The sequence below is a fragment of the Octodon degus genome, unplaced genomic scaffold (assembly GCF_000260255.1).
Source record: "Octodon degus isolate 3935 unplaced genomic scaffold, OctDeg1.0 scaffold00027, whole genome shotgun sequence".
NCBI lineage: Eukaryota > Metazoa > Chordata > Mammalia > Rodentia > Octodontidae > Octodon > Octodon degus.
The window spans coordinates 12,217,492-12,280,668 of record NW_004524603.1 but is presented as its reverse complement, the minus strand read 5'-3'; the positions used below and the strand labels follow the sequence as shown (position 1 = coordinate 12,280,668).

Sequence of the window (63,177 nt, the reverse complement as noted above, 5' to 3'; positions counted from 1 at the left end):
CAAGAACTATATAACAAGAAATGTAACTTTTGTATCAGATAAGGTCAGCCAAGTACTCTCAGGATTTATCCTGTAGCCCTGTACCACCATTTGTACATCCTTTTGTCAGTGTCAGCCATGAGGATGAGTCACGGCCATTGCTTGACCAATTTGCTCTCTGTGAAAGCCTGAGAAAATGTTTTTTCTCTCCATGTGACTCTCCCCAGGCCCACTTTAGATTATCGAACACATTCCTCTGTGGCTCCATAATCTTCTTGATCAGAAAATTTGGAGCACAACTGAGTTACATGTGAGTCTTACAATTCTTAGTCTATCATTCTTTTCCCTGTCCCATGATGTTTCTCTACCAACTACATTCAATTTCCTGTGATTTTTATATTTGAAGTATAAGCCCAGTCTTCATCTCTTTTGGCTCATGTAGACAGATCAGTTGCTTGCAAATAAAATGGACAACATGTTAAAAGAGGAGGTCTTACGTGTTCTCACCATAATCAAAGTAAAAAGTAAAAATGAAAAAAAAAAAAAAAAAGGACTATTGTTCCTTGTGGCTTCTGAGTTTCAGGGCTAAGTTCTCTTTTGTTCTTTGTGTTCCAGAATGGGTGGGGAATCTTGTGTGTGCTCAGGGCGTTGTTTGGTGAAGGTTTTGTCACTGTGATAAGCGCCTGTGAGCGAGGCACTGCTCCTCTGGGTGGGGGTCCACCTGTGGGCTGCCAGCTCGTGAGTTAGTTGCGCTTGTCCCGCCTGCTGGTGGACCCATCCCGACCCCAGCTCCAAATATGGTGCTTCCCGAGCTGCATCTGCTTCTCTCCTTCACTTAAAGACAAATGATGTAATAATTCATTTCAGAGAACCATGCGCGCAAAAGCAAAAGATGAAAATCGATCCACACTCTGTGTCTTATACTATTAACATTCAGATACCTTTCCTTTCCAATGTCTTTGTGACTGGTGACAGCCGAGGTTGGATTTCACTTGTGAAGATGGGAACCGGGCGTCTGGGTGGGGATGGGGGCCGTGTCTTCATTATTTGCCATTTGATTTTCCTCTGGTTTCCTTCACAACCAAGTTGCTTGAAGAGCCACAGGTATGTGCCTACCTCCACGCAGTGTGTTCTCACGCTAAAGAAACAGCCCGGGCTGGGGAGATGGCTCAGTGGAATAAGTGTTTCCCTGGCAAGTGCAAGGGCCTGAGTTCAATCCCTGGTTCCAAAGGAAAGAGAGAGAGAGAGAGAGAGAGAGAGAGAGAGAGAGAGAGAGAGAGAGAGAGAGAAATAGCTCATGAGTGGCCGCCCAGATTCTCTATGCTGGCAGACTTTGTTCATCTTGAACCTTGCTGGCGTCATCAGCAGCTCTTCACACACCCTCTTGCCCAGATACCCTTTGCTGGTTATCTTCTGTCCTCTCTGGCCGATCCTTCTTTATCTTCTTTGCTAGGTAATTCCATTCATTCCAGTGGTGGCAGTGTAGTTCAGCGGTAGTGTGCTTGCCTAGTACTGCATAGGCAAAGTCCTCAGTTCAATCTCCAGTCCTGGAAACACTCAAGCTGTTCTGAGGCTTAGGCTCTAGTACAGTGAAGCCAAACCTTTTAAATTGAAGTACCCAAACTGCAACCCAAAGCCCACTTATTTATCACAAAGTGCCACCACTTCAATTAAACCTGAGCACTGAGGTTTTAATTTAAGGAAAGCAACTGTTACCTAATGTTTGGCTGCTGGGGCAACGTGGATCACATTCAGGCCGAGGGCTCTTCATGCCTGCTTGGCTCGAGTGCCATAGGTTCATGGTGAAATGCCATGGAGTGGGGCGGCAATCAAAACACCTCAATTATGGGTTATAACTCAAGTTGCCTTGGGGCTCCGGGTCTATTGCAGTGTCAGGCATAGTGGCTGTCCATCTGTAATTCAAGCATTCAGGAGGCTGAAGCAGGAGGGTGGAAAGCCAGCCTGGAGGACATACTGAATAGGTCTCTAAAACAAGCAAAATAAATGATATCATTTGTGTGAGTGCTCAGACCTAAGACTGCATAATGGAGTATATTTAAAGTGATAAATGCAATGAAGAAAAATGAAAGCAAAGAAGGAAATAAACAAAGAGGGTTAATAACTATAGTTTTAAATAGGGTGGTGATGGATAATCTTACTGCAAAGACAGCATTGAGGAGGGTTGTGAAGGGCTGGACCACACACGTTTGTGGAAGAGCTTTCTAGGTGCAGGGTATGCCAAGGGCAAGGCTCCCAGGTGGGACCGTCTTACACAGAGAGGAGGCCACGGGGCTGCAGGAGAATGGGGAACGGATGAGGGCGGGGACTAGTGTGAACAGGTTTTCCAGTTTTCTCCATGTGACAAGAGGCGAGGCCATTAGTCAGCTGTGCATCAGGATAAGGAAGGAGAAGGTGAGGAGAAAGGTCCTCAAGTCTGCTAAGGGAGAGGGAGGATGTGTGGACACGGAGCTAGGAGCCTTGCCTGGAGCAGTTCCCTAGGGGCACCACAGTTCATGGGCAGGGACATTGAGACAAGTCTGATGGGGGGAGCATTATTTTCTCCAGTCACTGAACTCCCTGGGAGTGGATTCTTGGAGTCCACAGAGTAGGATTTAGGCCAGGCGGGAGTTTTGCCAATACTGGAGGGGGACAGAGGCTCCAAGCAGCTGACCAAAGATGCACAGGCATAAGGACGGGACTCTGATGATTGTCAGGAATTTAAACTAATGTGGAAGCCATGGAGGAGGAGTAGCTTAAAGGGGAGATGTGCAGAGGTAGCCGGGAGGTCTGGAGCTGCCGCTGTGTGGCAGCTATTGGCAGTGGGTGAGCAGGGGCGTCACCGTGGAGCCGTTGGGAACTTGGATGAGATGTCAGTGTAAAATACAGCAATCCCTCTTTTTTTTTTTTTTTTTTTTTGAGGCCCAATGTTTGCAGACTCAGTGTTTCGCGGGTTTTCAAAAAACATTAACCTGACTTATTTATCGCGGATTTTTCACTATGTCGCGGGATTTTGCAGTACTGTACAGTATATGTGTTGTTAAAATTACGTAGGTTTATGAGTGTAGACAACGGTTAAGAACATTAGAACTGTTTAAAACAGTGTGGGAAAGGTTTATGAAAGTGTGGGGTTTACAAAGCCTTAAAATAAATCTAAATACTAAAATAAACATAACGGCGCTACTTCGTTGTGACGGACCACCATACACATCAAATTCCCCAACTTAGTGTTGCTGGGTAGTTCCTTTAAAAATAGCTCACTAAGCCAGCGAGATAGCTCGGCGGACTAAGCGCCTGCCTAGGCAAGTGCAGGGACCGCGGTTCGATCCCTGGCACCACATGCTGCGCTGGCTCTGCCCCCCGGGTGAGCTGAAGCCGGAGCGGTGGCGCGTGCCTGTAATCCCAGCGCTGGGGCGCCTGAAAACGGAAGGATCACTACGAGTCTGATTTGCGTGGTAAGACCCTGCACCAGATACATTTAAAAAAAAAAATAAATAAATAAACATGGCTCACTAAATGCAAGTATTCAGGTCCTTGTCAGCTCAGACAAAGCACTGGACAAGCCAAGCAAAAAATGGTGTCAGGAGCGCAGAGTGATTTGGTCGCTCGTTGAGAGGTTGTCGTTTTTTGTTTTCGTCAGCTGCGGCTGTTGCCTGAAGCCTGGCGCGATGCTCAGAACAGCGACCTAAGACTTCTGCATTGGGCAAAAGAAAATAGTCTGAACCAAGCAGACTGCTCCTAAGTCCACTGGTGGGAAAGCCCCCCGAAAACAGGGGCCACTAAAGCTGCCAGGAAAAGCGCCCCCTACCGGCGGGGTGAAGAAACCTCATCTCTACAGGCCTGGGACCGCGGCGCTTAGAGATTCCTCCTTACCAGAAGTCAGCCGAGCGTCTCCTTGGGAAGCTGCCTTTCCAGAGGTTGGTGAGAGAGATAGCCCAGGATTTCACAACAGACTTGAGGTTTCAGAGTGCAGCCACTGGTGCCCCTCAGGGGATTCGTGAAGCACACCTGGTGGGCTTATTTGAAGATGCTAATCTGTGTGCCATCCTCTGAGAGTCACCGTCATGCCCAAAGCCATCCAGTTGGCCCACCAGATACGGGGAGGGAGAGCTTAAGTGAAGGCAATTTTGATGGCGTTGTGTAGTAAATTCTGTAAAATACTTCGGTTTGTGTCTCTCTCGGTAAGAAATTGTTTGCAACATGTTGCACTTGTACTTAAGTCATTGCATTTCCCACTCAGGATGGATGCGAAAGGTGACGGTCCACAGACCCCAGCGATGTGAGCCGCTGCTCGGGAGCGACAAGGTGCTGATACGCAGAAGGGGTGGGGGTATTCCTTGCTTCTCAGGATGCGTGTTTCTGTATGTTAACGACCCGCTGGGTAGCCATTAAGGTACTGGAGTTGATAAGCGTGTACAGGGTCCTTTTGCAATAAAACTGGTTATGACGTGATCCAAGCGTTTCACAGTTGGGGCTGGTAAGTCCCACCATCCAGCACTGTGAGAGAATGTGGGCGTTTTCAAGGGTGAAGATACAAGTCTTTTTTATTTTTAATTTTATTTATTTATTTATTTATTTGTTAGAGAGAGAGAGAGAGAGAGAGAGAGAGAGAGAGAGAGAGTGGTGTGTGTGTGTGGCCAGCTCAGCCCACCAGGGGGCGGGGCTGGCTGGCATGTGGCGCTGGGGGATCGAACCGCGGTCCCTGATGCTTTGCTAAGCTTGTTCTAAGTAGGTGCTTTAGACCACTGAGCCATCTCTCCAGCCCCAAGATACAAGTCTTAACCACGAGTTTCCTTAAAAAAGTAAACCTGGCAGCTATAGAATGCACTATGTGCACTTATAATAGCTATTTTATATATTGTGGAAGTGAGAAGCCAGGTAGCAGGCTCCTCCTCCTGTAGGCTGCCTCCTGTAGGCTGTCCACTTCTCAGGGCGCCCTGGAATTCTACATCTAGGGGGTCGTGGCGTTGTCCTGGGATCTTGTAATGGACAGATCCCACCCATTTCTCCAGCCCTGCGCTGCTCTGTTCTATCGCCCATGTCATTAGTACCAAGAATATTCTGCCAGTAATTCTGAAAACATTGTTTACCTGTTAGCTGAGCATGGAACAGTGCGCCTGTCACCTCAGCACGGTGGGAGGCTGAGGCAGGAGGGTGGCGCCAGTTTGGGCCCAGCTTGGGTAAGTAAGAAACTTAGCAAGACCATGTCTCAAACTAAAAAATAAAAAAGGGCTGGAGATGTAGATTGGAACACAGGCCCTGGGCTCCATCCCCAATACTGGGGGGAAAGTGACATGTTAAAATACTTTTTTGCACATATTAGTACTTTATTAAAAGGAATGCTGCTCATTTGTTTTTTCACTTTTACGATTATGTGGCTCACCCTTCTGTTTCCACTGTGTTCATGGGGTTATGGAAGAGGTAGGGAAGTCCCAGGAATGGTGCAACAGAGCCGAGGAAAGAATCACCTCTGTGACCGGATGTTGAAATGACTAAGATTTCGTAGCAGGCTCCTGTGCAGGGAGGAGGTGACTGCCCAGTAAAGCACAACAACTTTCAAAAAATGAGGGTGTAGGGCCCTGATGACAGATGACTCTCCCGAGTCCGTGCAGTGCTGGGTTGGCCACATGATAATGCACAGCAGGGGAGGAGCTTAAGGAGGAGAAAGGACAGTTGTCTGTACATAGCAAGGGGGATGGAAGAGATGTCTGAGCCACTGTCCTGCCTGGTGGGGAGAAGCTTGTGGTGGGGCCATTTGCAGCCACTTGGTGTTTCCTGCGGGAGGGAGACCAGGCTGGAGCAAGAAGGGAGAGGGTCCGCGGTGTCCTGGACTGGTCTCAGGAGGTGGGCAGTTTCTGCTTCTGTGGGCTGACACGTTGACGCTGAAGGACTTAAGGATGAACTGCGATGTCTCAGGGCAGAGTGGTGGCGGCAGGTTGTGAGTGCCGTCCAGTTTTTGTTCCTGCCGAAGGACAAAGAGACCTGGGAAAGGGCGGTCACACCTGGGTCTGGGCAAGCACAGGCGCCACCGTCTACCCCCTGCCACCAAGTGCTGGACTCTCAGCTCATGCAGTATTTGGTGGGGGATTTCTCCAGCCAAGACTGCCTCAAAAAACCCAAAAAACAAAAACCAGAAAACAAAACAAACAAAAAAACCACTGGCTCCACATCACTTCTGGGAGTCAGTGTGCTTGCAGACGTGAAACCTCAGAGTAATTCTCTCTTCTCTGCTCTGGACCAGGAAGGGATCTTTCCCTGCCACCCTCAGTGTACACCAGTTGGTCCTGGCCACGCCTACAACAAAACACATGCTGTTGCTGCCAGGGATGCCGCACTCAGCAGGAAGCTCCAGGTTCCAGAGATACTGGCCAGAGCCCGGGCCCACCCACAAGGACCTCCCTCCGGCTGCCCTCGTTCACTTCCTCTTTTCTTCTCTCTCCTCTCCTTATTCAAGAGCTCCCTAATAGATCTTCCCGCTGCCACCCCTGGCTGAACACACCCCTTGCAGGGGCGCCTGGGGGATATTATTAATAGCCCCTCCTTAATCCCTTCCTTTCTCTCTCTCTGACTCTTCCCCCCCATTCTTTTCCTGTAGTGTCCAGAAGGTCTTCTCTCCTGTCTCTTTAAGCCCTGTCAGATGCACTCTGCTGCTGAGACCCCCAGTTTTACTTTCCTCATTATATGCACAATACCCACTCCAATGGCAGAGCTCCTAAGGGCTTGGATGCTCCACAAGGTTGGAACCTGTCTGCCTTTGCTCAATATCATAACCCCAGGACCTAACAACAATGCCTAGCACATACTAGGTGCTCAGTAAAGACGTGTTGTATAAAAAAATGAAAAGGTTGGAAATATCATAAAACCCTTATGCTTGTCATATAGAGGTCTGCTTTGAGCTAGTTCGCGATTTCAGTGGTCCTGGGACCTAATCAGTCAGTACACAGGGCGGTCAGTTTTGTGCCAGGCACTGCTCTGGAGTTGCTCTTGCTACAGAGCAGGCTGGAACAGGTTGCCAGAACTGGGGGACACCGTGTGGCTCGAGTATCTTCCTGTCTTCTCTGCCACCTTGGGATTAAGCTCAAGCATGATGCTAAATCTTACAGTGTCTGCTCCTGGAGGACCCTTCCCTCCGCTGAAAGTGTCCATTTCCAGTGCTGGCCCTAACTGTGGGCGGGGAGGGGAATGAGAAACCACCGGGTGACAGGAAGGGTGGCCTCAGGACGCTTGAGCAAGCTCTGTGGGTTAGCTCGCTGGCGCCCACTTCCTGTGCCAGGTCCAGATTGGTTTCCTCCGTGAAGCCCACCATACTGAAGGGAGGAGAGGTTGGGGAACAATTCGGGGACTGCAAGAGCTTTGCATCTCAAGGCGGGTAGCTTATCTATTGCTATCTATCCGACCACCACTTTGAAGTGTTTCTTCCCTCCAAGGACAGCCAGCTATTCCCAGTGACAACCCCTCGGGCTCCCAGACCAGGCTCTCTGATTTTGGCTTCCTCTGTTTGGTACAGGGAGAAGGAAGTGGCAGATGCCTCATCAAGCGCTGCCTCGGTGCCAGCAACCTGCCTGCCTCGCTGGAGGTGCCCGGGGTCTTTTTTTCCTGTCTGCCCTTCCGACTCCCGCGGTTGCTGACTCTTCGCCATCTGACCATCTGCTTTGCTCTGCTCCCCCATTTCTGCTTTGCTGACGCTTGCAGTGCCTTTGGGTGCCCATCTGGCCCAGCCCTAAGGAGGCAGGAGTCCCGCCCTCCTTACTCCTTTGACCTGGGCTCCGCTGTCTCTCTGGACCTGAGGGGACCATGGGGCTTTGCATGGAAGGAAGGACACTCACTTATTTGAATTACTGCTGCCACAGCCAGCAAGCCCAGGATATGTTATTAGAAAAGAAAATGTGGGGCCGGGGAGATGGCTCAGTAGAGTAAGTGCTTGCCTAGCAAGCACAAAGGCCTGAGTTCAACCCCCAGTTCTGAGGGGAAAAAAAAAAAAAAAAAGAAAAAGAAAAAGAAAAAATGTACTCACAGGCAAGAACTGGGATTATTTCTCTATATATCCTGAGATTATAGATGTGATTTCATAAACACTGGTTTCCCCAAGGCTGAGGAAATGAGAAAAGTGCAGAGGAGGGTGCTGTGATGTCAGGGTGGACCTGGAAGGAAGGACGCCTGGGGCACTCGCCAGAAGCTGCTGCTTTGGCTGTGGCCAGAGGTCACGCTGGCCTCTTCAGCCTCACCTCTGCTCTACAACCTCTTCCTCTGGGTCTGTAGACCCTCTGGTGAGATTTCCCTCCACTGACAAGCAAGGGCCTTCGAAGAGGGCAGGACTTCTGCAGCACGTGGAACTGAAGCAAGGAAAAGTACGCCACAGAAAAGCAAGAAGGCCAGGGATACAGCTCAGCAGCACAGGCTCGAGGTCATGAGTTTGATTTCTGGTACCCAGGGGGGAAAAAAAAAGACAGGAGGTGGACATCTTTCCGCTCCTTTCTGTTCTTTTGTTTCGTTGAGACTATAAAAGTAGGCCCAGCCAAATAGCTCAGCAGATTAAAGTGACTGCAAGCAGGCGCAGGGGCCAGGGGTTCAATCCCCAAACCTGACGTGCTGGCCCTGTGCCCAGGGCACGCTGAGACAGCCGTTGAGACTGGGTGTAGTGACATGTGCCTGTAATCCCAACAGGTGGATCACTATGAGTCTGACCTAGTAGTGAGACCCTGAACACCCTGTAGACCCTTCCCTAAAATACCAAAAATAAATAAACAAATAAAATAAAATAAAAGGGGGCTGGTGAGATGGCTCAGTGGTCTAAAGCACCTACTTAAAGCAAGCTTGGCAAAGCACGGGGACCGCGGTTCAATCCCACAGCACCACATGTCAGCCAGCCCCGCCCCCTGGTGGGCTGAGCTGGCCACACACACACACATAAAAATAAAAAAATAAAAATAAAAATAAAATAAAAGCAGCACATGCTCACAGAAGAAGCCACAACACTACAAAAGCCTTTCATCACCCACACTTTTATTCCCTCAAGCTAACGAATGTGCTAGTTCATCCCTGTAATCCCAGCTATCTGGGAGGCTGAGGCAGGAAGACTCCAAGTTTAAATCTAGCTTGGCCACTTTAATGATTTTTTTTTTTTTTTTGGTAGAACCGGGGATTGAACTCAGATCCTTGCATTTGCCAGGCAAGCGCTTATCCTACTGAGCTATCTCCCCGGCCCAAAGATTTTTTTTTTTTTTTTTTGCGGAACCAGGAATTGAACTCAGGAACCTGTACTTGCCAGGAAAGCACTTATTCCACTGAGCTAACTCCCCAGCCCCACTTTAATGATTTAATGAGAATTTGTCTGAAAATTAAAAAAAAAAAATTTATAAAGATGTAGCCCTATGGGAAGGCCCTGAGCCAGTCCTCAGGACCAAAGATAAATAAAGAAATTTGGGGGGCTGGGCAGTGATGGTAGTTTGAGACAGGGTCCCCCTAGGTAGCCCAGGCTAGTCTCAAAATCATTGTCCTCCTGCTTCAGTCTCCCAAGTGCTGGGATTAAAGGTATCTGCCACCATACCCAACTCCTGTTAACAATTTTCTTTTTTGAGAAATCTGAAAATATTCTCTTACGTATGCACACACAGAACTCACATACAGAACATGTGTATGTGTACATGCATAGATATATACATGCATACTCAGGCAGACAGACAGAATATGTTGGCATCTTGAGAAAGAGGGGTAAACAATGGTCCACGGATATAAATAAGGGGGTTCAGTTGGAGATAGAATTCAAAGGCTGAGGAAACCCGGCATGCTAGTGCATGCCTGTAATCCCAGCGCTCAGGAGGCTGAGGCAGGAAGGCTGCCACAAGTTCAGACCAGCCTGGGCTACCTAATAGGTTCAAGATCAGGCTGTTGAACTACATGACGAGACCTCGTCTAAAAATCAAAAACAATTTAAGCATGAACTGTTCCTTTCAACAGACTAGTAGAAATCAGCAATGCAGCTGTCTCATCTAGCCTGTCTATATACATATATGTTTTCCCTTTCCTTCCTTCTTTTGTCCTTTCCCTCATCCTGGTTGTTTCTTTCTCTTTCACAGAATCTGTTGTACAACTTGGATTTTATTTACCCTTTCAAGTTCTTACGCACAAGGGAGACAATATGATGTTTACACATATGGGTCTGATTTATTTCACTTAGGAGTATGGTCTCTAGTTGCATCCATTTTACCTATAAAAGCCTCAAGTTTACCTTTTTTTTAAATAGCTGAGTAATAGTCCATCATGTAGTAAGTACCACAAGAAATAAACAAAATAGGGCCGGAGAGATAGCTCAGAGGCATAAGCACTGACCTGGCAAACACAAGGACTCAAGTTCCATCCCTGACCCCACATGCCTGGAGGTCTTGGCCCTGGATGTGGGGAGCCCACCGTATGGCTCCAGAACCTGGCATGGTGGTGCCCACCTGTAATCCCAGCACTCAGGAGATTGAGTCAGGAGGCTCTCTGCAGAACAAGGCGAGCCTGAACGGCATAGTGAGGCCCTGTCTCAAAAAAAAAAAAAAAAAAAAAAAAAGTCATGATATATTAAAAAAAAAAAAAGAAGGGGTGCAGAGGGCTGGCCAGACCAGGTCAGGCTGGAGGGCTGGAGGAGCAGCAGGAGTCACAGCCTCGCCACGTGTAGGGAAGGGCAGCAGCCCAAGCGAGTGGGCAGAAAAGTTTAAAGGAACAAAATTTTTCTATTGCCCCCAAATCGTGTCTTTTAGGTGGTGAAAATCTAATATCCAGTAAGCCTCAGCTTACTCAAATGAGAAACAGTGAAAATGGGTGTTCTCGGAGCAGCTTGACTGCAAGGTCTAATGGAGTAACACATTCAGGGCTCAGCACTGGGCCTGGAGGCCTACAGCCCAGTCCCTGCCTGTGTGCTGCTCTGTTCCAGGACCCAGAGTGGAACCCTGAGCCTCCCTGTGTGCTCTCAGGAGCACCAAGCCCCAGCCCTGCCTGAGGCTGTGCAATTGCCAAGCCACGGGTGGCTGGAACTGGCCCAGTGAGTGCGGGTCCCTTGTCAGCTAGAAGCAAGGTGTAGAGAGGACCTCCGGATGGCAGCCCTATTTACCTCCTGAATTCACTTTTCTTCCAATAGCACTTTCAACTTGTCACTTTATGCGATGCATCATGAATCAGGCTTGGGTACTTGGTGGCTGTAAGTCCTTGGAGGTGTCTAGAGATGTTTTCCTGAGCAGCCAGGGTCAGAGTTCCTTCTGTTCACTCTTCCTGGTCTTCTCCCAAGATGCTGGGTGTGATTCCCCACACTGGCCGGCCCAGGATCCCAACAGGACTTGTCTGGTTAAGGAAAATACCCGAAGATGGTCAAGGCAGTTCTGCTCACGGTCTGGCTACGTTTTAATAGCACTGACTGGAAAGTGCCTCCTGCGACACCCTGGGAAATCCCGGGTGTTTCTACTTGTATTTAGAAGGGCTGACTTAGAAACTCTTACTTTTCATGTTCTGCATCTCAAATGCTTAGTTGTCAGTAAAACTGAACCTACCCACGCACTCTTCTGTTCTTGATTTATAAATAGGTTCAGCTCCCTAACAATTACACATACTCTATTTTGCACATGTCTATTTGTTACTGATTCTTTTAAACGGTAGATGGCTTTTATTCCTTTTTCAAGACAAAGTCTGTTACATTACAGCCTAGCTTGGCCTTGAACGCCTTATATGGCCTAGGCTGGCCTTGAACTTTCAGTGCTCCTGCTTCAGTCTCCTAAATGCTCGCATTAAAGACATGTTCCCACACATCTTCCTTGACTTTTATGAAAAAGTTATCTGGAAACTATCTTACTAAGTAGGATTTTCTTTCTTTTTTAAGACAGGATTTCACTGTGTAGTTCAGGCTGGCCTTGAACTCTCTCTGTAGCCCAGACTGTCCTCTAGCTTGAAGCAATCCCCTATCTCATCCTTCCAAGTGCTGGGAGTACAGGCCTGTGCCACTATACCAGGACACATTTGGAAGGAAGGTGCTGAGGCTTTTGGTTTAAGAAGTCTGAAAACAATCTCTGACATGCTCAGGAAAAGCTAGTATCAGATTTCTCACAGATCATCCTAGAGACAAGCCCAGGACCGGCTGATGCGTGTCAGCATTATGCACTGCACACCTTGTATCACACAGGGCGCATGAGCTGGGGCTGAAATAGCCGTGACAGAGATGGTAAGATGCCAGAGAAGACAAAGACAGCAGGGGCTGAAGAGGCAAAGATGTACTCGGTATAATTAAAGATTTGCTCTGAAGAGAGGTGGAGCACGGTAGAGACTAAGCCCCTGAGATCAGTCTGGCAGGGAAGTGTCTTGGGTTGGAGTTTCAGGTCTGGGCTGAAGGGGGAACTGACTAATACTAATACTGAGGGCTACGTGGCTCTTTTAGATATCAGGCACTTCATTTATGTCTCCATACAATGAAAAGGGGCGTGGTGGTGAACACCTTTTTTTTGTTTGTTTGTTTTTCTGAGACAAGGTCTCTTTACCTAGGCCAGGCTGGCTGGTAACTCCCAGAATATGCCTGCCTTAGTCTCTGGAGTGTTGGACTTCCAGGCTGCACCCAGCAAGTTGCTTTATCCAGCGGGGTGCAGGCCAGGGGACTGTGGTGTGAGTCTGGTGTGTCAGTTTAAGGGGTCGGTTTTTGTGACGCTAACGCGCGTGTTCCAGACCCTCTCAAGAGAGAGGGGTGCAGCCGTCCACCGTGAAGGGCCAGCGACGGGAGAGCATGCTGACGGTGAATAGGTGACTAAAACTGTCACGCTGGTCAGCCGTCAGGGAGGACGGATGAGAGGACGGGAAACGCGGGTGGCGGGGGATAGAGTGCGGAATGCCTGACTGCACGTGTGGCTGTGGGGGAACTGGGGCAGCGACAGGGTAAGCTTCCATATGTAATTAAAGTAAATACTAAGTAAATAAAAGAATCCAGGACTGGTCTCTTTCGTGTAGCCTGAGGCTCAGAGTTGCAGGCTGAGGAATCCGGTCGGACCAGTGGGGGGCTCCACCGAGCGAGCGCTGGGCTGGAACCCCCCAGATCTCACCACTGCCCAAACGCTCCTCAGTTGGCAGGCCACGGGGGGTGCCTGCGTGCAGCTCCCGGCGTCGTCCCAGCCTCCCCACCCCCGCGCCCCGTCTGCTTCCCTGGTCCTCACACCTCCATCCCGCCGCGCTGGGGCTCGGGCGACGCGAATTCCTGGAAGCCGTCAAAGGCTGCCCGGCGCTGGAAGTTAGCAGCCCCCGAGAACGCCGAGGTTCGGGCTCCCACGCCGGCCAGCCACAGCGGCGCGGGGACAGCAGGCACCCCCTCGCCATCCACGCCCACCCCGCCCGAGTCTCGCAGCCCACAGGATCCCAGGACATCTGGGGCGCGCGGGCGCAGAGCAGAAGCAGCCGGGGGCAGGGACGATCGGGCCGGGAGGAGGGGGCGAGGCGGCTTCCACACCTCCGGGGCGCCCACCCTCCGACTCAGCCCGGAGCGGGGAGGGTGAGTCAGATCTCCGGCGCTCGCCGTCCGCCGGGAGGGGGGCAGGTCAGGAAATGACATCAGAGGCCTGAGTTGGGGAGGAGTGGTCCGTGCCCGGCGGGGGCGGCGGGTACTGGGGCGGCGGCAGGCGGACCTCGGCAGAGCCTCGGGCCCGGGAGCAGGATCCGGGCCCCTTCCTGGGGGAGTTTCCTGCCTCGTCCGCCCTCCCCGCTCTCCCCGCCCCCTCTCCGGGCCGCTCCTTGTATGGTCTGGGCTCCGCGCTCTCCCCGCCTCCTCTCTCCCTCCCTTTTCTCTGCGTCCCTCCCCGCCCGGCTGGAGGCTGCTCCTGACCGGTACGCGCAGTCCGCGGACGCGGCCCTGAGTAGACGCGGCGCGCGCGCTCCGGCGGCCGGTGAGTGGCGCCCCAGAGGGTGGCGGAGTCGCCGGGGGTCCCGGGCCCGAGCCGCGCGCCGTAATCGCCCCCTCCTCCCGCAGCGCGCCCAGCCATGGCGGCCCCCCGCCCGCCCCCCGCGATCTCCGTCTCTGTCTCGGCTCCGGCTTTCTACGCCCCGCAGAAGAAGTTCGGCCCGGTGGTGGCCCCGAAGCCCAAAGTGAATCCTTTCCGGCTTGGGGACAGCGAGTCTCCCGCGGCAGCCGGGGCCCAGCGCGCACAGATGGGCCGGGTGGGCGAGATTCCCCCGCCGCCCCCGGAAGGTACGTGGCTGGGCTTGCAGGTTGGACCCGGCTTCGGGGGTTGGGGTTGCTTGGAAAGGTGGTGGCGGAGGGGGCTGGGCTCAGCCACCCTGTCCCGAGCAGATGTTCTTACCTCATCGTGGAGCTCGTGGCCGGGAGCCAGGGCTCCTGGGATCGATCCAAGGCTCCCGCCTCGGGGTGGAGGCGGGAATGTGGGCCCCGGATCGTCCCCTCGGAGCCCGGAGCCCGCTCTCTGAAGTGTAACGGGAGCTGCACTCCTCGGCCGAGCCCTGGCCTTTTCTACCTTGCTCTCTCCATGACCCCAAGAGCCTTTCGGGGTAGAGGGTTAAAGGCGCACAGGGAGGAGACCTGGGGAAAAGTAAAGATGGTCCCCTTTCTCTTTTCTACCGAGACTTTCCCCTGCCCCCGCCCCCGGTGCTCGGGGATAGCGACGACGCTGAGGGTGCCCTGGGGGGTGCCTTCCCACCCCCGCCACCCCCCATCGAGGAGCCGTTTCCTCCTGCGCCCCTGGAGGAGGACATCTTCCCCTCCCCGCCACCCCCGCTGGAGGAGGAGGGAGGACCTGAGGCCCCCACCCAATTCCCACCACAGGTATGGAGCCCAGAGAGGGCAGCCGAGTTAGCACACCCCCAAAATGGAGGGGGTTGTTTGTTCTTACCTTTCTGGCCCCTTACCCTGCCGGGAGTCCAGTTGGTCAGTCTGAAGGGATGGGCTCCCTGACTCCCCACCTTCCAGCCCAGGGAGAAGGTGAGCAGCATTGACTTGGAGATCGACTCTCTGTCCTCTCTGCTGGATGATATGACCAAGAATGACCCCTTCATAGCCCGGGTAAGGGACAGGTCAGCTTGAAATGTGGCCCAGAGGGCAGCACCATGGAGACCGCTGCCTCTAACTGCACTCCTCTACCCACCTCCATTTCCTCCAGGTGTCTTCCGGATATGTGCCCCCACCCGTTGTTGTTCCCAAGCCCAGTCCTAAGCCTGCAGCTGGGGGCACAGCACCCCTGCCACCTTGGAAAGCGCCTTCTACAGCCCAGTCTGCACCCCAGACTCCGCCACAGAGCCAGACGCTGTTCCAAGTCCAATCCCAGCCCAAGCCCCAGGTCCAGTTCCATGTCCAGCCCCAGGCCAAGCCCCAGGCCCCGCCTGTGCCTTCCGCTAACACCCAGCCCCGGGGTCCTCCAGCAGTGGCTCCCACTCCAGCCCCTAAGTTCTCTCCAGTGGCATCCAAGTTCACTCCTGTGGCTTCCAAGTTCAGCCCCGGAGCCCCAGGTGGACCTGGATCACCGCCCACTCAAAAACTGGGGTCTCCTGAAGCTCCTGCCAGTGGTACGAGCTGCCCTCAGCCTCCCGGCTTTACCTATGTGCAGCAGAGGGAGAAGCCCCAAGTTCAGGAGAAGCAGCACCCAGCGCCCCATCTGACCCAAAACCAAAGCCAGGTGAGAAATGAGGATGAGGCTGAGACCAGGGCTTGGGATCGGGCTCAGGAGCCGAGAAACAGGTGAAGGTGGCCTGGAGGCAGGGTGGGCATGGCAGGTTAGGACAGTGCAGGGTTAGATTGGTGGGAGCAAGCCCAGAAAAAGCCCTTCCCAGAGGCGAGGCATGGGTAGATCTGTGTTAGGTGGAGCCCACTCAGTGGATGGAGCACCTGAGGCTGTGAATTAGGAGGCTCTAACTTCCTGTACCTTTGTCCTAAAACAGTTCCAGGGGAGGATGAAGTCACCAGACCAACTTTGGCCTTTCCCATACCTGGGTTTTGAGTTCATCAAAACATCAGTTTCCCAGAGCACTTTCAGCACCCAAGGCTCAACTGGACATAATAGCTATAGACTAGTGGGTACTGGCAAAGCCAGCAGCAGCCCAGTGCCAGCTCTGTGCCTTGAGCTCGTTGGCCTGGGACAACAGAGGGAAGAGAGGTGTCAGAGAGGCTCAGGCTTCGGCAGCCTGCAGGCCTGGAATAGAATCCCTAGCTCAGCTTTGCACAGGCTGTTAAAACCCAGGCCGTTGAGGTGAACTTTGAGCCTCTGTTTCTTTCCCCTGGAGCTCACACTGTTTGTCTGTGCGGTGGTTATAAAGGGCGAGTGAGCTAATGCTTAGAAAGTGCTGGTTTTTCTACTGCTGCATAAATACTGAAAATAGAAAGGAGCAAACTAAAGTGGCTCTTAGCATCTGCTTCAGGCACAAGGTCTTTCAGTTGAATGGGCCAGAATGGTGTTGGGGTCTAACTGTCCAGCCCAGCTGATCCTGTGAGCGTCTCTGTGTGCATAGAATGTTTGTGTAGAGGAAGAAGTGCCAAGTGCCAGTTCCTGTAACTCAGCATCTTGTGAATTACAGGAACTCAGAACAGGGAGCCGGCTGGGAGACCAGCAAGTTAGTGTAGGCTGGTGAGGCTTGAATGAGGGGCAAGACTAAGAATCCAGAGAGGGAACAGCATTGTGATGGGAGTAGCTTGTGGGTTAGAGCTAGGCGTGTGGTACTCCAGGGTCATATGTACCAGGGGACGTTTTGGAGAACAGAAAGCTGAGGGTTTTGTGGGAAACTTGTAGAGCTATAGACTTCGGGAGGGCAGAGCTTGAGGGAGCAGGAAGTGAAATCCACACCGAGCTTGTGCATATTGGAGGATCATGCACATGTTCTGAGTTGTGTGTGACAGGAGGGCATTGGGACCTTTCTGGACCACTTTTGCAACAGAGATGCGTTAGGGCTTAGGAGGTCAGTGCTATGTCTGGGTTCACTTCCAGGCCACAGTAACATTAGTTGCAATGAAAAATAAAACCCAGGGATAAGAAGTGTAACAAAGGAAGGGCCTCCAGGAGGAGGCAACTGATAAGCAGCCTGGGGGAGGAGGAGAGGGGAAGAAAAGGACCCTGAATGTTCAGAGCCTGGGTGTGGCTGAGGAGTGATGGCTCTGCCCACAAAAAGGAGAAGTCCAGGAGGGGAAATGGTTGGGACGGGAAGAGGGAAGGGAAGGGTCCAGCTGTCAGCACGTTGAGCAAGAGGCTCCAAGGGCATTTGATGTCAGCTGGGACTGTCATTCAGCTGAAAATGTGGGGCTGGGATTCAGGCCTGGCGCCCGAGGAGAGATGTGCATGTGGTGGCTGCTGCAGGGACACTGAGGCAGTGGTGGGACCTGGCAGGTTTCCTGCAGCCATGCAGAAGGGAGCTGAGGGCCTGGGAGGAGCTTGGGTCCAGCTGTGTTGATGAGGTGGGAGGCTAAGGAGGTACTGCAAGGAGCAGAAGGGCTTGAGAGATGGAGAGGAGTGGGCTGCAGTCCTGAGGAGCCCTTCAGCTGTGGTAAGGCCAGAGATAGGACACTGGACATCATGATGGCCTTGGGTGGCCCATTTGTGCCCTGTGTGGGAGCAGAGTACAAGGAGTTGGGTGAGAGTAGGGTTGGTATTGTAGCCGAGTTTCAAAGATTGGCAGCAATAAGGGATGGCCTCAGAGAGAGACAGACACAGAGAGAGAAAGTGATGTTCAGTGTAGAAATCCAGGTGTGCAATAAGCAGGGGACTAGGAGCAGGGACTGACTGACCCCAGAAGGGGTCCAGAGCGGGGACAGGGTCACACTGGAGGTGTGCATGGGAAAGATGAGGTGGGAACTTACGCTGGCTGCCTGCCATCCTCTCAGTCACAAAGCGGTGAAGTCATCGTTGAGGATGAGGGGGCGAAGTTGTTGGGGCCTCAGAGACATGGGAAGTGTTAGGAACAGCTGCTGTGGAAAGGCGACCGGGAATCTGCCGCTGCAGCCAAATACCAGACAGCCAGGCTGGGCTGGAGGTGCAGAGGGCACTGCAGTGGTTTGTGCATGCTTGCTGCAGCGCTCTGTGATTTCTCCACCTACTTTCTGCAGCTTGGAGGCAGAAACAGGAAGCAGGCAGGGGTGTGCCTGGGGCTGCAGACCTGGCCAGAGAGCGAAGATGTCGCTAGTGACAGTGGGAGCCCTGGAGACACAGCTAGCCAAGAGCTAGCCCGGGGGCTTCATGTTCATGGGCAACGCAGGGAGTCAGGACCCCAAAACTCTGCTGCTGGGTTACTTAGCAGGCGTGAGTCATGCAGAGGACTTGGGGGGGGGGTGGTGGCTGGGGGCAGAGTGGAGATCTTAGGTCCGAGGTGTCCTGAGATAGAAGATGGCTGTGAAGGAGAGGAGTTTGGAGCCATCAGAGTTGAGGAGCTGGCAGTCTTGAGTGTTGTGGCTGTGGTAACAATGACACAGCTGTCACCAGGCTGGGAGGACACAGTGGTTGATAGTAGGGTGAAGGACATGGATGCCCTCGGGAGGGGGGTGCACATGCATAGTTCGTCCTGTCACAGAACAAACAGGCATTTTCAGTGGTGCTGGGAGGGCAGGTCTCTTTTTCTGACCCCAAATTCCAGCACAAAAGCCTGGCAGGGAAAAAGCGAAATATGCATTCCGGAGCTCCTGTCATTTAGAGGTCACAGACGGCAGGATGCTTAGGGAACAGCGTGGAGATCTGGGGGAGGCTGGCCTCGAGGGACCTGAGCTGCTCAGAGCCGGGATGGGGTGGGGTGGAGTATGTGAGAGGGGCTGCTGGCAGAGTAGGAGGTAGCAGAGAGGCTTTGGGGGTCCCGGGTGTTGGAGGAGTGAAGGCTTTGGCAGGACAAACTCAAGTGTTACAGTCATCACCCTTGTCTCGGAGTGGAGGAGACCCACCCAGAATTCCTGTGCAGGTGGAGGCAGACCCTGCTGAAGTTCAGGTTCCAGCAGTGCCTGGTCCCTAATTTGTGCCCTTGCCCCAGTCCCAGTCTCCACACACAGCGTTTCTTAAGTATCAATGGGTTGGCTTAGCCCCTGGAGTTGGCTAGACCAGAAGTCCTCGCTCAGGAGTGCTCCTGGGGGCTGGGTTGGGCCCCTGCAGACAGCTCTGGGTTTAACCTGTGCTTCTGCCTGTGTTGCATCCTCATGCTGACAGGGGCTGCCCAGCTGCAGGCGGGCCGGGTAGGTGTGTGTGCACTTGCGTGCACGCCTTGCGACTCCACCTCTGGGGGGCGCTGTGTCCGAGCATGCTCTGTGATGTTGCATCGGTTCGTGGCCCTGGCGTGTTTAGTGGCTTCAGTGAGCTGAGCTGCTGTGTGCGTGCGTGCGTGCGTGGTCTCCGTTGCTCAGTCGTTCTGGCCTGTGACTGGGGGGGGGTGGGCGTGGGGATCCGTGGCAGGAGTGCGGCGAAGCAGGTGGACATCTGCCCTCTCTCTTTTGCTCTGTAGGGCATGCAGGCTAAGGTCGCACCGAGCCCACAGTTGTGTGTCGGGGTTGGGCAGGGCGGGAGAAGGAGCAACCGCAAGCTGAGCGCCTAGGAAGCAGGCAGGAGCTGAGTCCTCGTGGAAGAAGGGGCTGTGGTTGGCTGGCCTGGGAGGCTTTTGGAGGGCGTGACCTCGGAGAGTATGAAAGTGTTGGCGTTTCAGGTGCGCTCTCCAGGGGCTCCGGGACCTCTGACCCTGAAGGAAGTAGAGCAGCTGGAGGAGCTGACTCAGAAGCTGATGCAGGACATGGAGCATCCTCAGAGGCAGAACGTGGCTGAGAACGTGGCCGTGAAGGGTGAGTCTCCCGCTTGGCCCCGGAGACACTGTACTCTTGAGCTACAGATCTCTTCCTCCTGTGGATGGTGACCTTCCGTGGCTTTCCCAGAGTCCTGCGGCCGGTGCCATCAGCCTCTGGCACGCTCACAGCCTGCGGTCCGAGCCCTGGGGCAGCTGTTCCACATCACCTGTTTCACCTGCCACCAGTGTGAGCAGCAGCTGCAGGGACAGCAGTTCTACAGCCTGGAGGGGGCGCCGTTCTGTGAGAGCTGCTACACTGTGAGTGGTCAGGGGGAGGAGCCCAGTGGGGATGGCGTGGCGGGTCTCAAAACCTGGCCCTTGGGGGCCCAGGTGCCCACTGATGCGTTGCTGCCACCTCCTCAGGATACCTTGGAAAAGTGCCACACTTGTGGGCAGTCCATCACGGACCGCATGCTGAGAGCCACGGGCAAAGCCTACCACCCACACTGCTTCACCTGCGTGGTCTGCGCCTGCCCCCTGGAGGGCACCTCTTTCATCGTGGACCAGGACAACAGGCCCCACTGTGTCCCTGACTACCACAAGTGAGGACTTTTCTCGGCCTTCCATGGGTGCTTTGTCTGGGAGCAGGCCACCTCTAGCCTGGGACAGTCCCACACTCCTGGTCTTGCTTTCTGGCCCCACATCCTGTGTGTGACTGTGGGGAAGGACTTCTCTGTACTTAGCTCTGTGGTGGCCCTAGACCTGGGTGACCCTGCCACCCCCTGCAGCCCGTGGCCTCCGGGTGTGTCCAGGGCCCCATGGCACAGCTGGAATGACTTTGTTTCAGAAGCACACTGCTTCTGCAGTTCATCTTGGGGTACTAGGTTCTCACTAAATGTAATCAAACTTAGAGGGCAGCCAGGTTCTCAGGCTGAGTAGACCTTTTAGCGAAGGACCAGGCCAGGAAAACTGCAGAACCTGCCTCGTTCTTTGGATGGTATGTTGTACATTTTCAGGCTTGTGCCTGGGATGGCGTGGGCTCTGCCTTGCCTGCACTGCCTGGGGGTCAGGGCAGAAAAACCTGCATGAGAGGGCAGGACTGGCGGGAGCCAGAGGGACACCTTGGGTGTGAGCGCCGGAGCCTGGGAAGCTGAGTGGCTGCCGGTCGCGTTTCTCCTCCTGAGTGCACTCTACTTGGATGTGTGGGATGGGGAGGGTCTACCATGGTAGAGTGCACTCTACCATGTGGCTGGTGGTCTCGGCCCCATTTCCTGGGCTCTCCAGAGGGAGCAGAGGCTCAAGGTGCTCACTGACCCCCATCCTGCTCTTTGCACCCCCAGGAGGTATGCCCCGCGGTGCTCTGTCTGCGCAGAACCTATCATGCCGGAGCCTGGCCGTGACGAGACCGTGCGAGTAGTTGCTCTAGACAAGAACTTCCACATGAAGTGTTACAAGTGTGAGGTCAGCCGTCCCTCTGGCTTCTGGGGTGGTCATCTGAGCTGTGGACAAGCTAAGGGACTGGCCAGTGGGAGGGAAGAGTGGTTTTACTGTGCCGTTGGATGGGGGCAGTTGGGGAGGTTATGAAGAGAGGTCAGGCTGGGGCTGAGATAGGATGGGTGGGGGCAGTGGGTGACTGAAAGCAGTATACCAACCCTCAGCCACTGCAGGAGAGGCCAGGGGCAGGGAAGACACCACAACCAGGGCACCAGCTCAGCCCTATGGAGCAAGTGGCCTTTGGGACTCACTCGGAGACAGAAGGGTGGAATGGGGGACCTTCTGGCCCAGTGACCCTCTTACCCTTCCTTCTCCCAGGACTGTGGGAAGCCCTTGTCTATCGAGGCGGACGACAATGGCTGCTTCCCACTGGACGGCCATGTGCTTTGTCGGAATTGCCACAGAGCCAGAGCCCAGACCTGAGTGAGGGCTGCTTCCTACCACAGGTCCTCTCGACCACCCACACTGAGACCCACCCTCGCCTTCACCTGCCCAGACTTCCTCCATTCCACACCCCTCCTGGTATCTCAAGTGCCCCGACCCAGGGCCCCGGCATGGCCCACCCGGCCTGCAGGGATTGCCTGCCTGCCGTCCTCCAGGTCCCCACCCGAGGGGCACCAGTTTAGTGCTGCTGCTTTCACTGCGCGACAAACGCCCTTGGCTGGCCCCAAGCAGCCTCCGTACTCTGCTTGCTGAGGGTCGGGAGATGCGCTGACCTCCCTGGGAGCCTCAACACCCACCCTGCCCATGCTGTCAGATTGTGGCTACAGCTACAGATTAAAAAACCTTGTTTTCCATAAGTTTCCTTGGTTGGCTCACTGTGTCTACAGCCCTTGGAGGAGGGAGGGACAGAATGATCAGGGTAGGGATGCAAACTCAGTTCCTCTTTATTTACAAAAATATATATATATATATATATGTATATGCAGCTATATTAGTCATCCCCAGTGCCCATCTGCCCATTGACTTCTACCAACCTCCCTTTTGAAAATAGAGGCTCCCTCCCAGTCCACAGGCACAGTCCGGAGGGTGGGCAGGGGCAGCACCAGTCACCTACATCTTGTAGGTTGGGGAAGGGCCCCGGGGGAGCCGAGGCCCTGCCCTTGCTCCCTGAGGAGGGGGGGTGCCCAGGCATCTTCTCCCTGATGTGACCCCCTTAGTCCTTAAACCCTTGAATACTGCAAAGAATGCGCTTCTGGTGTCCAGGCAGAGTAATTCCCATCTGTGTGAGGTCCCTGTAGAAAGGAAGGGAGGCTTTGAGCCTGGAGGCTCAGACCCCAGACCCCCTCACACCCAGACACCCCAGCTTCAGGTCCGCACTCGGCTGTGAGCTCCAGCACACACTCCATGGTGTCCAGCCCGGCTGAACGGAAGTGCAGGATGTATCGCTTCATGCGGATGGACTCGAGCCACTCAGAGACGCTTCGATAAGGGATTCCATCGGAGCCGCTCAGGCTGGGCAGCCGGAGAGTCACCCTGTGGGATAGGAGGCAGCATCGGTTACCTGCAGGCACAGGCGCAGGGCTGGTTGGCTGGCTTTGGCCTTGACCCAAACAGCACAGCGGGCACTGAAGCTGGATCCCCAGCAGACTTTGTGGAACGAGCTGGCCATTGTCTGCACCCACTTCCTGGCTGGTTTCCTGGTGCACTTAACAACTGCTGACAGTCCCCCCTATGTTGACAGGTCGAGGGAAGGTGGCCGCCCTGGGACTCCCCGAGAGGAGTGAATCCCAGCCCATCAGGCGAGTGTGGGTGGCCGCGATGAAGCTGCAGGCAGGAGGCAGAGGCCTTGCAGCTGGGTGTGGGCCTGCCCTTTCTTGGGTGGCCCCTGCATCCTGGGAGCAGCCCCACTTGCCACCTTCTACCTCCGCTGTTATTGTACTCGGACACCCACAACACAATGAGTGTTCCTGTACTAGAGCCAGCCAGCGCCAAAAACCATTAGCAAAATAAATCTACTGGGGGAAAAATAGCCAGCATTCCAGAAAGATTAACACATGCAGTCTCCAGCGTGCGAGGGAGTCGTGCTCCAAAAGATAGTTTCAGAAGTTGGAACCTGGAATGTGTTTTCTTCCAGACAAGGTTATGTATGGTGGTTTGATACCAAGGCTGGGAGGGCCGGCTGCTCTGCCCAACACAACCCTTGAGGCAGAGCCTTGCCTGGCTTCCCTACCTTTCTTGTTCCTACCACTCACGCACTGCATTTTGGCTATGTTCCATGGGCAGTTCTGAGCAACTGGGAGTCGGTTCCACGCACTCAGGAAGTGCCACCTGAGGGGTGCTTCTCTGTGCTGAGCCCCGCTGCTTCTTCAGTTTTAGCCTGGACTGGATGCATGCTCCTCTTACACTGCAGCATCTGCAGTCTGCCAGCCCTCAGCTCCCTGGCTGGCTATGCGATGGGACAGTCTTCCCTGGGCCACCAAGGCTGGGGAAGGCAGGCCCCTCTTATCCCCATCACAACCTCAGTGCCCACACTCCTTGGAGACCAGAACCTTGCCCTAGTGGCAGTGTCCAGAGATCCCACCAGTAGGCCCATCAGATCCCAGCCCATCACTGAAGCTGGATCCAGTGATCCACCTAGATTTGCTGAATATAGGAACCTCTGCTCCACAGGGAGGAGGTATATTCTAAGGCCCAGACTGGGCCAAAAGTCTGCCCAGGGAAGACTGGCCATAATGTAGTGCAGTGGTTCCAGGATGAGCTGACTGGGGTCTGGCTGTAATTTTCTGCAATGTGGGTAATCATGAACTAACTGGAACATTCTCCTCATGCACTCCTATGTCCAGGTGCTTCCAGATCTGACCTCTGAGTTTCCCTGTTCTCCCCCAGACAAGGTGACCTGGGATCGAAGTTGGCAATCGTCCTCAAGGAGTAGGGGTCGGCAAGCAATTTCTCCAGGTGTCCCTGCAGCTGGGCGAAGGTGGGCCGGCGAGTGCGATCGTACACCCAGCAGTCCTTCATGAGTTCATACAGAGGGGCAGGGCAGTCCACAGGAGGGGGCAGCCGGTACCCATCCTCGATGCTTTTCATGACCTGCAGGGGGGACAGAGATGCCCGAGGGTCAGAAGCCCACTTGGAGTAAACAACATGAGCACAAGGTGATTGCCATGGAGCCTCTGAAATCGGGTTATTTGCGGAAAGCAAAGAAGGGCTATGCGTGGGAGGAGATGAGGCTTGAGTAAGGGGCATTTGCGGGGGTGGGGGTGGGGAGGATTGTTCCAGACTTACCTCCTGATTGCTCATGTCCCCGTAGGGCTTGTCCCCGAAGCTTAGCACCTCCCACATCACAATCCCAAAGCTCCACACATCACTGGCTGTGGTGAAGATCCGCTGGGCAATGGCCTCAGGGGCTGTCCACCGGATTGGGATCTTACCCCCCTATGAAGGCACAGGGCCATGAGAGAGATGCCTGAGGTACAGGTCAGTGGAGTAGTTGTGGGCAGGGCACGGAAGATTCTTGTACCCACAGCACCAGTCCCTGTGTGCATGTGTACCTGGAAATGGCATGGGGTGATGCATGTGAATGTGTATGGGGCTCTAACCTGAGTTTCATAGGTGCCGCCGAAGTCATCTAAAAGGCGAGTCAGGCCAAAGTCGGACACTTTGCAGCACAAGTTCTGACTCACTAAGATGTTCCTGGCAGCCAGGTCCCGGTGGACGTAATTGTGGTCACTGAGGTAGTTCATGCCGGATGCTATTCCATGCAGCATGGCCACCAGCTGCGCAGGGCTCAGCTGGTCCTCGCGATCCTACAGGGTGTGAGTGAGCGCATCAGGGGAGAGCCAGGTGTCCCCTTCCCGAGGGTCAGAACTCTCCCCAGCTGGCTGTGTGCCTTACCTTCAGGAAAGCATCTAGGGCTCCATTCTCCATAAACTCTGTGATGATCATGATGGGCTTTCCTGGGATGCAGAACGCATGCCGTCACTCTTTTCTGCACTTGGCAACGCACCCTCTGCTTCCAGTGGGTGGGCTCCTCTCCCTCTTCCCTTGCACCCTGCCCCCCAACTCTCAGAGGCCCCTGCTCCTACTCTTTGTGATGACCCCTTCCAGGCGCAGAATGTGGGGATGGTTGAACTGGCCCATGATAGTGGCCTCGCGAAGGAAGTTCCACCACTGGCCATCTGGGGACGTGTCTTTCAAGGTCTTAATGGCCACAATTTTACAGTCTTGGCGGGGGAGGCTCAGAGTCCCTTGATAAACTTCTCCAAACTCCCCTGGGTGGAAAGAAAACAGGGTTGTGACCCAAAACACCACTGGGCTGCCCATGAATCTGACAGCGACCCCTGTGAGTCCTCTAGTCCTCCCCTCTGAAGATCAAAAGAATAGAGTGCCTGTGACCTGCCTCCTGGTTTAAGAGGGTGGACTTGGGCTGTCTGTCCTGGGGAAGGGACACTGAAGAACCAGCATGCACTGTGCACCCCGACTGCCGCGTACTCCAGCGTGGCGCTCAGCTGAAGTAGGTGCTGCCTAAATACTGAGCCCTGTACAGCCCAGGCTGTGTGTGAAGGGCGGGTCAGTCCAAGGCTAGTGTCCGAGTGACAGGGAGGCTGACCCTCGCCGCCGCTCTTCTGTATACTCCCTGGCCATGGCTTAACTGGTGTGGGCTTCACCAACTGGCACGGACACTGCCAAGCTTTGTTCTCTGCTCAGATCCATTTCCTCTGGTGACCTTAGGGCTCGGGGCAGCCCAAGGACACAGGGCCACTGATGGCATGGAATGCTGGCCTTGGGAGGCTCTTAATCTCTGCCACTCTGGGGAGCTGTCTGAGAGCAGCCTGGGCCAGACAGCACCACATGCATGTTCAGAGACTATGTATTTAACATTGTCAGAAACCCCACAACCACAGAGCAGAGTGTGCAGGAGGCAGGGGCTGCCCCAGGGCTCCTGATGTGGGACTTTTAGAAGAAGATACAGGGCAAAGCATGTGCGGGCTCACTTGGGAGTCTGGGGTCAGAGGAGAGGCCAGCTGGGCTCCCCAAGGAAGGCCAGAAGGTAGGGGTCTGCTGGAAGCTCTGTGCTGCCCCACCGAGGGACCCGCTGTGGTGCACGTAGAGCTCACCTTCCCCAATGACAGTGTCCACGATCAGCCAGTCTGGGTCCAGCTCCTGGGTGAAGTCGAGGGCTCCCTGTGCAGGGTCCTCGTAAGCCTGGAGGTCCACGTAAGGCTTTAGCCACAGCTTGTCTTCTGAGAAGGACAAGGGATGGGAGTTCAGCCACGGCAGCACCCATTTCAGGGCCGGGGAGTGTGGAGGGCAGCGAGGAGGAAGTGTGGACAGCTGAGTCACGCTTCTCCATACTTCTCGTCTCCAGCAGGCACTCTGCCTTGGCTCAAGGGGTAGGTCTCCATCCTTAGCAGATGAAGCCTCCACCTCTCAGTCTCTCTTCCTGTTTATGCTCTGAGTTCCCCTGTCCTCTTTCCCGGGGTCTGGAGCAGTGTGCCAGAATGTAGGCCCAGGGAGCAAATTCCCTGGTCCAAGTTACCCAGTCTTTCTATGGCTCAAGACCCACACTGGGACTCTGTGCCCCCCATCAGTCACAGCTCATTCGCATCCAAACAGATCCCCATCCCCCAGAGACCATGTCTCACCCCATTCCCTGCGGGGCTGCCTGATGAGGTGTCAGACAGGAAACCCACATGCCTCACAATAGATCAGTCCCCGTCCTGCCTGGGCCTCAGCCCAGGTCCACAGACCTGGCCACCAGGGCTGAGGGGTCGGGGAGCTGCCCAGAGCCCAGGGCGGCCCTGCAGCAGCACCAGCAGCCAGCAGATAATTACAGCGGAGCCACTGACAGGCTATTAGGGCAGAGTTAATTAACCAAAGTTAATTAGAAGGCAAAGCACAAGAGCCCTAGGGACAATAAACCTGGTCTGCACCCCCAGTAGATTTGGCAAATGTGGGTCCCTTGATCGCTTTCCAGTACAACACACACACACACACACACACACACTCTCTCTCTCACACACACACACACACACACACACTCTCTCTCTCTCTCTCTCTCACACACACACACACACACATACACACACTCAGGTGCCCAGCTCACCCCGATCAACATCAGTGGCTCGGTCCCGTTGCCTCTGTTGCCGCTGCCGTCCTCTCCTGTAGGGGTGGGACAGCATGTTCAGGGTCCCAGGACCACTTCAGTGACCCAGAGGGCTGTGAATGAATTTCCCCCAGAAACAACTGGGGCTAGGAGGGTGGGATGGCTAGAGGAAGTTTGGGTAGGGCACAGGAAGCACTACTTTGGGGCCTCCACCCCGGCCAAGGGTCCCAGGACGGGTGGGCAGGGAGGGGACAGAACCCAGCACCTCGAACGGCAGACATAAATTCCAAGCAGCAGAGCTATGCCAAGCAGCACCCCAAAGATGACAGCCACAATTTCTCCTCCAGTCAGGCTCCTGGAAGCTGCAGAGGGGTGGTCAGGAAGTTTAAGGACTCTTAGCCCATAGGGGTGATGGGAGTTAAGTCAGGGTCCTGGGTTCACCCAGGGGCAGGTCTCTCAGCGGGCGACGGATACATGTCTGTCCTCCATGCCAGGGTGAGGGGTTTGTGTGCACGCGCACGTGTGTGTATGGGAGTAGAGAAGAGGAACGGCCCCAACTGGAGTTAGGCGCTGAGGTACTTCTGTGTGACCAGTGTTTGGCAGAACAGGGAGAAACCCACCTGGAGGGGAACTTGTCCGAAACTCGTGGTCAGGGGAGAAAGGGCCAGGGCCCAGTGGGGTCTTCGTGCGCACTCTGACAATGTAGGTGGTGTCCGGCTGCAGTTTTGTGAGCAAGACCCTGGGCTCGAGAACCGTTTGGTACCATTCTTTATCCTGTGGGGTACATTTGTGGTAGCTGGGCTGTGCCAAGCCAAGTCCGGTAGAGGTGAAGGATGGGGGAGGAGCACATGGAGAGAAGCCGGGTATCGTGGCAAGGTTGGGGCTCTTTGCAGACTTCTTTGTTGGTTCCCACCCCTCTGCAGCCCAGCCCCATGGACACAGAGGACGCCCCCTGTAGCCTCCTAACCTGGTACAGCACATGCAGCTCATAGCTCAGGTTCCCCCCTGGGCTGCGGGGCCGGGACTCTGCCCAGGCCAGCTCCAGCTGCCTTGGTTCTTTCTTCACCAGCTTCAGAGACAAGCTTGACAGTGACTCTGGGAGTCCACAGGGACAGAGATGGACGTGGTGGGAGCAAAGACAGAGTAACTTAAGGAGCGTTTCAACTGCTTTCTGCCCATCTCTGGCTCCAGCAGTCTCAGGCCCGTTGCTTGGACCCTGTGCCTACCTGCATGGCCTATGTTGATGCTGAGGGAGGTACCAGCTGGACCGGAAGTACTCAACCCAGACACTCCGTTTAGGGATTTGACAGTGAAGGTGTAGTTGGCATAGGGCTCAAGGCCTTCGACCTTCACAGCAGGTGTGGTGAGCTCCCTGGCCCCTGGGGAGAAGTACACCCCCATCCCACAGGGCTGGCAAGGTCCTCCATCTTGTGCTGTGCCCTGACACTTCGAACACTCCACACTGTATTGGACATCCTGGCGTTCTCCCTTATCAGCGGGCGGTTCCCAGCGCAGGGAGAGCTGAGTCCCGGATACAGAGAAGCTCAGGTTGCGGGGAGCTGATGGGGGACCTGGAGGAGAAGAAGAGCCATCAGGAGGTGCCGGCTTCACCCTCATCCAAGCTGCTGAACTCCTTGTACCCCTCAACCCAGTGCCCCAGTTTCCGAAGTCCCTCGAAGGCTTTAATGGGAGAGCTGACCTCTGCTGAAGAGAAAGCTGTGTGAACACATTTCTACATTCTCCAAGGAGAGTAGGGGTCAGGACCATGGCTGCAGGAAATTGTTTGACACCCTGGGCAGTATCCAGGATCTGATAAGCTCCAAAACTCTGACCCTCATGAGGGCTTAGTAGAGATCCAGTGCCTCCTCCCGGACTCGCAGGGCCTGTCCCTTGGACTCACGTGTGCACGCCTCCTGGTGGCCCTCCCCAGGGGCTCGGTAGTGGTGGCTTTCACAGGTACAGATGGTGGCCCCCTCAACATCAGCTCTGCTGTGGTGGGGACACTTGAGACAATGGGGTACACCTAGATCTCTGCGGTAGGAGCCCTGAGGGCAGGCTGGAGAGAGAAAGGAGCCCAGTCGTGCTTTCAACTCCACGCCCCCTTCCCTCCCATCCCTCCCAGCTGGACACTGACGCACAGGCGTCGCCGGGCTCCTGCGCACACAGGGCCTGTGCATGCGCAGGAGCACTGGTGTCCTTCCAGGCTTGGCTCCCAGGAGGCCTTCCTTAGCGGTCCTGGGAGAGTCTCCCAGTCTCCCTCCTTACCAGTGCATCCCACTCCGCCGCTGGCTTCCTCATAGCCAGGCTCACAGAGGCACTGGCCCACCGGCACCAACCACTGGCCATCAGGGCTGCAGTGCATGAGGGGTGCACCCGAGGGCCCGGCGGCAACCTGCGCATGTGCCAGGCAAGTCCCAGCCACTTTAACCAGACTGCCGGGGCCAGGAAGGGTGTCAGGGAACTGGGCCAAGCCATGCACAGTTTCAGGACAGCGTTGGTAGAACACTCGCACGGACACCAGGGCTACACAGGCACCGGGGTTGTGGAAGGCGAGGTAGAGGCCGCGGAGGCTCAGGAGCCCCAAGGAGCATCGCTCCACATTCAGCTTCACTGAGCCCGATGCGAGGTCCCGGATGGTGAAGCTCTGGTCAGCAGCCACCGTGGTCACCTGGGAGGAAAGAGAGGAGGAGAGGAAGCGATGGAAAGTCATCCGCCTGTAGGTGAATTTAACACCCCTAACCCTAAAGTCCGAAATGAACTGCTCCCAAATCTTAAAACTCAGGGCCTGATGCCACAAATGGAAAACACGGTACCTGACCTTGCGAGACTGGTCACAGTAAAAATACAGGTGCATCGAAAACATTGTGTAAACAAAACAAAAGAAAACAAAACCCATTGTGTAAAATTACCTTCCAGCTATGTGTTCAAGGTGTGTGTGAAATACAAATTTCACGGTTAGAATTGGGTCCTATGCTACAAACATCTCATTCTGCAAAGGCAGATATTGCAGAGTCTGAAAAAAAATCAGAAACGCTCCTAACTGTAAGCTTTTGGATAAGGGGCACTTAACCTGTGCAATTTAGACAGCCACAGCTACAACAAGGCTTGCGACGTGTAAGGTACCAGATGGAGCATTTGGCTGTGTTACATTAGCCTAAGCAACAGTCCTGCGAGGTAGGACGCCTTATCGTCTCTATGGCCAGACGAGAAAAGTGAGGCTAAGAGAAACTAGACATTAAGTAATAAGATCACAGAGCTACGACATGATAGGACTAGGGCTGGAATCCAGGAAGTGGGACTTTATAATCCATAAAATTTCAATTGGGAGGAGCTCTTACTTAGCCTTGCCGCAAGGAGGTGATCGGTTATAGAGTGTGTCATAATTAATTTATTACTAATAATAAACTTTACAACAATTGCTCTTTGGAGAGAAAAGAGAGCAGCACAGCCCCTAGCAATAGGCTCCGGACTGTTTTGCGTTTCTGTATGATGATTTCTGAGTAAGCAAGAAGGATAGTATTAGTTACTGCTGGCGGGGAAGTGCCCTACCATAGAGCTCTAGCTGCGAAGCCCATGGTGCGTGTCACAAATGAACACCAGCTAGGTGGCTGACAGAAAAGCCTGCATGCATCCACACCACACTTCCCTCCTTTGCATGGCATCTGGTTATCTCAGTGCATGCAAGCAAAAGCCTCTGGGGCCAACAAGGCTGGACGCACGATTGTTATTTTTTGGATAAGGGATCCAAAGCTCGGAGCCCTCAGCGGTAGGCACCCAGATCCAGCCTTTCTGGTTTCTACTCCCACATTCTTTTCATTATTCTACACCTGCACTTCCTTCCTGTCTCTGCCACCCTTGTTATTTTCTTAGCTGAGCAGGGTCATGGTGAGCAGCCAGGCAGGAAACAGTGTTGGGACTGTGATGACACTGGGTGGCACCGGCACCTTTTGGAACAGGGGTCGCCGCAGCTGGATGCCCACATCCTGGTTGCTCTCCATGTACAGGAGGTTGAAAGTCTCCTTGCAGCCCAGAGGCCCGGCTCCCCCAGGGAAGCTCTTGCAGTCACGCACGGTGAACTGCAGCTCTACGTGGACGCGCGAGGGCTCCTCCCCCCGGTAGATCCAGTTGGAGCGGAGCCAGTGGTCTGTGTCTCCATTTTCCTGCAGCGGGCAGTCCTGGTACATGTACAGGGGTGTCTCGTTCAGCATCTGTTGCACCTCGCTCCACTGGGGAAGATAAGCAGAATCAGGGACTGGAGCTGATAAAGAGGACCTGCCCAACCTGACCCCTCAGCCCCTCGATCAGAGGTTAAGTGTTTGAGGTTGCAGGTTTACTTGGACAAAAGATGGGCAGAAAAACAGCCCCTTCACCTAGTTAGCCCTCCATCTCCAAGAGTACAAGTGCTAGTTTACCCCCATTCATCAGCAGAAGTGTCAGGTGCCCCGAAGGCAAAGCTCATTCACAAAACTCTTCTGTCTCTTTGGAAGTAGGGATGGAACTCAGGACCTAATGCCACTGAGGCTATCTCCCTAGCTCTTCAATCTCTCTCCTTTTTTTTTTTTTTTTGCAGAACCGGGGATTGAACTCAAGCCCTTGTGCTTGCCAGGGAAGCACTTGTTCTACTGAGCCATCTCCTCAGTCTCTTTGTACAGAGAGGCGGAGCCTTACTTTTGGAGGGCAAGAGATCAGGCACTAAACTTCACAGCAGGGTACCCTCACCTTCTCCACTATTTCCTTCCAGCCATTAGCAAAAGCAACTGAAAGAGTTGGCTGGCCTCCCAGGCACTATGGGGTCGGCCCTCCTTAACTCTTTTTACATTAAAAGAATTTTAAAACCTAGTGAAAAGGGGAAGCACTAGTATAGCAGATACTGAAGGCCAGTAGCTATTCTAAGCGCTTTCCCTGAGGAGGTAAGGTGAGCAGCCTGCCCAGTGGCCGTGGCCTGCTCAGCTGTGGGGAGCAGAGCTGTGGAGCCAGGTGTTTCAGGCTCCAGAGTTTCTGCTCTTAATCATTACGCTTCTCTGTATTAATTATACAGCAAAGAAATAAAGATGCACACAGAATAAAAGGGGCAAGTTCCACCATCCTTCCACACTACTCCCAGAGGCAGTCATTCTTAGCTACTCAGAGTTAAGTTCTACAGACTGCTTCCAATGCCTCTATGGAAATGTACGAGTTCTCTTCTGCTGTTTTTTAAAAACATGAACAGGATCTTACCAGCGTTACTATGTAGGCTACTTTATATTTTAGCAAATAATGTCTTTTACTACAATACTTTCCACATTGATTTGTAATTCTAGTGTCACCTATATACAAATATCACATATGAGGGGACGTTTTTGGACTTTTTTGTTCTATTCCATGGGCCCGAGGATTGCCAACAGCACGTATTTTAGCTTTTGTTGATGTTCTAATATCTGTTGGTAGGATATGCCTATCATTTCTTCTTAAAAAACATTCACATTCCTTAAGTTTTTTTTTTTCCCTCCAGATGAATTGAAGAAAACAGCTGTCAAATTTTGCAAAATACCCCATTAATATTTTGGAGGCCACCCCCATGGCCCTAAAGAACCCGTGGTCCTAAACGATGGCTCACTTTCCCAGGGCTTTTATTTCACTACAGTGATTGAACACCCTTGCCCACCCTCAGCTTGGCATAAAGACATAAAAAAGCACCATGAATGAAAACTTTGGTTAATGGCGTAGGGCAGACATATACCCTGCTGTGAGACACATATTTCTGTATTATGTTTGCAAGTTCAAAGAGGGGGCAAGGGGCAGCAGGGCTGTCATGAAAAGCGCTAGAGTCTGCACCTGTGAGCAAGCAGGCCTGGGAGAAGGCACAGGCGGGGGCAGGTGGACAGGGTGGTAGGTGGGTGGGTGGTCAATCTGCAGCTCAGTGGCCAGATTGCCAGGGCTGCAGCTGGAGCTACAGAAGCAGATGTTCCCAGCTGCAACTGCTTCTCCTGGTGCCAGCAGTGACAGATGGCGGGAACCAGCCAGCCAAGAGTGACATTCAGAATCTTTCACTCCCTACTCTAGGACTGCTAGCTGTTACACTGGGGGGGGGGGGGCATCCTGGCCAGCTTGATTCTGTGTGTGTGTGTGTGTGTGTGTGTGTGTGTGTTTTGGAAAAGGTGGAAGGGACAAGCAGGGTAGAGGGTGCTGGGGGTTTTTTTGCCCTCGGACTGCAAGACTATTTTGTCAGCAAGATTGAGAAAGGGTTGTTCCTTTCTGTCTGGTCCAATTAAGGAAGAGCTATGTGGGTGTGGTGGCCAGGACTGTGAGAGCCAGAAGATGCAACTACAGCCATTGTTGTGGGGTGATGAGGTGCCTCATGAGATGGGGCACCTATTAGGGCTGGCCTAATCTAAGCTTTTCTAAACAGCCCCTTCTGGAGGATATGTTAGGGTTTAGTCTATTAACTTTAATTACAGGCCACTCTGGGACATCAGAGAATGAAGCCAGGACCCTCAGACCCAGAGGAGAGGAAAGCAAGTAACTCTGACGAGAAAAATGCTGGGCTAAGAAGTCCGAGGGATGGTGGGAAGGAAGCACCCAGGAAGCAGGGTCAGGGACCACTGAATCTGTCCACCGAGGCAGCTCTGGTGGCTCTGTGGCCAGCTCTGCTGAGTGGCAAGCAAGGGTGTTCTCTGGACTTCGTGTCCAAATACGCTCTCTGGATCCACCCACAACTGACCTCTGCTCACTAGGTCTGAGGGACGCCCGGGGACATAAGGGACATGGAGCAGGCTCTTCATCCTCCAACAGCGGTAGGCTGCTGCTCAGGGAGCCTACCTGGGAGGTGTGACACTGTACCAAGGGCTCGGACACTCTGAGGGGAGCAGCTTTTAATGTTTGAAGAACTTGATGAAAGCTTTGGCTCTCCTCTCCAGCAAGAAGTGTCCACAGGTGATTTAGCACACATTTTTATGGGGCTCCCTGGCCCCTGAAACCTAGCCTTGCAACTCCACTGGGATGAAAGGAACTGAGACCCAGGCTCTCTCTCCCAGCAGGGTCATTCTCTCCTGACCCCACCCCCACAAGTATTCACCAGGGAGAGGGGGTTCAGGCATCCCCCATGGGGTGAAGTCTGACCCCCCCAAATCCCATTCAGGAGGCACTGACTCAGCCTCCCCTCCCCCTCCAGGAGGAGACACTTCCAGTTTTTCCTGCTCTTTTCTGTTCCTCCACCCACCTCTCCGCCCCAGTTCCCACTGGCCTTCATCCTTGAGCCAGATCCTTCCTCCCAACACTTACCCCATCCTCTGGGGGGTCCAGCAGCCAGCCCAGCTCTCCTTGTGCCTTGCTGGTGTCTATCAGCGTGACTGAGGGAGGGGAGGAAAGGAGCCTGCCTGTCACCTCTGGGGGAGGAGGTATCCAGGCAACCCACATTCCTCATACCGGGCCCCAGTCCCAGCTTCCACATCCTCTTCCTAACATCTGTGACATAGAGGCTTTGGGGAGCAGGAGGGCAGCAAGGAGTGCACAGCTCTAGGGATTACAGGGTCTGAAGAGGGCAGGAGCCGGGCAGAGTGTGGCAAGCTTTGGAGCGCTGGCGCTTTGACCAGAGTCAAGGCTAGAGTCATGGGTCCAGCAGCCCCGGGAGCGACGACTGCACTCGGACCCGAGGAAGGCCGCATGGCACTGGCACTCCATCTTCTGCAGAGCTGAAGTGGGGGTTGGTGGCAGAGGTTGGGCTCTGCCGGTCCTTGGCAGGACCCTGGAAGGGAGCACAGGTTGACTTCCACTGTCTAAGGTCTGTGGCTGGGTGGTACAAGGCCCAGTTCCGAACTGGAAATAAGGGACGCAGGGTTTGGGAAGTGGGGGGCTCCGTGGGAGCCCATAGGTGCAAAGTTTGACCCCCTACATATAGAAAGCCCTGGATCTCGAGTTCTAACCCTTCTCCTCGATGGCAGGTCACCCTGTCGCCGGGCCTAGGTTGGCAGAAGGTGGCTTCCACCTCGAATTAGGGCGGGCTTCGACCTCGCTGCCTGGGGATGCAGGGCCCCGGCGGCCCGGGCTGGGTGGGGAGTGTGCAGCTTCTCACCACGGTGATCCGGCACTCCTACCCCCCAAGCAAAACGTGCTGGCCAGCAGAGGCCGGGTGACCGACCCGCGAGAGCAGCCGCGTGGGGTTAAAGAGCAAAGATCGGCCTGGCCGGTCGGGGAGCGGAAGGACGGCGGCGGGGCGCAGGGCCTGCCCCGGTGCGCGGCTCGCGGAGGGGCGCGGGCAGGCGGGCGGGGGTCCGTACCTTCCTCGGCGCGCGCCCCCGGGCGCAGAGGGGCGCAGAGCAGCAGCAGCAGCCCGAGCCCCCGGGCCCAGCGCCGCTCCATGGCGCCGGCCGGGACCTGGGACCTGGGTCCCGACGGCTGGGCCGGGTCGCGAGGCACAGAAGGAGCGGGGCGGCCGGGGGCGGGGCCGGCGCTGGGGGCGGGGCCTCGGCCTCACCTGGTTCACCTTCTTAAAGGGACAGGAGGGCAAGAAGAAAACTGGTCAGACAGGTACCAAACTTGAAAACCTGGAGGCGCCCCGAAGGAATGAGACTGCAGGCGCCGCCTGGTGGGTGGGACCGGTCATCGACTTTTCTCAACTAGGATCTTAACCCCAATCTAGGCGTCATCCGCCCGGGTCCTACCCCTGTATTCCTCCTGCTGCGTTGGTGCAGACCTTGCACCTGTGACAGATAACAAGAAAGACAGTGGTGAGGGGAGCCTCGGTCCCCTGGCGCGAGGCCTGGCCGACCATAAAGCAAGCGGGTGCAACTCTTAAAGAGAGCAGCCGGGGGCGGTGGGGAGGTGGGAGGAGGACGAGGCCAGCTCGCGGGGTGCACTGGGGGAGTCTGGGGAGAAGCCGGCCTGAACCGGTCCTCAGGCCGGGGTTGGCAGAGGCGTCAAAGAGCAAGGGCCTGCGGGCGGGGCGCCCGGAGGAGCACTCGGGAGTGGTGTGGAGACCAGTTTGACTGCCGGCCCAGAGTAGTCCGGGAGCCAAGGCAGGAGCGCAGGTACAGGCCACCGGTAGGGAAGGTCTAGGTAAACACGAGAGGGCGTTTGCACCTCGCGGTGCCGCCAATATGGAGATCTGGGGAAGGATCCAGGCCCAGGTGGCTGGGAAGGAGGGTGCTGGCAGCTCCCTGAGTCCTGTCTGGTGGTGTCTGCCAGGACCTTCCGGTCTTCTTGGAGACAGCCTTACTTATAGACCACATTACAAATGTTGGTTCAGTCTGTGCTGTACACGCCTTGAACTCCGGAAGCGCCCCCTAAAATAGTCCCCACTCTCAACACATCAATCTGAAGAATGTCTTGCCCTGGGCCTGAAGCTTGCCCACAGATGGCTAAGGGGCAAGCAGGAGTGAACTCCACAGCCAGTGCAGAGACAGTGACCCCAGGGGGTAAGAGGTGCCCCTGAAGGCTCCCCTCCTGTGGCTCCTCCCTCCTACCACTCTTCTACTTCATCCTTTTTGGGAGGCTTATCCACCGCCTCCCCTCCTTAAAGTTGTTGCATCTTTTCGTCACTAAAGGAGGGAAAGTGGTGAATTACAGTTGTTCATTTATTTATGAATTAATTTTCACTCTTTCTTACACAGACATACATATAAAATACCTGCCGCAAAGAAACTTGGACCATACTTTCTTGGCCTAGTCCGTCTTTATTGGTATACATAAATAAATCTATCCATGTAATACTGTTAGAAAATTCACTTTTTAAAAAAATTTGTGTTGAACAGAAAGATACTAAGTGACATAGAGCTCTCACCCCCTCTCACAACTTGTGTCTGCCCCCACCCTGGTTAATCTCCACTCACTCCGTGGCTGCTTTCAGGACCCCCTAATACACACTGTTATGTGTTTTCTCTCTAGCCCCTGCACACAGAGTTTTAGATTCTGTGTGCAGAAGGGGCATGTGATTCCAGGGGCCTCTGTTCTGATGTTAAGGGATTTAGGGGCAAAGAGGAGGAGGAGAAGGAAGGGGAGGAGGAGGAGGAAGAGGAGGAGGAGGAGGAGGAGGAGGAGGAGGAGGAGGAGGAGGAGGAGGAGAAGCTTGCTAGCTAGCTCACTCGCTCTCTGGGGTTAGAGCTCTGTGATTTCAGCAGGGAGGAATGGGCAAAGGGTGCAAAGCCAGCGGAAAGGGGGGAAGGAGCAAGGCTTGGACAATCGCCGCTAGGAAATAAGCCAGACTGTGGTGAGGTAATGCCTGTGCCTCTTGCTGTAGTTTGTTAAAGTTAGAAGACCCTGGGGACCCCAGAGGTGGCGGGGGTGCACAGTGTTGCGCGCAGGGGAGACGGCAGCTCTGGAAAGAAGCCCTGCCTTTGTTTTTGCTCAGCCCTCTACGTGGGTCTGAGAGTCTCACACAGGGAAGCGAAGGCCCTTCTCCCCCACGCAGCACAGTTCCACTCGGACATTTCTTCCTTATGTTGGTTGCCTTCAGTTTCGGTCTCCGCCTTGAAGCAGCGGCACAGCTGTGTCGTTACTTATACCCTGGGTTCTGCTTCTTCTAGTCCTGTGTGGTCTCCAAGGGCATTTCCTACGGAGATCCTGGCAAGGGCGGGGCAATAGGGCTCTGAGGTAAAAGACTTAGGCCATTGCTGCAGCTGCTTGGTGCTGTTGTCTCATCTATAATGTGGGTTAAACATGCTTGCCTCATAGAGTGGGTGCAGTGATCAACAAGGAGTAAATGCTCCACTAACTGTCAAGTACTTTTGTTTTGGATTCAAGGTCTTGCTACGCAGCTCAGACTCATGGCGATCCTCCTGTCTCAGCCTCCCCAGCTGCTGGGATTACAGGCGTGCACCTCCACACCCAGAGTTCTGAGCTGCAGCATGGTATGCAGTACTGGGGATCGAACTCAGGACCTTGCACTTGCCAGGCAGGCACTCGGCCCCAACTGCTAAGTACTGAATGAGCATTAATCTGCAAGGAGAACTGGGGGAGGGTAAGACTTGTCTTCCAGGGCAGGGGAACCTCTATGACTAAGATACCATATTTTCCCTTTAAAATCAACTTTGCTTTATAACACGCAGAAAATAAATTGCACCCTTCCCAATCGGACAATTCAGGGGATTCTAACCAATGCATCTGGCCTCGTTACTGCCCTGTTACCGCCTCAACCAGGGCAGAGACTGCTTCCATCCCCAAGCAGTCTTCCAGAACCTCCTCTCTGAATCAGCACCACTCTGGCTTCGGGTATTTGTCAGTATAGATAAGCGTGGTCTTTTCCAAAGCCTCACATCATCTCTGGGCTCCAGCTTCCCCTCTTCAGCCTGACACTCCCAAGATCCTCAGGGCCCCAGGTGGCTCCCTATCACTACTACACCGTATTCCCTGTGTGCATGTCCGAGGACATCCTTAGCAATTCGAAGTTAAAACTAGGAAAAAAAGTTCTCTGTTTTGATCTCTTGGGAGCCACAGGCCTCCCTGCTGCCTGCACCTCCTAGAAGGGCTCCTCCCTCTTCATTTTGAAGCCAGTTTGGCTGGTGTCCTCATTCTGCTGTCAGAGAGCAAAACTAAATCTCTTCACCCTGGGATCTCCCTGGCTGGGGTTTGTTTCTGAGGCCTTCATCTTAGCACCACCATTTTTGTATGATTCTCCCACTTTCCTCCTTGGCTGGCTCCTTCCTGATCCGGGATAAGGTGAAATTCCACCAGCCTGTGTTCAAGTCTTGTCTATCCACAGAGCTCTAGTGAAGATGCAGCTGATGTCACTAGGAGGGTAACCCAGTGAGCTGCCCCGGTAACCACTATGTGACCATAAGTACAAATTAATTTATAGATTAGCATCAGTTCTTCCAGCCAAGGCCTCTGTGGATACAATGAAAAGAACGTGTGGGTTGCACGGGGCTGGCCCACACTTGCAGGCAGCAATATTTGGGAAACTGTGTGGGCAGCGGGAGGAAAAGAGGTGGCTCTCCCGGGTGCAGCATTCGGGCGGATTCCGCGCATCTTTGATCACAAGCCTGGTTTGGTCCTTCCTCTTCCTTCTGGCCTGTGCTTTGCCTATCTCTCCTCTGATCCTTGTTTACTATCAGGCATGGGGCGGGGATAATAATAGTCACCATTTATTACTGCACCTACGCATGCTGTGGGGCGCTTTATGTACCTCATTCCACTCTCTTCTCACACCAACCTTTGGAGGAAGGTATCATTAGTCCCTTTTATAGATGCAAAAATCCGAGACACAAGTTGGGGAAGTTATTTGTGCTAAGTTACTCAGTTGCCGGTGCAGAATTTGAACCTCGTTTTTAAATGTTATGTTATTTTGTATTTATGAATTTGATACAGAGTCTCGCCACACAGTTCTGACTCATAGTGATCTTCCTGTCTCAGCCTCCCCAGAGCTGGGATTACAGGCGTGTGCCAGGCCAGTACCAGGCAGCACAGAGTGCAGTACTGGGGATCGAACTCAGGTCCTTGCACTTGCCAGGCAGGTGCTTAGACCACTGAGCTATCTCCTCAGCCTTGAACCTCGTTTTGTGCCACTTCCGGGTCTGTGGTCCTTCCTTACTTCCACTCAGGGTTGTCAAGAATCAATAATGCTGAGCAACACCTCACTTGTGTTTTCTGACATAAAATACTGAGGACTATATCTGTTTTGTTAGCAAATGGACTCAGCCAATGTGTTTTCTTGGGTGTCCGAGCTCTTTCATTACCATACCGTGCGAGATTTATTCACACACTTGTGTTTTGCCCTCAAAATGTATGATTCATTCTCCTTTAGCACACAAAGAACACCTTACCATTAGGTCCCTCTTGGTCTACAGTGAAAGGGCTATACTCATTGATACATTAGTGAGTCCTGAGGTTTATCCAACTTGTTTTGTTTTTTCTTGCTGAACAGGGAATTGAACTCAGGACCTTACACTTGAGCTGTCTCCATAGCCCTCCATCTTGTTTCTGAATCTATGAAATAAGCTTAATTCTTCTACAGTGTACTTCTTCCTATGAGGTACTTCCATTTTCAAGAAGAGTTTTCAGTAGTGCAAATGTGCATGAGCAGATTACACATATACGAAGGCAGGGGGTGTACATTTTGTCACCTCTCCCAAAGTTCTTCTCTTCTTCCAGGTAACTGCCAAGAGGAAAATACCTGATATTGTTTAGGTAGCTGAGTCTCCTTATAAGAAATAGGACTCTTCTGGGATAGACAGAGTTTTCTCTGAAATGTAAGAAGCAGAGTTATCTTGTGATGGAAATTGAAAAGTATTAGGATAACAGTATTAGGGTAAAGCCAGAGCAGCAGCCCACCACGCAGTTCCTCTGTTAGACTCTCTCAGCCTTGCCTGGCCACCCCAGAGCCAGCCTGGCCAAGGGTGCTCTGTCCACACCCAGCTGCGCAGCCTGAACTTTCTCCCTGCCAAGCACACTGTTGGCTAACTTGTCTCAAAGACTTTCTGCTCGGCAATGAGAGGTGACACACACTACCCAGGAGAAATTCACCAAGCATTCACGCGCCTGTGATTCTTACTTGCAAACCTGTGTAAACTAAGCGCAAAGCTGGCTCTGGGCCGATGTGTTGGGAGCCATCCCCCGTCAGCCTGCTGGGTGAAAAAGATGGCTGCCTTCTAATCCCTTGGTGCAAAGCATTTTCCACCTGGTTCTGCGCTAGCTTCCATAACAGTCTATTAAATTTTATTACTCATAAGCTGTGTGATAGCTCAGCAGACTAAGCGCCTGTGTAGGAAAGCACAGGGACCACTGGCCCTGTGCCAGGCTCCTTGAGCCATTTGCTGAGTCTGGGTGTGGTGACGCACACCTGTAATCCCAGCACCAGGGAGGCTGAGACAGGAGAATCACTATGAGTCCCAGCTGCATAACAAGACCCTGTACCAAATACATTAAAAAAAAAAAAAAAAGCTGGGCAGATCTCCTCCTAGCTTTTTGGAGCCTCAATTTTCTCATCGACAATACCGGGTGGGGTGGTGATGAAACGGTATAAATGCATCCCCCCAAATTTCATGCATAGGAAATTTAATCCTCCACTTCATGTGTTCTGTTTAGGACAATGGGATTAGGGGAGGCCATGGGGCTCTGGACTTCACGATGATGTTAATAGCTTTCTAAGAGGAGAGACCCCCGTTAGGCCCCATGCTCCGCCTCATCATGGGGCACTGTCTGCTGCGCTATGAGACAGCATAAAGGCTCCCACCGGTCACCAAGCAGAAACAGGCACCATCCATGCATTTAGGCCTTCTGCCCTCCAGAATCATGAGCTGAACAGACCTCCGTTCTTTATAAATCACTTAGTCTCAAGCATTTTGTTATAGCTGTTGAAGAAAAAAGGAAGACAAGAGGTAAAGCTGTCTGTCGGAGACACCTACTTCACAGCCTGCGGGGCAAGTGGAACTATGATGAAGTATGTGAGCAAGCCCCTGCTGGGACCAACGTGTGACATTAGGATGTAGCAGTTTTTGCTTCTGCGTCTGCCTGTCCGGGCTTATTTGCAAGATAAATTTGAGAAAACCAGCCGTGAAGTCCCCTGGAAGAAGGAGGAGGCTGATTAGCTGGAGACCCCAGAGTAAAGGACTGTTCACATGGAGCTTGAATTTCAAGAAGCAGCCAAAGCAGAGTGCCCGAGGAGCTAAAGGAAAGCGCCCTGGGACCAGTCCCATCGCAAAGCCCTTAGGAGATACCATGTTAGAGTTTTCCGGACATAGTACATTTGTCCCTCAATTGACTTTGTAAATCCGGTATGTATTTCCACAATATTAGAATTCTTCAAAGCATCCCATCTGTGCTGGGGACAAAGAGAGAGAGCGGAGGAGAAGCTGTGACCTTTCGGTGCATCCCAGTGCAGGCTGTGCAGAGGGCACTGGATAGGAAGGATGGAGAGAAATGGCCAGAAAGAGGAGCTGATTATGGAGCTGATGGGGAAGAGACAGGGGCTTGCCGGGGGTCCTCCTGGGTGAGGCACCAAGCACACGCAAGCGTGTTAGAGACAAGCCTTGGCTTCGATGCCTTCCGATTCACAATCGTTCTATCATTTCAGTTGATTTCTGGGTCGGTGAAATGAAAATGTGAAGGGGCCGGACTTGCAAAGGGGGTGTGATTTAGAAGTTCTGTGGTGCGTGTCTCCGGAGGAGTCACTGTGGTCCTCCTAGGACTTGCTTGCCCAGTGGTCCAAGAAGGCAGCACTGCTGGCCTGCCTGAGGAATTAAGGCACTTGCTGATGCCTGAGCAGGTGGGAGGGCGGGAGGGAGAGGAAGAGAACAAGGATGTATTAGTGAACTGGGGCATGCCAGAAATTTAATAAGAACAAGCCGAGGCAAGTGTCAATACTGGAATCCCCGGAAAGCACAGCCGTACCTTGGCTCCTTGTCAAAAGGTGGCCGGTTGGATCTCAGGAGAGGGAGGGGAAAATGACAAGCCCATAGTTTAAAGTGGCCTTTAGCTAGCGTGGGCCAGGTGGCTGAAATAAATCAACTTTATCTTCCGGATTAAACTGGTTTAATTTATTTGAAAAATGTACAACTTCACTGCTAGTCTAAGCTAGAATTTCTAGGAATTCACTTCTACAGAGGGCTGAGAAGAAAACTGGTACAAACTAATTTGCTTTTAAAAATTACAGGTAGGGGACCTCCTTATGGGCTGTAAATTGAATTTGCCTTCAGTTTTGCTTTGCAGAAGTAATTTATCAAGGGATTCTAACAGGCAATTATAATTTCATCTCCCAGGTCCTAGTTAGAAAGTTACTATCATAAGTTATGCACACAAATACACACACATTTATGTGTCATCTGTATACACAGATAAACCTCTGACAAGAAATTAATGTACACAAATTCAAATTTGTATGAGTTTAGAAGGTATCTAGGGCCTTACCAACTGAGGTGCTGAGCTGGCCACCAAGTGGAGGCATATGCCTGTAATCCCAGCGCTGGGGAGGCCGAAAACAGGAGGATCACCACAAAGACGAGCTGAGCTATGTAGCAAGACCCTGTACCTAATACCTTAAAAAGAAAGAAAGAAAGAAAAAAAAAAAAAAAAAAAAAGAAAGAAATCCAGGTTACAGGTCATAAAAATGTGAGAGCCACCTAGTGACAAAAATGGGAACTGCGACTTCAAATTACAGGTAAGCTCTCCATGGATAATTTCCGTTGATGACAGCTTTGCCTATCATGGGAATATTTGTTACCATGACATGAGAATGAGAGTGATTGTTATATATTTACATAGCATAAATATGCTTAGATTTCTAAGTAGAAATTAGCTTTCTTTTTCTTTTTGTTCTACTGAGGCTTGAGCTCAGTGTTTTCACACTGAGCTATATCCCCACCCCTTTTCTGAGACAGGGTCTCTATATTGTCCAGGGACTTAAACTTGTAATCCTCCTGCTTCAGCCAGACTGCAAGGATCACAGGCATGCGCCATGACACCGGGTCAAAGAAGTGACCTTGGCTCTATCATTCCAGGAATGATAGTCTTCTGACCTCATAACGATGCCTTCCTGCTGGGCTTTCTGCTGTGGACACTACAGGGCAGGGACTAAGTCTTCTGGGGGTGTGGGCTAGATGGGAAAGACAATCGTTAGCCGCCTGTGCCCGTCGGGGCTGGAAAGCGACGCCTGTGCCGCTCGGCGTGTTGTGCTCACGCTCCATACCCTCTGGGCAGAGCATCAGCTCAGAAAGAGAGCAGGAAGGTTTTCCTCCTTCCACTCTTCCTTCTTTTTCTTGGTCTCCTTCGCTCCTCCCTCACCTTTTCCCCTTTCCCTTCCTCTCTTGCTGCCTTTCTCTGTTTCTCTCTCTCCTGTCCCCTCCGCCCCCTCTCTCCTTTCTGTATTTTAACACAATTCTTGATTAAAATTAAGATGTGGGCTGGGGAGATAGCTCAGAGGGCTAAGTGCCTGCCTGGAAAGCTCAAAGACCTGAGTTCGATCCCCAGTACCACATGCCATTCCTGGGCCCTGGAACCCCAGGTGTGCCATGCGGGCCACCGAGACTGGATATGGTGGCGCGTTTGTATAATCCCAGTGTTGGGGAGGCTGAGACAGGAGGATCATTATGAGTCCCAGCTTCATAGTGAGACCCTGTACCAAACATATAAATAAATAAGTAAATAAATAAATAAATAAATGTATATTAAAAAATTAAAATTAAGATGTGAAGCCCATTACACCGTGTGTTTTATTTATTTATTTATTTATTTTTTCCATTTTGAGAGCAACTACGGGTTAATGGAAGCAGTGTTGCAGAGCCTTGGATTCCGTTTGGCAGAGTCCTGGTTCTTTCTGTCTCCCAGGTGTAAGATGCTCCGTGTTCTCTACCTCTCCTAGACTGAGCAATTCATCTACCCTCCACGGTCCCCTGACCTTGGCGGCAGGAAGATGCATCTGAGCAGAAGGCACCTTTGGTAGAGGTAGAAGCAAAGAGCTGTAGGAATAGGGGACAAAGGTGGCAAACTGCTGTTGCAGGGCAAAGGCAGCACAGAGTGACCGTTGCGTTGAGCCTGGCAGTGTGAATTCAATAGCGTAGTTTTTTTTATTCAACAAAAAGGTCACTGAGCACCATTTACAAGCCGGGAACCATTGTGAGCACTGGAGGGCCACTAGTAAGTGACAAAAGGACAATTTCACAAGCCCCGAGCTGAAGTTCTGTGGAAGGAGTCAGATGGTTAGTCAGATACCTAACTAGGAATGAAACCTGTTTTTCAGATGTTGATAAACACTATACTGCAAGAAATATTACAGCACAGTAAGAGAAATTGGAAAGATATGAGGAGGTGTTTATTATGTAGGCACAGAGAAGCTGGTTTTTGTGTTGCTTGCTTGCTTCTTTCTTTCCCTTTCTTTCTTTCTTTCTTTCTTTCTTTCTTTCTTTTGTGGTACTAGGGTTGGAACTTGCGACCTCGTGCTTGCCAGGCAGGTGCCTATGTCGCCGGCTATCTCCCGGCCCATTTTGGTAATTTTTCTGTGATAGGGTCTCACCACCTAGCTTAGGCTGGCTTTCAACTCACTAGGTAGCCCAAGCTGGCCTTGAATGCACAGCGACTCTCTTGCCTCAGCCTCCTGAGTGCTGGGTTTGCAGGCGTGCGCCATCATTCCCGCGTGCCTCGGCACAGTGAAGAATGAGAAGACAGCTGAAGCGGGGCAGGGGCGAGCCATGGAGCTCATGGGAAGCGAATGCAACCTGGGAGCAGGAAACTGCCCGGTGCCCAGGGCAGACGCAGGTGGCAGCTGTAGGATTCAGGGGAGGCCAGTGTTTCCGGTCTGCGTGCACCGGGGAGACGGTGGGTACTAGGGGAAGAACAGCTCAGGCAGGGCCTTGCCGGACAATGGTGAGCTGCAGACCACAGGACGGAGGCCTGGCAAAGGAGGTGCCCGCTGGGACTCAGCTGACGGCATCTGCTGTGTGGAGAACGCACAGAATGGAGAGCGGTGCCGAAGCAGAGACAGCTTTGGGGCTGGAGTCTCTGGCAAAACGAAGAGAGGAGACGTGAGAGGCTTGTGTCAGCAGGATGCGTCGGGGGCTGGCGAGAGTCACCGGCGGTCTTTCAGGCCCAGGCAGGGAACAGCTCGACAACCACAGAGTGGAAAGGGCGCTGTGCCCGCGTGCCGCTGCGCAGCGTGGGGACGTGCTGGGCAGAGGGGGCAGACGGGGAGCGAAGGGGCGCAGAGCCGGAGGACACTCAGGTGAGTGCTCCGGAGTCTGGAGGCCACAGTGAAGAAGAGGCAGCAAGAAGTAGAGGCCTGGCCCAGAGGGACAGCGGTGCAGCGAGGAAAGAGCAAGGATGCAGGCTCGAGCCACTCGGAGGACGATGAGGCCGACGATTGCCCACTGGTGCAGCCACCGGGCAAGGCACATTAACCAACTCCTAGGGAGGAGGGTAGAGCAAAGCCAGGCAGAAAGGAGACCAGGAGTTGGCTTTATTTATTTATTTATTTATTTGGTTGTTGCAGGTCTCACTGTATAGCTCGGACTTGTTTCCCCAGCGCTGGGATTATAGGTGTGCACCACTATGCCCATCTTTGGTGGCCAGTTTATTGTGGGGCTGGCACAACATGGGATACTGGGGATCAAACCGTGCTCCTTGAGCTTGCCAGGCAGGTGCTTAGACTGCTGAGCTATCTCCCTGACCCCTCATCCTGAGGTTTTTTTTTTTCCTTGCGGGTCCGGGGATTGAACTCAGGCCCTTGTACTTGCCAGTGAAGCACTTATTCTACTGAGCCATCTTTCTGCCCCCTTTTTTGTTTTCTTTTTCTTTTCCTTTTTTTTTTTTTTTTTTTTTTTCGGAACTGGGGATTGAACTCAGGGCCTCGCGCTTGCCAGGGAAGTGCTTATTCCACTGAGCCATATCCCCGGCCCCCTGGCAAAGGAGGTGCCCGCTGGGATTTTTGAAAACACATCTCAGTGTGGATGTAGGGTTCTGGGATAAATTTCTGCCCCTCTGGGGAAAATTTTCTTTCTTGTTTTTTCTTTGGCAGACTGGAGATTAAACTCAGGCTCCTGCGCTTGCCATGCAAGTGCTTATTCCATTGAGCCATCTCTCTGGCCCCCAAAATTTCTTTTCTTTTCTTTTCTTTTCTTTTCTTTTCTTTTCTTTTCTTTTCTTTTCTTTTTTTCTTTTCTTTTCTTTTCTTTCTTTTCTTTTCTTTCTTTTCTTTTCTTTTCTTTCTTTTCTTTCCTTCCTTCCTTCCTTCCTTCCTTCCTTCCTTCCTTCCTTCCTTCTTTTCTTCCTTTCTTTCCTTCTTTATGACAGTCTCACTATGTAGTTCAGGCCAGCTTTGAACTCACTATTTAGCTCAGGCTGACCTTGAGCTCTCTGCGATCCTCCTGCTTCAGCTTCCCAAGTGGTGGGATTATAGGCATGTGCTATCACCCCTGGCTGGGAAAATGCTCTAGGAACCAGAGTGCTGAGTTAGACTCCTGCTTGGCCACTTGCCCTGTCTGTGCAGTGAGGACTTTGAGAACTGGGGCTGGCAGTGGAGAAGGAAAGGCAAGGATGGATCCGGAGGGACCTGGAAGAAGCCCATGGAGAGAAGCCAGTGCAGTAGGTTCAGACTTGCCAGAGGCCTCCAGAGAGGAGCACGGGTAAGGACAGCCAGCACAGCTAGGGGGACACAGAGGGCGATGTGCAGCGAGGTGCTGGGCGGGGTGTGACCTCTCTTTCTCTCTCACCACAGTGACTTCTGTGAAAAACGAAGTCATTGTGTGGTGCCTGTGGCTTTAGAGTCTTCATTTTCTCAGAAGGATACCATACCAAGAACAGGTACCTGCATCTGGGCCAGTGCTTGGGTGTTTCGGTTTTTGCTACTTGCCACCTGGAAGGGGAAAGAAGCAAGTGCAGCTGGAGCTAGCCTGCCATTTTCCACTCTTCTGTTTAAAGTGTTCGGCTCCTGCTGTCGGCTCTTCTGCTCTGCGTGGATTCCTCTGAGCGTCTGCTCTGTGATGTGGGTTTTGCTTTGTGTCCTCCCGGAGCCAAGCTGCAGTGAAGGGCAGGTCACTGTCCATCTGCTCCCACCTCTTCCCACTGTCGCCATCAGGGCCCGCCTCTCCACAGTCCTCCTAGTGGGGCTGGCCTTCCTCTAAAATTTATATTTGTCCAGGAGGGGCTCTCAAATTGGCCCAGCTCTTTCTTCATCTCCTACTGTCTCCTGGGGATCTGTCTCATTTTTCCTTTGTCACTGCTCCGGCCTGGCATCCAATCCCTGCTGCCTTTTCGCCACTCACAGAGCTTTAAAAAGCCGGCACTTACCTTGTCATGCTCATTATGCTTAGGCCCTTAGCACTAAGACTTTATGAAGCACCCGACTGTAGCCAGCCTGCAGCAGGAGCTAGTGTAATTATTGTATGAAGCTCCTCGAGCTCTTGAGGAGGTCAGAGTGACACTGAGAAACACAGCCGCCTAATACACAATGCGAGTGACCAAATGTCCTCTTTTTTTGGTCAGTCCAGAGATTGTTTTCCTTTGATTGCATCCTTTGTTCGCCACAGGAACTTAGAGAATGTTTGATCTCTCTTGGCTTTGAGCAGGCGTAAGAGCTTACCCGAAGTCTAGAGGAAAGATGGACAATCTCCCAAAGGCCCTTCAGCACTCAGATCCTTATTCCTATCCATGCTGTCTACACAACTCCCCAAAACAAAGTCACGACTGACCCAGTACAATTTCAGAGAAATTCTTATTGTGTTACAGAAGATTTCTGAGATGGCACGTAGGTCAGAAATCAAACCTTTCTGCTGTACATTGCTGTGTAGGGCAGTAAGAAGGAGGCTTTGTCACATCTCTCCCGGTGGCCCGGAAAAGAACACCACTAGCTCCTCTACAATTCTTAGGTCTGTTACAACCATGCAGAGCTATTCACGTACATTGCAATTTAATCTTGCAAGAATTTGTGTGGCTTGCTCATTTTTTAGACAAGGAAACAAATCAAGGGAATCCAAATAACCAGCTAAAGGCTCTGTGCCCCATAATGGCAAAGGTCACCTTCGGCTCCCCCGTGGTCTAAATTCAGAACTCAAACTCATAGTGCCCATGACACTTGCCTATCCACATAGACACCAGCAGTCTTGTTTATGTGCCTATTTTGGTAGTGATGGGCAGTTCTTGTGATTGCGGGGCTTAGACTATTCAACAATATTGCAGTGGTAAAGAATGCTGCCTCCCTTGATTCCAGAAAGGAGGAAATCTCGAGTCCAGGTATGGAAAGAGTGAAGCTATGGGAATCCTCGTGGACCACTGGTCTTCATTAAGATGTTTTCAATATGTTCAGTCAATGCCCATCTGAAGAATGCCCCCTATAGAAAATAGTCTCTTTGGTCACGTAGAGGACCTGCTGTCCAGCGTGGAAGGGAAGAGCATATTTCTTGGGAGTGAGGCCATTCTTCCATGCTGGGGAGAGGCAGAGTGGTAGTGGCGAGGCCAGGTCAGGGCACAGGCAAAGCCGTGGCTCAGATGGACGGCAACAACAGGCGTGCATAGCTGTGGGCGCAGAACCCCGAACAGCTGTGTGGGGGCGTGGAGACTCACAGACCAGCTGCTGGCCGGGTGCACAGCAGAGCCTACTGCCAAAGCGATGTGTCATTTGTGTCCCAGGCTGCAGGGACCTGGGGAGTCAACGTGAGGTTGTGTACAACTTGATCTTTTATGCAGAAAGCATCCTTCCCAAACGACTGTGGAAGTGAACCGGTTTATTGCTGTAGCTGCCTGACCCAATGATGAGTTAGTTCTAAGTGTCCTGCTGTACTTACTGTTGACAAAAGGCCTGTGAGCTTCTGAGGGGGGGGGTCCCTCTGGTGGCCCACAAATTGCTTACATCTTGGATGTGTGTATTTGTATATAATTGATGTCAGCTGTATAAATTTTTCTGGAAGAGATTTCTTCTTTCCTTCCATCTATCCTTTCTTTCTCGCTCCCTCCCTCCCTTCCTCTTTCTTTTTATGTGGTATTGGAGATTGAACTTGGGGCCATCACACTGAACTATAGCCCCAGTCATCATCATCATCATCATCATCATCATCATCATCATCATCATCATCGTCATCGTCATCGTCATCGTCATCGTCATCGTCATCGTCATCGTCATCATCATCATCATCATTATTATATTAAATTTTGAGACAGGTCTTGCTAAATTGCTTATTTGCTTAGACTAGAGTAGAACTTGCAATCCTGCTGTCTCAACTCCCTGGAGGGCTGGGACTGTAGGCAATGCCACCATGCCTGGCTTGAAACAGCTTTCTTTACTCAACTGTCTGTCTTGGAATGTCTCTATGCCAGTCTATGTAGATTGAGCTAATTCTCATTACAGTAGCAAGGCATTCTATACTATAACACGGCTTTTTTATTTTTTTTGGTACCAGAAATCAAACTCAGGGCCTCACACTTGCCAGGTAGATGCTGTGCCACTGAGCCAGATTCCTGGCCCAATGCACCATGTTTTTATTTTTTATTATTTACTTATTTATTTTACTGAGGATCAAACTCAGGACCTTGCACTTGCCAGGCAGGTACTTATGCCACTGAGCTATCTCCCTGGCCCGTAGTATATTTTTAAAATTAAAGTTACCCTGGACTTGTGTCTTTGCCATGGTCTGAATATGGACACTGTCCCCCAAAGGTCCTTACATTTAGGACTTGCTCCTTGACGTAGTGCTGGTGAAGGTGGTAGAGCCCTTGGCAGGTGGAGCCCAGTGGAATGCTCCTAGGTCTCTATTTAGGGATGTGCTGTCACAGCCTATGAGTCCTTACCTGTCCTCCCCCCTCTCCTGGCCCCACCTGGCCATGACCACTCCTCCCCATAGGTGCTCCTCACAGGAAGCACCACCATCTGGTACTCTAACCAGAGGTCACGTCGATGGGTCTGCCAGGTCTTGGACTTTGGAATCCCCAAACTGTGAGCTAAGTAAAACTTTTATCTTGGTGAAATGAATTATTTTTATTGTAATAATATGAAGCTGGCCAACAGAGCTCCCTTCTTATAAAGATATCGGGGAACAGCACCCATACACTGCTAGAATTAAATTCACAAGTAATATAATTTGCCTAAAACATAATTAAAAACTGTAACACAAAGATAGAAAGGAAGTTGGGCTGGGGATATAGCGCAGCAACTAAAGCACCTGCCTGGCCAGTGCAAGGTCCTGAGTTTGGCCCCCTGTAACCCCCCACAACAGAATATAAAGGAAGCCTATTTATAATATAATAATAAACACTTCAAGATATAAATGCCTTGGGCACACACAGTAGATGACAGTGAAACAGACAGATGCTGGCCCCTCTATGTAGACTCCAGGAATGCCACAGCTCCAAACCCAAGACAGATCTAAATGTGTCCTGTTGATGATTTCAATGCCAGGAAGTTGTCATCAATTTTGTGACTTTTCTGTGATGATTAACCTACTCACGGTGAGGATTCAAGCTGAACCCTGCTCCAGAGGCTCCGGTGTGTGTGTGTGGCTATTCCAATCCTGGAAAGACGATGACACATGAGGATGTAAGCGTTGTGTTTATATTTAGCTCACATGAGTTCTTGGCTCTGATGTTTCGCACCCACGTTAATATGTGATGGGGAATCTCAAGTCCTTGCTAGATGGGGGAAAGTTTTTCATCATGTAGGATACGCCACTCAGCCCCACCCAGGGAATGGCAGCAGTGACCTCAAATGCCAAGAATAACATACCATTACCAAATACTTTGTAGAAGAATGGTTCTGTCAATGACTGGGCTGGGGAGATAGCTCAGCAGTCTAAACACCTGCCCAGCAAGCCTAAGGACCCGGGTTTGATCCCTGGTACTGCATGCCATGTTGGCCCAAAATCCCAGGCTTGGTGGTACATCCCAGTGCTGGGGAGGCTGAGAAGGAGGATCACTATGAGTCTGAGCGGTGTAGTGAGACCCTGTACCAAATAAATACATCAATAAAAACTAAAAAATAAAATCAATGACTTAGCTGTGTGTGGTGACGCACGCCTGTAATTCCAGAACTCAGGAGACTGAGGCAGGAGGGGTATTGTGACTTCAAAGTCAGCCTGAGCTACACAGCAAGTTCAAGGCCAGTCTGAACTGCATAGCAGAACCATATCTTAAAAAAAGAGCAAAAGAGATAGAAAAAGAAAAAGAAAAAAAAATCAATGATTTGATTTATTCTTTTTTTTTTTTCATTTATGTATTTGGTACAGGGTCTTACTGTGCAGTTCCAACTCATAGTGATCCTCTTGTTTTCAGCCTCCCCAACACTAAGATTACAGGTATATGCCCCCACCGGGACACGGTTGCCACTCAGCCTGCCCTGGGGGGTGGGGCCAGCATGGCATATGGGACCAGGAATTGAACCCTGGTCCCTGTGCTTGCCAAAGGAGGTGCTTAGTCCTTTGAGTTATCTCGCTGGCCCTTAATTTATTCTTTTTATTCCTCTGGATTTTTAGCATTAGAAGCAAAGCACCACGGTGCACATGTTTTTGTAGAGATATCAGAACAGTAGCTGAGGAAAGAGGAGTCCCAGGGCAGTTCCTCTATAGGCCTTATGCTCAGCCCGGAATGTGAAACCCATGTTTTCCTTAGGAGGCGCTTTCTGCCTCACTTTCTCTTTGTCCTCTGTAGGTGATTCCCAAGCCTGAGTCGGAACAGGTCTTGGTTCACTTAGAAACCCTGATCCTTGGCTCCCTTTCCTTCTGGGTAATCCAGCGGTCTTCCCTTCTCAAGGAGTGAGGTATATTCATGCCTCCAAAGAGCTCGCCCTTCTCTTGCACGGGGTTCCCTCAACGATCCTGCCTCAGCTCCTGTAACTTAATTCGATTTCCGTTGTGGGGTTCAGGCTCTCATAGGACAGCCCTTTGTCGGGCCTGGCACTATTGGAATAAATGCCAGGTTCAGAGCAGGAGCAAATAAGCAGAGGCTGACACTAACAGGTAGATTTTGATTAAGGCCAAAGGAAGCTCAGTGGCACATACTAGAAGTTGCAAATGTCTCGTAGGCATTTCTGGGAGATGCAGTGCTATGCTCTGGGCCTGTACCCATCGTGTGTGTGTGTGTGTGTGTGTGTGTGTGTGTGTGTGTTGGAAACTTAATTCCAGGGCAGCAAGCCTGAAGGGTGGAACTTTTAGGAGGTGATTAGGCCTTGAGGGCTGTGTCCTGATGGAGGGAACAATGTCACTAACGTCAGAGGGTTCTTCGCAGAGTGGGCTGGGCTCCCTCTTGCCCACTTGTGTGCGTCCTTCTGCCTTCTGACAGGCCTTGAGGGAGCATGAGAACCTACAGCCGGCGCACCCACCATTCTCTCAGACTTCCCACCTTCCAGAACTGTAAGCAATGTATTTCTGTTCTTTATAAATTCCTCCGTCTCAGGAGTTCTGTTATAGCGGCCCAATGGATGAAGGCGGGCAGTAAAGTTGGCCATTGCCTCAGAGAGACAGGTGAAAAGGGAAGGGCGAAAAGTTCTTAGAGCTTGGGAAAGGCTCAGGATCCGGGAATCTCATGCCATCCGGGAACTCTACGGAGTTTTAGTCAGAGGTTTGGATGCATATTCCACGGGTAGAGAGCCTTTCAGGAAACTGCAGATGAAGCAGGAGGCAGCTGAATTCTCTGAAGGAAAAGAGCACGAGTTCAAGGCAGTAAAATGACACTGCTCTAAGATCTGAGATTTGATTGTTAGTAGGGAATAGAAACTGCAATCTTTTTCTAAAACAAGGAAGGACTTTGAAATCAGAATGAGGGGGGAGAGTTTCCCTTCAGAAAGGGGAAAATAATAGATAGGTGACAAGGTTTGTGTTTGTTTCTTTTGCTTTGTATCAATTATTTTTCTTGCGTCATGCCTGTTTTGCTTAGAAGAGTATGTCGAGGAGCTTAACAATACACGACGATGTCTCGATCTAGGTTGCCTCATCGAATATTCATGACCTTGCCAAGTGCTTATTATTACAGTGGTACACACTGAACTTGGGAGAGAGGGAAAGACTTCGCCTAGATTGCACTCAGAAAGCGACAGAACTAAAACACAAGCGCAGTTCTTCTTAGTCCCAACTATCTGACCTGGACGAATACAGCTGCTCTAAGCTAATTTAAACTTACAGAACTTCGCGCTGAACGTCCCGTTCGTGTGACTGTCTTTGGAATGTTGTACTATTTTCTTAGGCTGTTCCTAACATTTGCTTCTTGGGTGTGCTTCCTCTTTGCCACCTGCTGGTAAATGAGCAATGCTGTTGAAGAGGAGAAGCTGGGGAGTGAGATCTCCCAAGGTGGTTACTCAAAACAGCCATCCTGATGGAGAATTGGAGATTTAAACTCCTGCGAACAGCGAGGATGGAAGGCCAGTTTCTTGCAAATGTACAAGGCAAAGGGAAATAAACGTATTGGATGTGGAATCAAGACATTGTTCAGAGCAAGGGTGAAGTTGCAGCACGGTATTTTCCTAAAAACAAAGCGCAAGTGCTGATTGTGTATCTAATAATGAGGAGCAAAACTGCAGCACATACGGCACTCAAATAAAATCCAGTGAAAAAAAGGATGATGTGACTGTGTTTAGCACGACCCCAGCCACATGGTAGGCTCTTCAAAAAGGCTAGTTAGCTCAACTTGAGGTTGGATGTTGTTTCTGTGGCTACTTAATATTGCATGAGTTTTTATTATTTATTTATTCATTTATTTTTATGTGTTTGGTCCTCACTTCTCAGCTCGGGCTCACAGTGATCTTCCTGTTTTAAGCCTCCCCAGTGCTGGGATTACAGGCATGCACAACCACTTCTGGACTCTGTGGCCAGCTTAGCGTGCCCAGAGGTGGGTGCCAGGGATCGAACTCCAGTCCCTGTGTTGGCCTAAGCATGCACTTAGTCCACTGAGCTATCTTGCTGGCCAAGTAAGTTTATATATATATATATTTTTTTTTTGACCCCCCCTCCATGGTTAAGGAGTAGAGGAATCCCCTGGCATGCATAAGGCTCTGGATTTTCTAATCAGTGGTTATTATTTTTTCTTTTTCTACTTTTACTTTTGTTTCTTTGGTCTGATGGAGGGAATAAAATGAAGTCATTCAGCAACCCACCGCCCTGCCTGGGAGCCCAGGACCCATGTATCATGGGCCCACATTTTCTCTTCCTCTGTTTCTGCAGTCCCCCTGCCATCTCTCCCTGGTAAACATGACCTGGTTAGGCTACCAAAATCCCTCTATTTCCTTCATCCTTGCACATGCAGACAAACGAGGTGATGGGGATTTCCTGTGGGGATTTTCAAGAGAAGCTGGAAGATTGGGAATTTTTTTTTTCTTTTTCAAACTCGTCTTCTGCACTCATGTTAAGAGGAAGCATGTGAATTTTTACATCATTTTGGGAGGATGGCAGGGGCCTCTTCATTTGCCTCTTTGATGTATCTTCCAGCCTACAGAACTACACCAGGTCAGCATGCTGCGGCTTCACCCTGGGAACAAGGTTCGCCACTGTGGTCACTAACCCTACCCTAAGCCCTGGACTTTAGGAAGGTGTGCTCTGTTGCTGGCGGCTGCTCAATGGTGGAGAACAGTATGGGGGACAGTGGAGAGCCAAAGCCAAGAGAAAACTCAACGAGTGAAAACTGGAAATCTTGGACGATGATTGTTTAGCAAAATGAGTAAACCATTGCAAAACATGACTCATGTGAACTCCTGCACTTTCTTTCTCCAAATGGTTATGAAAAACATATACTTGGAAGGTTTTGATAAAATGATGAGTAACATTAGATCATCATGATTCCTGTTCGTAGGGGCAACAATCCAGTACTCAGCTGCAAGAGGAACATGAGTCCTTGCTTCTCGGAGCCATAGCCATCGACAAACCCCAAGGGTAAGCCTTTCCCGTGCTGCCTTTTCTCATTTTTAAAAAAAGGTTTTTAAAATCAAAGTTATGTATGTATCTAGTCCAAAGAGCCAGATATTTCTGCAGTTATTTTGCAAAACCAAGTGGTCCTTCAGATTTGACGATAAAAATAGATAATATATCAGCCATTGTTGATCAGCTACTCTTGTTTTGAAAATCTGTAGGATATGTATCGTCATGCTATCTTGTTTCTGTCTTTTTGATTTTTGTTCTTCCTTATTTTTTTACTCTTCAAAATAAAATAAAATTTAAATTTAAAAAAAACACAGTTTTTTTTTTTCTTCATTTGCCTCTAAACTATATACCTACATTCTTACTTTTGATTTTTTCATCCTTAGGTATACTTTCCACTCTGGAATATGAAGCCATGGTCCTTCCTTCCTTGTCCTGGAACCTCTGTATTGCCCCCAACTTTTTATGTTTCTTGTAAGGTTGGCTGAATCCGTATTCAGTATTTAAAATACTATAACAGCGTAAATGTTCTTCATGGTGGAACTATATATTAAGTTGCAATTGCTTTTTCCTGTACAAGTTTTTGGGTTCTGTCTACATAACGAGTTCCTTGCTTTGTTTGCTTTTTGCTCTCAGATGCTTTACCATTGGTCTGAAATCCTTCCTGTTGATCTTGCATTGCATCATGGGTGCTGACGTTTTGTTTGCTGGAGAATGTCCCTCCCAGAGCCTTTTGTCCCACTCCAGCCTGGACTTGTCCCCATGCTCTGTGCACCTCCCTTTATGCTGAAATCTGCTTTTACGATCACTTTGATGGTACCTTTGCCTGTCCGTCCTCCCAGATTTCACACTAGCCTTCCTTTGTGCTGGTGTATTCTGTAGCTTAGGGGGAGTGTATTCTCCAGTAGTTTCCGGAAAAAGAGGACATAGATCATAACATATTTTGGAGACTTTCCTGGTCTACAAAGTCTGTGCTGCTGCTCCTTGACTTACAATGGTGCTACGCTTAAATAATGCCACAGGAAATTGAAAATATCACCAGTCAAAGATGCATTTGTACATACAACCTACTGAACATCTTCTCTTAGTACACAGCATCCCGTAGGGCCTTGGCTCTTCATCCTTGTGATTATGTGGTTGGCTGCTAGCTGTGGTAACTGACGCTGCAGCTGCCAGCCCCACAGCAGAGTATTAACCAATGTGTCTGTAGCCTGGGAAAAGCTCACACTCCAAACCCCACCCCCCCCAAAGTACGACATCTACTACATTTTCGTTGTTTTTGTACAAGTAGGTCATCAGAAAATTATAAGTTGAGTCGTTGTAAGCCAGGGAAAATTTGTAATTTACCCTTGCACTTGAATATTCAGATAGAGTTCTAGGTTAGAGGGAGCTTTCCTCCACTGACGCTAACACAGTCATGTGCCCAACCCCTGCCCCCCGCCACCCCCCCCATCTTCTGCAGCATGTGCTGGTCTCAAATGTGCTCAGTAGAGACAAAGCTCCGAGATCCTGCTGTATGCTCTCCAGAGAACATAGGTCCTCTTTTCTTGGGTTGCACAAAAGGGATGATCTGGGAAAGTGTATCTTTCTCTCCCCCAAGTGCTATGATCAAGTCTAGGGCTGGTGCACACACAGCCAATTTGGCACCACCGAGCTCAGAGCTTGGAGTCTGCATCTTAGACTGACATTTCACTGCTTTCCATCAGTGGCACCTGGGACTGCAGAGCCCAAGATCAAGCCAGGCTCACTCTGATTTTTCCTTGTACTCTTTTTTTTTTTTTTTTTTTTTTTTGGCAGAACCAGGGATTGAACTCAGGCCCTTGTGCTTGCCAGGGAAGCGCTTATTCCACTGAGCCATCTCCCCAGCCCCTTTTCCTTGTACTCTTGTTGGATTCAATTCTCACATGACTGCCACAACTTTGGCTACCCCGCCCCTACTTTGGAGCTTTTTCCAAATCCTTTTTATTTTCCATTTCATCCGTTATTATGGACTGAAGCCTTAGAATATTTTTAAAGAATCTCTTTATAGTTAATTTAGAAGGTTTAGAGGAAGGGATGAAAGAAGATACCTGAACTTCATGTGTCCTTGTCCTTCTGGTTGACTTTTGGTTGAGGACAGCAGTTTCAGATTTTTTATTTTTGCAATGGAGTCCTGACTTTGAAATCTTCAGTAGAAGCTCAGCATATAAAATATCTATAAACAGAATAGCTCTGTTTGATGAGGGTTTGTGCTTTTCCTTTCTCAGCTCTTCTCTTACTCCTGGCATCTATGAAAACCCCCTGGAAAGCATACTGTGTCAACTCATGACATAGAAGTTGTGTGACATGATTTATCCCCAGGGAGCATCGGACAGTGAATGAAATTTATGACATCATAGAAGGAGCACTGATTTATTCCTTTAGAGATCAATTTTATTGCTCCCAACTGCTCAGTTCATACAGGAAAGAGAGAAAATGTTATTTATTTTTGCAGAATTTCACTTAACAAAGTAAGCTGAATTTCGCAGTATTTGTTGTAATACATAGTGCTGTCTTCCAACCAGTTTTTCATATTACCAGATATATGCATGTAAAATTGGAAGAAGAAAGAAAAAAAGAAAGAAATGTATAAGAAATTAAGAAGAGTAAAAGTACAATAAGTTGAAAAAAAGGAGACAAAATAAATTAAGTATTATCTGTTCCTTTCCATGGGCCAGCAGAAATACACAGTACAGTTGTCCAAACCATCCTGCTTACATACATAGATAAATCTCTTTACCCTACTCCCTCTCCTGTCCTCCTCAACTCAGTAACTCTTTCTTTTTGAATAAGTTCATTCCCTCCCTCCCAGTATTGATTGTACCTGTCAGATTCCATTTTTCTCTTTTAGGTTCTCACACTAAGGAGACAATACAATGTTTTCACATGTGGGTTTGATTTATGAGAAAATATTATTTAAAAGATTAGAAGAAAAAGGCTGGTGAGATAGCTCAGCAGTCTAAAGTACCCGCTTAGGCTACCTTAGCAAAGTGCGCAGGGACTGTAGTTTGATCCCTGGCACCACATGCTGTGCCGGCCCTGCCCCCAGGGTGGGCTGAGATGGCCACAAAACAAAGCAAAACAAAACAAAGATTAGAAGAAAAGTAGACTCAGAGCTTTCTTGCAGACTAGTACTACAATTGTAAAAATAACTTTAAAGTGTTGTTTTTATTGGAAAGCAAAATGTGTAAATTGCATATGAAATGATATTAAATGTCCTTACACATTTTGATAATTGAAGATGTTGGGCATTTTAAAATTTGCTTCCAGAAAGCTAAAATTCTACTCATACTGGATTCTTATTAGAACCAAGGTTTATCCTCAATTATTTACCTAAATTATTTATTCAACTTACTCACCTAAATGTAGGTTTATGAGAAGAAGTCTATAGGTCTGGGAAAAAGTATCTAGCACTAATTCTGTAGGGAAATCACTAAATGTGTGCATGGCTTACCTTAATATACAGTCTTGCTATTAAAAACATTGTGATTTCCTTCCTCCTCCACCTTTCCCTGGCATTAGCCATCAATTACCTGATGAAGCCCCTGGTAGGATATTAAAACATTTAAGCACTGCAGGTCACTCAAAGGTTCAGTGAAAATGAGCAGCAGGATTTACAAGCCCTGGCAAATGAGATGTATATGGTTCAGTGCATTCTGAGAGTCAATAAGAAAAAGCAAAGCAGAATGAAAAACAAATGAACAGAAGCAAACCACCAAGACCATTACTAGTTCAGAGAATCAAAACGGGGAGAGCACAAGTGGCTTTCTGCAGAAACTTCTACCTGGAATTCAGCCTCCTGCTATTATTTCTTTGACAGATGACCCTTGCATCCTAGTGAGAAAGTTGGCCAATCATGGCATGGAAAAGAATTCATCAACTGTATCTGCAGGGGTGAGATTTCTTCAGAGAAGAAAGGCTTGACCCAAACCTTTACAAGACACATCTAGTGTTTGGGTTGCAGGTTTGTATTTGCAGGACATAGAAGAGTGCTAAAGCTAATGTCCTGCTTGTGGTATGTTTTGGAGTCTGGTTATAAATGAGATGTGGCAATTTATAAGACAAACACAGTGAAACATTGAGAAATAGAGGAACAGATGTCCGAGGAAGCGTACCTGCTCTACGTTCTTGTAGAAGGGCGTGCAGCTGCAAGAACACAGGCAGACCATGGAGTTGGCATACTGAGGAAAAGGAGAAGCCTTGGGGAAGGGACAAGGGTTGTGGCTTCAGTGACTGTACAATAATGTGACAGTGTTTATGCACACACAGGCTGCACACACACGCTCACACAGAGCCACCACCGGGTGTGTGTGCTGTGGCCTCAACTTGCTCGATGATGACGTCATGAAGTTGGCCTCTCACCAAGGAATTTCGAGAAAAGCCAAACTGTTGCGAAACATCTCTTCTTTTCCAGGAAGGGGCCAGGGGAATTGTGCAAAGGATGGAGTCAAGACGCTGGAGCTGGCTGCACACAGTGGATCAGATGAGATTATCTGATTAATCTTCTGAAAGTTTGCTGGAAAACAAAGCGGATCTTCCATCACAAGCTGTAGTTGAGCGTCAGCTGGGCCTCCTTCTCTGGGGGTCTCCGAGATAAATGTTCCTCTCAGGCTGTGCATGCACAGACTCTCACCTGGGGAGTCTTGGCTGGGGCTAAGTGAGGCTGGCAATGAGGTTGCTCCTGTGAGTCACTAGGGAGGACCCCAAACCCAGGATCTTGGACATCTGAGTCCACACCTCAGCGTCATGGAGCCCTGTCCTCCTTTTTCATTTTCCCTTTTTGCTCTCTTGTGCATATGCTTCTTTTCCTTCTGTAGCCTACTTCAGTTGGACCCTTGATCATAGGTCCTTGAGCCTGGCTGGTTGCAATAAACCAGGGTCACTTTGTGTGGTTGATGGTATCGCCATGTGGCTGGCAGTGAAGGCAAAATGCTACATGTGTGCAGTTGCTTATGAATGGTAAGACCTGTGGCAAGTCGATTGTCACTGCCTTGAGTGCTGCTATACGACTGGGTCACCCTACACGAGGCAGTCCCTTCCTGAGGGCCAGCTTGGGCCTGAGCCCCTCCTCTTGACAGGCCACCACCTTTTGCTTTCCTGGCCCCTATTGGGACATCCCTTCTAGGACACTTTTCCTTCTCTGTTTTTCCTTTGTCCTCATGACCGCTGACTCTCTCGTTCTTGTCTCCTCGAGCCTTCTTAGGAACTGAAGAATTTTGATTTGCCGAAAGCATTGGCGCTAAGGAATTAGTGGCTAACAGATCTGATGCGAGACAAGGAGCTCACATTTTAGGAAGAACCGGTGAACTCCAGTGTGGATCCAGCCAGTGAGATTCTTGGCAGCATGAAATGTCATCAGTAAGGGAAGCTTTTCCCGATAATTTGAAGACATACTTGCGTACCCAGATGACACCCCCTTCCACGTACATGGAGTGAGCCTTAATACAGTGTCCAGAGGCTGCCAGCTAGTTACTGAGGACATAGAGTGTCCTGGAAGGGTTGTATTTTGGAGAAAGAAGTAAAGTGTCCTTTGAGGAAAAGTTAGAAAAGAAACACTCCAGTTAAGAAACACTGCAAATAAATATAAGAAAAAATGTTCACCATCATTGGTCATTCGAGAGATGCAAGCTAAAACAATATGGAAATTTCATCTCACTCCAAGCAAGAAATCAACTGACAACAAATGCCGGAGGAGATGTGGGGAAAAGGACCCTCTCTATGGTTGCTGGGAGCATAAACTGCTACCACCAATATGAACATCGCTACGGGGATTCCTCAAGAGATTCAAACTAGGAGTTTCACTGGACCCTGTTATTGCAGTCCTAGGTATCTTCCCCAAAGAATTAAGAGCCTCATAGCATATCGATTTATGCATACTTAATGTTTACAGCATCACAGTTTACAACAGCTAAGCCTTGGAGACAAACCCCACACCCCAGGAATCAAAATGTATCATGTACACATACAAATTTCAATGAATATGGTTGTAGTGTGCATGAAAAATGAACCAATAAACTTAATGAAAATACATGAGCAAATGAAGATGATGTGGAATTTATATACAGTGGATGGCTGCCCTGCCATCATGAGAATAAACTTGAGACCTTTTTCAGTAAATGGATGCACCTCAAGGCCATGACTTTCAGGGAAATAATTTGGACACACTTGTAAATACTGCATCGTCCCTGTGGTGTGAGAAACCCATGGGGAAAGAAGGAGCAGAATGGAGGGCAGATGATGGGCAGGAGGAAGGACTTGTGCAGATGCCTGAGGAAGAAGAGAAGGGAGAGCGGGAAAAGCGGGAGGGGAAAGGGTTAGCACAGAACAATATGGAACAAACTAGAAAGAAAACCTCACAAGTGGGGAAGGAAAGCAGGGTTGAAGGGACAGGAGGGCAATGAGAGAAAGAACGAAGGTGCGCTGCCCTCAGGCACCGATATCCCAGCATGAACGTGGTCAGTGTGCGTGGCCACCACATATTCATAAGACACAGGAAGCGTGTGCAGAGCGTGGGTATTTTCGGTCTCCTGTCACACGTGGGTTCTGCTAATGTTTCCCTGTACCTGGCCCTGAGGCAGAACAGGCAAATAGAAGGTTATCCAAAGAGAGGCACGTGTCATCGAGCTGGAAGGGATTTACATGCCAACGAGGTTGCAGTTATTCTCATTTCAAATCCTGTCATACCTGGTCCATGCAGGTGGCCGGGCTTTTGCATAAATCCAGGCAAAGGGGCCTCTGAGTTTCAGCTGGATGATTTGTCTGGAGGTGGCATCTTCCCTGTGGATGTGGCCCTGAATTCTTGCGCAGGGCTGGTCCGCACAGGTCCTTGCTGGAGAAGATGCCTTCCTCCCCCATATTGGTCTGCATTGTCGTCTTTGGCCTGGAGTCGCTGGCTGCTATGCTACAGAATGGGCTCATGGTCACCTTGCTGGGCAGGGAGTGGGTCCGGTGTGGGACACTGCCCGCAGGTGACCTGATTGTGGCTTGTCTCGCCACTTCCCGGCTCTTCGGGCTAAGCATCCTGAGCAGCTTGGAGAAATTCTTTGTTTTACTACAGAGTTAACTACCTTAGCATCCTTTGGGACTTCGTGAACACCCTCACCTTCTGGCTCACTGCCTGGCTGTCCGTGTTCTACTGTGTGAAGATCTGCACCTTTGCCCACCCCGTGTTCTTCTGGCTGAAGTGGAGGATTTCTCGGTCAGTGCCCGCGCTGCTGCTGAGCTCCCTGGTCTTCAGCGGCCTGTCGGCTATTTCCTCAGCTGTGGGGAATGGAGTGTTCACTCAGATGGTGCTCTCCCAGAGTTCCCATGGAAACTGCACCCTGGTTCATAGCATTAGTGTTTTTTATCATTGGTACTTTTTCTATCATTCGGTGGTCATGTGGTTCGCTCCCATCCTGCTGTTTCTGGTCTCCATCATCCTACTGATGTACTCCCTGTACTGGCACCTGGGGCAGATGAGGGACTTCATGTCTGGGCCACGTGACCGCAGCACACAGGCCCACAGCGCGGCTCTCAAGTCTCTCTCTTTCTTCTTCTTCTTGCATGTACTATATGCCCTGACTCTGGTCATTTCTGTGAAGAACCCCATCACCGTCTGGAATCCGTGGTTCTGGGCCAACGAAATGGTCCTGTATGCCGGCCTCTTCCTGCACTCCATTGTCCTGATGCTAAGCAACCCCAAGCTGAGAAAGGTCCTGAAAAATGTGGCTTCATGGACCCGCACTC

At 51.2% G+C, this 63,177-nt stretch overlaps 3 protein-coding genes across 4 annotated transcripts in view; 2 read left to right on the top strand and 1 right to left on the bottom strand.

Moving 5' to 3' along the window:
• The first annotated feature begins 13,618 nt into the window (after positions 1-13,618).
• Positions 13,619-21,956, top strand: Zyx (zyxin). Its single transcript, XM_023712921.1, has 10 exons — positions 13,619-13,865; positions 13,949-14,167; positions 14,559-14,758; positions 14,903-14,995; positions 15,093-15,605; positions 19,591-19,723; positions 19,814-19,983; positions 20,089-20,267; positions 21,006-21,126; positions 21,478-21,956. Exons 1-10 carry the CDS (start codon positions 13,718-13,720, stop codon positions 21,580-21,582), a joined length of 1,881 nt encoding a protein of 626 aa, XP_023568689.1. The 5' UTR covers positions 13,619-13,717; the 3' UTR covers positions 21,583-21,956.
• A 67-nt stretch (positions 21,957-22,023) lies between these two features.
• Epha1 (EPH receptor A1) lies at positions 22,024-35,607 on the bottom strand. 2 transcript variants are annotated; one of them, XM_004629020.2, is made up of 18 exons: positions 35,464-35,607; positions 34,469-34,536; positions 31,153-31,434; positions 29,474-29,876; positions 29,109-29,264; positions 28,435-28,779; positions 28,176-28,303; positions 27,829-27,982; positions 27,474-27,570; positions 27,209-27,264; positions 26,220-26,345; positions 25,188-25,373; positions 24,997-25,058; positions 24,702-24,908; positions 24,388-24,537; positions 23,999-24,192; positions 22,480-22,635; positions 22,024-22,394 (listed from the first exon to the last, which is right to left on the bottom strand). In XM_004629020.2, the coding sequence occupies exons 1-18, from the start codon at positions 35,543-35,545 to the stop codon at positions 22,316-22,318; spliced, it is 2,931 nt and encodes a 976-aa protein (XP_004629077.1). In that variant the 5' UTR covers positions 35,546-35,607; the 3' UTR covers positions 22,024-22,315. The 2 variants fall into 2 exon arrangements, with proteins under 2 accessions (XP_004629077.1, XP_023568688.1); XM_023712920.1 differs by lacking the exon at positions 35,464-35,607 and adding an exon at positions 35,110-35,202.
• Positions 35,608-62,287: 26,680 nt separating this feature from the next.
• Positions 62,288-63,177, top strand: part of LOC101572108 (taste receptor type 2 member 143-like) — an 895-nt gene continuing 5 nt past the window's right edge. The window contains 2 exon segments of the mRNA XM_012514203.1: positions 62,288-62,493; positions 62,495-63,177. The exon segment at positions 62,495-63,177 is cut by the window's right edge and continues 5 nt beyond it. Coding sequence (XP_012369657.1) covers positions 62,288-62,493; positions 62,495-63,177 — 889 coding nt within the window.

Coding starts and splice junctions, on each gene's coding strand:
- Zyx (XM_023712921.1), top strand. CDS start 13,718: ATGGTCTGGGCTCCGCGCTCTCCCCGCCTCCTCTCTCCCTCCCTTTTC. Junction 13,866..13,948: donor CGCGCGCGCTCCGGCGGCCG/GTGAGTGGCGCC, acceptor CTCCTCCCGCAG/CGCGCCCAGCCATGGCGGCC. Junction 19,724..19,813: donor TGAGAACGTGGCCGTGAAGG/GTGAGTCTCCCG, acceptor TGGCTTTCCCAG/AGTCCTGCGGCCGGTGCCAT.
- Epha1 (XM_004629020.2), bottom strand. CDS start 35,545: ATGGAGCGGCGCTGGGCCCGGGGGCTCGGGCTGCTGCTGCTGCTCTGC. Junction 26,346..27,208: donor AGCCACTGATGTTGATCGGG/GTGAGCTGGGCA, acceptor TGTCCTTCTCAG/AAGACAAGCTGTGGCTAAAG. Junction 25,374..26,219: donor GGACACTGTCATTGGGGAAG/GTGAGCTCTACG, acceptor CTTTCCACCCAG/GGGAGTTTGGAGAAGTTTAT.